Below are 72089 nucleotides of genomic sequence, written 5' to 3'. Positions count from 1 at the left end.
GGATTTGGGTGTAGGGATCTGCCGCCACCCAAAACTCGGGCGACGCCAAAGTAATAATGAAAATAATGAAACTAAATAAATTATCTGAAAAATATAATGGAAGATTAAAGTAAGAAGAGTGGTGGTGAGTGAAGAAGGACGTGGGTAAGGTACGAGGTGTGGTTACGGTTCATAAACTGTGAGAGCGATCCGGGACTGCAGCGAGCTGCGAGACCCGAGTGTAGATCGTGTTGTGTTGCGTGTTAATGTGTAATAAATAGTGTTGCTTCCAAGATAACGTCTGCGACTCAGTTGGACTCACGACAAAAGTATTGCCTCCAACTACAGTGTGTGAGACTCAGTGTTTTACACACTACAGTTTTGCAGCTCAAAGGTAATAATTGTATCCATAATAGAGGGTTTTTGGGGGTTAGAGCGCGTAAATATGTGTCGTTAACCCGCCTCCACTCGACACAATCAATTAGTAAGGTTTGTCACGTAAATGTAACATGACAATTCGTGACTAGTGCAGCACACCAGTGTGTTGGAGAGTGAACCGACAAGATTAAAATTGGAGTACGACATTTCGCCAGTAATTACAACCATCCTCATCAGGCGACAACTAGAATTGTGGAGAACACCTCCTGTTTCGGTCTTTAATGCAGGTGCTAATTGTATGTTTATTGCTGTAGACGTTTCTATAAGTGTGGCAAACCGGTGACTTTTTTTCTATTTTGTTCAATGTTACCGACGTGGCATGAACATAATTCAACAGTCCTAACGGAAGACAAACGCACGTGAGCCGCTCGTCGATCTGCGGTCTCAACACCACCGCGTGCTCACGGCCACCGGACCCCTGCCTCCCTCCGCCTCGGTGGACTAACAACGTTTGCACGCATTCAGCTGCGCAGAATAATTCAATTTAAGGCTATTCACTTGAAGCCCCAGGTCGTTGCTAAGTAGTACGTTTTAGTGACACCACGTGAGCCAGATTTAGATCACAGGTTGTAGTTCGTACAGTTCTGGATTAAAGTAAATCCAGAACCTAACACTGCTGTCACTACGTATTGACATGTGGATAGACTAGCAATGATAACATTGCCAAACACCAGAGTGAGTTCCTGCTCAAATTAGGTTTTGAGGAAGTGCTCATAACCTTACTCCTTTGGTTCTTTCGGTAAAGTCACGTAGGTATAAAATAAATCACGACGTTTCGGGCGCAAAACAAGCTTTCCCACCTGATGACGGACGCCTGTGTTGCTTTCCCACCTGATGACGGATGCTTGTATTGCGCCCAAAACGTCGTGATTTATTTTATTTTATACCTACGTGACTTTACCGAAAGAACCAAAGAGTATGGATTCCTGCAGTCACGAAAGCTTCAAATCAAGATTGCTCATAACCTGTCGACAACCTTAAGCCAGTACTGGAACTCCACATTCCAAAGGACAACCATTGTTGACTTCTCCACAACCTGGTACCTACTTTAACAACCTCAGAGGGATGATTGGCTGAGACAACCTCCAAAATCAGTTTTCGATTGTGAGCTCCTCGTCCAACTGCTGAGCCACCTAGCCAGTAAATGTTTCCATTAAAAGAAAACAATAACAGTGGAATTAACGCAATTTACCTCTAGTGTACTGAATTTAAAGCACATAGCACCCATACCAATAACGTATTCTAAAGAGCACAACTACACTACCGGATGGTGTCCTTTTAGACCTCTTGCCTAGCCACAAAACTTCCCTGCGAATGTATGAATTAATTTAACTGATATTCAAATGCATCCCACATACATGTGCCAGCAAGAATTCATTAGAAAATACAAATTCATACTCTAATATTTGGGTGCTATTATAAAATTAAGTCATTAATAATGTGAACCTTTAGAACTGGTTTAAAACTCTGGTGGAAACCATGATATGAGACCTAGAATCTTTGTTGACCTGTCTCAATAGTTTGACTCGGGCATTATCCTCATAAACCAGCCAGTAGAGGTTGCGATCCTGTTTGGGTTTGCCTCCATTCGGTTGCAGGCCTCCTGGATTGGCATCTGTGTTTGGGTTGCAGAACTTTATTTTCAAAGGTATTGTGGTATTGTGTTGAACTTTATTATGGTATACTGATCGGTTTTAATGACCTAGGCTGACTGAGAAATTTCCTCTCTGCTCATGTAAAGTCCATGGACCAAGAAGAAACGTTTGATTGTTGAGAATCTAATTTTCATTGACCTGTGGGTCATACTTTTACTGCAGGCTAGTGCAAGTAAATGTGTTATTTCACTCCACTGGGTCCGATATTGCCTGGAAGCCTTCTTGTTTGAAATCAGAGATACTTGTCCACATGCCATAAGATGCAGGCAGCAGCTGGGCAGTATCCTTGCATTCACATTGAGACGCATCTCAAGTGCACGAGAGATCGCCATCATGTGTCATCACAAATAAAAATGTGCCCACCTGCCCACCAGCTTCCTTATCCGTCCCTGTTTTAAAATCCCAGAATGCTCCACAACAAAGCTGCTCGTCGGAGTCGCAAGGCAATCAAAGAACAGCTGTGGGACCCATGTGACATCTAATGCATTAAGGTCAAAAGCCCCTGTGCAGAGGAAACGGAGTGTGTTCTGGGTCCTGTGCATTACAGGTCAGAAGCCCACAATCTGCGGTGTGCCAAGCATCACAAAATTACTCAATTCATGCTCTGCTTAACCATTTAAATTAAGGTCACTATTCATTATTTTAAAAATATGGAACTTTTTTTTATTAATCGCGGTAAAAAAATAATTGTAAGGAACATCCAGATAGCATTACATGACTAGGCATACTTTTGTAATATCAGTGTGGGTAAATGTACAATTATCTAGCCAGGTAGCTCGGTAGTAGAGTTAGTGAATTTGCAATCAGAAGGTTTCGAGTTCAGATACTTGCTGAGGGTTGGCTCAGCCCATCATCCCTCAGCGGTCGTTAAAATTACTGCCACTTTATAGCAAAGTCAGCAGTGGCTTTCCTATAGAAAGACTGTCTCTCGCGATATGAATGTGGAATTTCAGCCACTGGCTCAGGGCTGTAAACCCGAGATAAACACCATCCGTCTCACTCGTAATTTAATCACTCTTTTGAATTGTCAAATATCACATGCACTCGTAGAGCGAGATACTGCCAAACGATGGTATACCCTTAAATAAACTACAGATTATTTGTTTGCTTTACATTTACAGTCGAAAGTAGACATCCGTCTCCAAAAGCTTACCACAGAATGCTGGGGGTGAAATAGCGAGGCCCTGTGCACAGTGGCTCAGTTCAGGGCATGATGGCCACTCAGCCACCCTTCCACTCAAAGGTAAGCTCCTAAACCAGTGGGTGAATTTCATTACACGCAGCCAGCCAATTGTAACAAGAAATAATTCATGGTTTTAAAATGTAATGATATCCATGAGTACCCGAAATAACGATGTTTATTTATGCTTTAACTTGTGTTTTCAATAGACTTTACAGTCCAGACTCAACATTCTGATTATATTGTGGCCCTGCTGTTTGCAATTTGTTACAAACAGCAGGGCGACAATTTGCACGACAAAAAAAATATCATCCCTCAGCTGCCTTGGGCCCCATCTATTCCTAACTTGGGTGTCATCTATATCTCACGGAACCAGTTGTCAGATACTGCCCAGGGCCTCGTCTATTTTGGCTACCCCATGCTTCACGGTGGCGAGATGTTAACTTGTTTAACACGTAAGCTTTCGCGACTAATATGATAGTTAATAGAGGTTTTTGAGTTATATCGCGTGAATATAAATGTGTCGTTTAACCCGCCACCACCCGACAGCCAATCAGTAACGTCAGACAGGACGAATGATCAGCATGAGACTAAAATAACACCAAATAAATATTAAATACAGTACTCCCAAATACAACTGTCGGCAGTGGCCAACTCGCGTGCCAACAAGGACACTCTATTTTGATAATGTTCAAGTTCTGTGCAAAACTAGTTACTACTGCCCAATACTAATTAGATAATCTATCGAAATTGAGAGAAATACGAATTATTTAACTGTTCTCAAAGCTACAGGCTTAGTGCTGGTTGGAAGCGAATTATCAAGCAATACACGATTTAAAGCTTTCGTGACTGCAGGGATTCATACCGGTGACTTTCAGACCGCATTCCGTTCTCCTTCTCTCCCCCCTTCTCCGTTCCGAGCATAGTTGGACTCGTCCGTCTGAACAACCGCAAGTTGCTGTCCGTGGTGCTAACGTTAAGAAAAAACCGCCACTTTTTTATTTTCTTGCTGTGGGTTTCACACCTGATGATGATTGATTGTGTTGCAATCGAAACGTCGTGAGAATTTGATAGTTTTATTTTTATTATTTTATTATTTCCCTGCTGCGTGACTTTACCGAAAGAACCAAGAATAAGTAATACACAATTTAACTGCATGCCTATACAGGTCACCAATTATCGACGGTAATTAACTGTGAACAGACAACAACAGGTACTGCGATTTTCGTGGACACAAAAAACGGCAGGATGTACAAGCACAATGTGCGTGCACAATGTGCATGCATTATGTATGTTGATTACCCTATGAATAACCCAACTGGTAACGACTATCCATTTTAATGTATACATTATCCCCCTCCCCCCCTCTGGCCTTCGCACCTGATTGGCTCATAAGTAACGATATCACATTTACCTTTCAGTGTGAAACAGGAGGATTCATTCAAAAATCTGGATGTTGCGTGATGATGCGAGTTGTAATTACTGGCGAAACGTCATAATCGAATTGTAAATGTTGTGGGTTTACTCTCTAACACACCGGTATGCTGTACTAGTCACTAATTGGCATGTTTTGTTCACGTAACAAACCTTACTAATTGACTCTGTCGGGTGGTGGTGGGTTTAACGACGCATTTATATTCACGCAATCTAACCCCCAAAACCCTATACAGTGAGGGAAAATAATATTTGATCCCCTGCTGATTTTGTACGTTTGCCCACTGACAAAGAAATGATCAGTCTATAATTTTAATGCTAGGTTTATTTGAACAGTGAGAGACAGAATAACAACAACAAAATCCAGAAAAACGCATGTCAAAAATGTTATAAATTGATTTGCATTTTAATGAAGGAAAGAAGTATTTGACCCCCTCTCAATCGGAAAGATTTCTGGCTCCCAGGTGTCTTTTATACAGATAATGAGCTGAGATTAGGAGTACACTCTTAAAGGGAGTGCTCCTAATCTCAGCTTGTTACCTGTATAAAAAACACCTGTTCACAGAAGCAATCAATCAATCAGATTCCAAACTCTCCACCATGGCCAAGACCAAAGAGCTCTCCAAGGATGTCTGGGACAAGATTGTAGACCTACACAAGGCTGGAATGGGCTACAAGACCATCGCCAAGCAGCTTGGTGAGAAGGTGACAACAGTTGGTGCGATTATTCGCAAATGGAAGAAACACAAGAGAACTGTCAATCTCCCTCGGCCTGGGGCTCCATGCAAGATCTCACCTCGTGGAGTTGCAATGATCATGAGAACGGTGAGGAAGCAGCCCAGAACTACACTGGATGATCTTGTCAATGATCTCAAGGCAGCTGGGACCACATCACCAAGAAAACAGTTGCTAACACACTATGCCGTGAAGGACTGAAATCCTGCAGCGCCCGCAAGGTCCCCCTACTCAAGACAGCACATATACATGCCCATCTGAATGATTCAAAGGACAACTGGGTGAAAGTGTTGTGGTCAGATGAGACCAAAATGGAGCTCTTTGGCATCAACTTAACTCGCCGTGTTTGGAGGAGGAGGAATGCTGCCTATGACCCCAAGAACACCATCCCCACCGTCAAACATGGAGGTGGAAACATTATGCTTTGGGGGTATTTTTCTGCTAAGGGGACAAGACAACTTCACCGCATCAAAGGGACGATGGACGGGGCCATGTACCATCACATCTTGGATGAGAACCTCCTTCCCTCAGCCAGGGCATTGAAAATGGGTCGTGGATGGGTATTCCAGCATGACAATGACACAAAACACACGGCCAAGGCAAAAAGGAGTGGCTCAAGAAGAAGCACATTAAGGTCCTGGAGTGGCCTAGTCAGTCTCCAGACCTTAATACCATAGAAAATCTGTGGATGGAGCTGAATGTTCGAGTCGCCAAACGTCAGCCTCGAACCCTTAATGACTTGGAGAAGATCTGCAAAGAGGAGTGGGACAAAATCCCTCCTGAGATGTGTGGAAACCTGGTGGCCAACTACAAAAAAAGTCTGACCTCTGTAATTGCCAACAAGGGTTTTGCCACCAAGTACTAAGTCATGTTTTGCAGAGAGGTCAAATACTTATTTCCCTCATTAAAATGCAAATCAATTTATAACATTTTTGACATGCGTTTATCTGGATTTTGTTGTTGTTATTTTGTCTCTCACTGTTCAAATAAACCTACCATTAAAATTATAGGCTGATCATTTCTTTGTCAGTGGGCAAACGTACAAAATCAGCAGGGGATCAAATACTTATTTCCCTCACTGTATTATGGAGATGTTAACTACCTCGCCTGGTATACAGAAGGTTGTGGATTTTATCCCGACTCTGATGCCTGTGTAATGCGAGTGTAAACGGGGTTCGCTGCTGGGCTCTGGCCCAATCATACGGCCCGGGGTATTTGGGGGCGGAGCCCAATATGGGGGCATATGGGAGGGCCCGCCGTTCACCTCGGGTCCAATCGGAAGCGAGGTGAATGGGGGTGGAGCCAGCAGGGCGCTATGGGAAGGCCGAATCTGATGGTCCGGAAGGGGAGGAGACAGGATCACGTGGTAAAGGGGATATAGGTGGGATCCCGGAAGGGCTCCAGGGCAGTTGTTGGAGTGAAGAAGCTGGACCACGTTGGGTGGTCCGCGCCATCAGCCATGTGGCTGGAGCGGTGTGCGGAGTGGGGGAGCAGAATGACTGACGAGGGAGCGCGTGCAGGGCACGCGTGAGGAGACGCTGGTCCGCTGTCGGGACCAGCGGGGTGCGAGCAGGAGCGGAAGGACTGACGAGGGAGCGCATGCGGGGCGCGCGTGAGGAGACGCTGATCCGCTGTCGGGACCAGCGGGGTGCCAGCAAGAAGCTAAATAAAGAGCAACGGAGACCAGCAGTGTGTGACAAAGTCCGTTATTACACCTGTATATTGGAGTTTACAATTTCTCCCCGTGATCGTGTGGGTTTAGAAACATGAGTATACATTTCCACATTATGTTAAGCCACTTCATCGAGCTATCATTTGTGGCCAGGCCGTGTCTGAAAAAGAGCTATGCAGCTAAGTGGGCCTCACCTGGTAAAATACTAAAATAGTTCACAGTTTTATTTCAGCTGTCCTGGGACATATCTATCCTGGTTGTGCTACCCCTTCCCCCATCTGATTTGGGCCTCATCTGGATTCAATGCTTTTTGTATTAATCTTCCACCCTCTGGCCCTGTGTTGCACTGTGACTTTACATTGCCCTCTATCATGCCGTCAGGTACCCCCTCCTCGCTCTTCCCCCCTGGGTCAGCTCCCACTTCCGCCTTGCATTTTTCCCCCTTGTTCACCTCTTTTTGTCTCCCAGGCGGCCTTTCAGGATATGGGTTGTCACTGCGATGAAGTTTGTTTCCCACGGTGTTATTAGATTTGTCATTCGGGATTTTCACATGCCATTTACACCGCTCGAGTCATCCACCGGCCATCATTCCATCTCGTCATGCATCTGGTCCAAGTCCATGTATTTCACTTAATTGTCATTATGATGTCTCTGATTAGTATTGTTTTTTCCCCTTATGCATACACTTGTTCCTTTTTTGTCTTTGTGTCATATGAAGGAAGCATATTTCCATGCTTCTTTTTGCACTTTTTTTAAATTGTATGTTGTTTTTTTATCAGTGTATACAGTACACTGATATAAACCCTTATTTTTTGCATCTACACGCTCCTTTTCGATACCGTGTTCAACTTTACAAAGGCACTCCAGCCTGATTTTCTTATTTCTCGCTTCGATCATGATCCACCTTCATAACTGCCCAAGGTACATATTCTATTGTGTTTAGGTTTTGTCCTTGGCAAACGTGAATTAGTAGCGCTATGGGTGAAGTCAAGCACACACCGTGGCGTCTTTAACGGCAAGGTTACAGAACACAGTCACTTGCACAAGTTACGAGCGGACAACTGTACTCAATCTGTTTGTTAGTTTGTTTACTTTGAATTCATAGCTCTCGAACCTGAAAATGAGGTTCAGATTTTTGGCAGCATGGTGGCTCTGGGGGGATAATGTCCATATCAGGCCACTGAACCAGCAACTGAGATTGGGAGCTCAAGGCCCCAGTGCAAGCAAGCATGTAATGGAAAGATGTGGCTTGGGGCAGGAAGGCTTCTGAAGTGCAGCATGTTTTGACGTTTTCGGTTCAGTTGCTGATAACTGCACAAGCACTCCCCGCACAACCTTTTCGACCCATCCCTGACCCCCCTCCCCACCATCCTAAATAATCATTGCTGTTGATTCTTAAGCAACTTTGCAATATATCCCCTGCTAATTACTGACCGGCTCAGACCATTCGTTGATCCAGCAAGTGTTATTAAGACTGTGATACAGTACAACTGAGAACTTTGTGTGCAGCATATCATGACTGAGATGGCTGATGGCTTGAGGGATTAAAGTTATATCTGTAAATTATAATTATATGTTGTTGGTACTGGGTTCATTCTAGCCACTGCCATGGAGTCGCCAGCACTTTAGATTTGACCCAGACAGTCTAGGAATTCGCATCTGTTTTCGGGCAGCAGGAATTGATTCGTACCCAGATCTGGTGCCGGTATTGCTCTGAACTTTATTACGGTATCCTGCACAGTTGTAATAGACCTACGCTGAGTGAGAAATATTTCAGGCTTTGGTTTGCAGTGAAAAAGGTGGTGTGAGGCTACACTAGAAACCATTACATTCACCATATTAAAAGAAGAATAACCTGTTGAATTTTATGGAAATCCTGAATTATACCGATTCATGTTAATAATGTCGGCAAGGTCGGGGTGACATGGAAGTATTATTTACCAGACGAAGCGTGATGATAATAACTCGAATGTGTGTCTGCGTGTGTGTCACTTGTACACGTAATCTACAGACGAGCAGCGCGTGTAGTGAAACTGGCGAAACTCTGCAATCGTGACACCAGCTGGAAAACACTCTCGTGGCAAAACTCAAGGTCGACGCGTTGCAACCACCATGGCAGCTTGAAACTGGATACCAACCAAGCACGCATCACGCGGTCCCTCTTGCTCCTAACGTTGCTTGGGATCAGCAAGCAGTGTGAGGACTCTGTCTCTCTCTCTCCACCATAGTTTTTTGGATAAAGGCAGTGTCTTGGGAAATCAAAACGATTTTGTATGTAAAGTGCTCGGAGGCCCATGAGAGTAAAAGGCGCCGTAAATATGGAAATAAAGTAAATAAACGTGCATATCGCTTATGGCCACATATAGTATTCCCATTCACTTAACGTGTTCTGAGCATCATGATTGCTAATCTGCAATGAATCTGCAAATAAACACTTGTGCTTGCAGAAATAGAATAAGCATAGATTACTCCACAGTCTGAATTACTTTCCCCACTTTGCTTAAATTGGGGTAATTGCTACTAAACTTTCGGCAATGTCTGTTTCACTATCCTTAAATGTCTTGGCTCACTTCTGTGCAGGTTACCTGGTAATGCCACATCACATAAGCTCTAGCACATGTGAATCACAATACCAGGATCCCGCATTTGAATTGATCTAAAATACCATTCTTCTGCGAATTATGTATTTAAAATCAATATGAAGTGTAGGGCGTTTAATAAATCCACTAGAATTCCATTATGCACTTTTAAATCTAGATTGAAAACTAATTTTTTTAGAACTGCTTTTGTGTTTTGTTTGTTGTCCTTCCCCCGCACCTCCGATTACCCCAGTTGGCTATGTACAGTGAAATTATTTTAACATACATACATATGTAGTGACAGAGAAAGGTCACTACTGTGTCGGCCCGTACGAAGGCTGGGGGCCCCAAGGGGGTGCCTGGGGGGTCACGTGGTGGAGGGATCCGGACCCTCCCAGAGGTGGGGGAAGTGAGGCGTGTCCTGGGAAGGGAGGCGTGGCCTGAAGAGAGCCAGCCACGCCGGGGCGGAGCCAGCCACGCCAAACCAAATATAAGCGTGGTGTGAACGCAGAGCGAGGCGGCTGTTGTACTGTACTCCAAGGTGAAGACATCTTCGGTCGTCAAGTCCCGAGTCGTCGTCCTGGGCCAGGCAGGCCGTTGCCTGCCTGGTCCAGTCTGTGTCGTGTTCCAGAGTGTTAGTGAGTTGAGGAAGGTGGTCACCACCTCATGTAGAGTGTTATATTATTTACCGTTTAATAAATAGTGTTGCCTCCAAGTTGCGTGTGTGCACCTAATTTGAACCTACTACACATACATACATTTGATATGGATCCTAGTTTGATGCAACAATAATATATTAAACAACACGTCTAAATAATAATTTGAATGGCCAGCAGTGGTTGTCCCATGCCACCAGAATAATGTGTAATTTCCAATGATAGTTCCCTCAAATCAAATATGACTATGTTATTTGCCTTTTCATTGGCTGAGGTGTCAGCACAAGTAAATGTTATTTTAAAAAATCTTACTTTCACAAAAATGGGAAGACGTACATTTTGCTGCAGTTTTCTTTCTGATAAATGTGCGAATGTATCTACAACATTATTCAGTTACAGTGTCTAGTATTTTGTTTTAGCTCTGCCCAGCATCTCAGTTATTTCAGGCAGATATTCTCTTGGCAATAAATGGCTGCCTGCTCAGGGCTCTAGGATGATTGAGAATCACGTGATTTAACAGGCATGTCTAAGGCTCAAAATATGAAAAACACGTAGCTTGATGGCTCAGAGACCAATACACCCGCTCATTAATTGGCTGATTACACCTTAATATATAGAGGACCACAGAGCTTTCGTTGGGGGGGGGTTTGGCACTGGCTCATGTCGTGCTGCCTCTACCGCACTTCTGTGTCGTTCTCTCTCTTTCAAAGCGAGGGAGCGAACGCTGTGCGACGCATTACAAGTTGCAATTATAATGATTCCCGAGCCAGCACTGTGGGCATCATAGGTAGACACTCACAGCAGAGTGCTAATGTCTAACGGGTTTTTTCAGCACTGACTTAACAACATACACAGCTGTGCGCTGCGTGTACAAAAGCTCTCAGCCTTAAACAGACCACCTGTTCATATGAACTGAATGTGGCCACATTTGTGGTCATACATGAGGCTGCCATAGGCACATGGTAGGAGCAAACACTGATGACTGCTGATGAGTCCCAGTGAGGATGAAGTTAGTCTACAGTTGTGACTTTGTTTCATTGCTGCCTGACAACACGGCTACACATTTAGTTATTTTGAGATATTTGTCTGGATAAAACTGAGAATGTTGATGCATAAAATAATGCAAACCTTTGTGTGATTGTTTTTTTTTCGCCATTTGCATATTCGAATTACGTCAGCACTGTCACCAATGATGGCATAAAAATACAGCTCTCACCAATCATATTCTGGCATGTGCAATTTCTTTAGGAAATGTGTTACTGTGTGCATCATGTGCCTGCAGACTTTCACTGGTATGGGACTTAATGCATATTAAGGTGCAACTTATGTCAACATCGAGTGGTGATGCAGTGATCCGTGCACAGCGCCATTAACCCAGCGACCTAAGATCGATCAGTGGCGAACGATATCTGAACTGGTCCAGGGAACCACCCCCTTCACCAACCCACACTGACCGGCCTTGTGAAATATTGCCAAAACCCCACGACTGTTACCACAGCAGGCCTTTATCCAGCAGTGGATTGGCCTAGGGCTGTACATTATGCCTATATAACAGGACTAGGTTGACGTTGAATGTATAAATCGGCGTAATAACATTTCAATCATAATACAAAATCTCAGCCTATCCCAAGCTGATGTTTTGATATTGTGATTACTTGCAATTGAAAAAAATTCAATTGACCATTTCTGTCAGCAGTAGTGGAATAAGCCAAGATTACCCCACAGACGGGGAACATGGTTTCAGGGCAACGCAGGTATAAAGGAAATCTGTAATGATTTTTGTTTTGCCACTAGGCATAACAAGAACCTTGGCACATGTCCTGCTGAAAGCCATTTGTGTAGTGCTTTCAAACAACTCGTGTGTTGATATTTTGACTAGCAGACCTCCGACTACACCATTGATAGCGGTTGCTGGGTTTTTTTTTTCAAATTAAAATCTTACACCTGGGGCCAACTTGGTTTATAAAGGACTGGTGGCCATTGATGCACTTGCTTGAGTGGGATAATGAATGCTCTTTTGTGGGAGCTTTGGCTTCATCCCCCGCATGTTTATATTCATGGAGGGCAATTTTCTCCTCTCAAGGAATCACAATCTATGGTAGAAATGTGCGAGGATGGACGGAGATGAAGTAAAACTATAGAAGAGCCACGGAATTACATTCCCCCGGACAATGAGCCACAATTCTGACAGCCAAATGCAGAGTTCAGCACCTGTGGGTTTATCCAATTAGCACGGTTGGCCTACGTACGGTGCGAAAGAAGTCTAACATATACTCACACGTATTGAGAAATTGCTGGCTAAGAGGCAGTAATGATGGATGTGTGTCTCCGTATATGTCCACTACCGACATTAACACATATTACAGATTTTGGTGTTGATTTTTATGTTCCTATAAAGGCATTCATATTTCACAAGCATAGAGAAGAGAGGGTATAACTGGCTGAGAAGACAAGGAGCTTCTCATTAATCAATGGGTCAGGAAGATTCCATACAGCATTATGCGGCTGATGAAAAGATAAACCCGCAAGACTTATTTGGAGTGAGACTTCTAATGTTAAACTGGAGCTGATCATAATCACACATCTGAGATATGAGAACTCCTCTACTCTCTAAACAATTGCACCATCACTCAGTATGAATTGAGAGGGTGTATTATTTAATGACAGGCAGGTGCTTTGTTTTGGTGGGGGAGATAAGGCCCCATCTCTTTGTGGTGCACGCCAGGATTTAACACATTCCTGCGGAGGGAGCTGGTAGGAACGTTGGGTTGCTCGGTCAATGGCCAGAGTCAACAGCGGCGTGTTGTATTCCGCAAATATGCCCGACTGTGAGGGTGGGCACAAGCCGGCGTGAGTAGGTTAAACGTTGAGTTTTATAAGGGCACCACGGGGTGACCAACCCCTCCCCACCCAACCCACCCCTCCCACCCCCACCCAGCCCCACCCAGCCCCTCCCCACCCAGCCCCTCCCTACCCAGCCGCACCCTCCCCACCCAGCCCCTCCCCACCTCCCCTCCCCACACAGCCCCTCCCCACCTAGCCCTACCCCTCCCACCCAGCCCCACCCTCCCCACCCAGCCCCTCCCCACCCTCCCCACCCAGCCCCTCCCCACCCTCCCCACCCAGCCCTCCCCACCCTCCCCTCCCCACCCAGCCCCACCCTCCCCACCCAGCCCCTCCCCTCCCCACCCAGCCCCTCCCTACACGACGGACGGACACAATAATCCCCTGTGGGCTGGTGTAACCAGGAGGTTCCTACCAGTATCAGTATAGTCTCCAACTCCTTCTCAGAACAGTAATTACCAGATCATCGGCATGCATAACATGGTTGACCATAGAAAGCCATCCATGGAACACACCCAGCATAGATCAGCATCTCATTGTGTCTGTATCAGATATAAATTCCTCTCATACAGCTATGGAAAGTTTTATTTTTGTTATTTGGTCACTCAGAGATGCTCACATGCTCGCTGCCGTTTGCTCTCTGCAGAAACATTGTAGCACAGAAATATTAACCATTCTGAAAAGTGCCAGTTTGCATGTTTGGTGTTTTGACTAGTATGGCACACTATCATATACCAGCACATTTAAACCGCTGATTATAAGACAAACTCACTGATAAAGGTATAACAACATTTGTTGTTCTAATCTGTAAGTTAACCCATATTTTTTTTTATATGTTCGGTAAACACCTACTCAATTTAATTTCAATGTTGTTTACATAAATACAACTCTGGCTGATTGATGTTGCATCTCCAGTATGCATAATGGGTATATAAATTATGTCGGCATCTGTTGCAAGGTTTTTATAGCACTAATGGGAATATGACAAAGTTATCACTCTAGCCATGTTTCCAGAATAGCAATATATTAAAGAAATCGTCAATTAAACATCTAAAATGAATAATGATAAGACAAGGCATACCCAAAAGTAACCCTCCTTAAATGTTTTCATAACATTCACGCCTTTCTCAACAACGAATATATTATTACATTTGGGGTTCGCTCAGTAGAGTTTCCATATTGAAGTGTCAGATGATATCAATCATAAAACCAAGATTACAACTCCAGACTATGAACATAACGAGCCACATACGGAGCGGAGAATATCAGAGGCTGCTGCAGAGGTGGCTCAGACGGTAGAGAGCAGAGTTCAAATCCTGGTTGGGAGTTCACTTAGTCCATCATCCCTCTCGGGTCAATTCAATTCGTACCACTTTGTAGGGAATGTATACCACTGGGTCAGGACTGTAAACAGCACCACCTCGATGGTCGTTATTGGTGTTACATGGATATTGTTGTCTTATACTTGAGTTATATGTTTTGCATACAAGCAGGACCCACATCTAGTTACTGATCTATCCTCTGGGACCCATCTTTCAGAGCGGGTCCTTGCCTATACACATCTGGCAGTTCACCAGCATTGGGTCCAGTGAGCCTAACTCTGCTGATGAGACAATATCTGTCGAAACCGGTTTGCTTGTGTTGCACCAATGCTGCTGAAATGATGTGCTCCCAGAGGGTTGTTTGGCTGCTGGGATTCGGAACAAATACTATTATTTATTACGTTGAGGGACAGACACGTGAAGGAGGTAAATATTTATCTGAATTTAATTATTTATTTGAGCAAGGAATGAACTTTACTGTTGAACAGTATGGGTAGAATGTGCTGCTCCATCCACCACAGAGCCCAGATTTTGCATTCTCACATTTTCAGAGGTGCAACAAATTAAAATGACTGAAGAATGGGCAATATTATTGAAATTATAGTGCCGTACAGGAGGATTTTTACAAATGAGTGTGTGAAGCTGATGTCATGAATACTGGCCCTCGCTCAACATTGGTGCAAGAGCGAGTAGGAGCTGCCTTGACAACCACCGCGAGATATGTTTTCAACAGTTTAGTATTGGAAGTAATACCGTCTTATTACTGTAAAGAAATGCAACGAAACGTGATTTGCTTTGGATGACAGTAACTTGAGTAGATAAGGCACATTAGACATAGAACTCCGTTTCTGGAATATTTATTTCATTCGATACCCATCAATTATATTGCAGAGAGGTATCTATGGAGCTGTAGTGGCTGCATTTTGCGAAGAGGGTGCGCCCCTACAGCGTGAAATGTTTGAGACCGTGAGTGTAATGACAATGTGATTAGGCAAGAGGAGACGCGACCGTGCGAGACAAATCAAATATTGGGGCCCCACCTGACCAATTACCGCACCCCCTGAGCTGATAATGTAGTCACTAAGCCACTGTGCAAGAACGATGGAGAGATTGTGAACCCTAGGATATTGTCAACTGTGACATCATACTCCCACTTCATCGTGAATAAGAGGTTCTTTTCTGTAGGTAGCTTCCTTAAAATATAAATATGAGCATAAATGTATCTGCTTGCTAACAGTAAAACAAACTTAGCTTCGATATGACCAATTATCTTATGGTCCCAGGACAAAAATAAATGAGGTTTATAACTTAAGTGATGCAGTTAACTCACTCAGCACTTGCGCTTTATTAAAGATTCAGTGTCTAACAATCTTCCTCATTATACTTGTTCCAGCCAGGTTGTTATTTATCAAATGAAGCACATTAAAGCCCTAAAGGGAATACGTAATAACATTTTTTTAAACATCATTAAAATTATATTAACATAGTTTAACTCACGTTATATATAGGCTGGAGGCTAGTGGAAAGGCAATATAAATCTGAATTATATTACATTATTTTAGACACGTTTGTGAACCCATGCTGAAATTCCTGCAAATATACCACTAAAAATCATTAACATGACCATGTAATACGTAGATACATATTTCACTTTCCAAATCCAAGCTACCTAAAGGTCCTTAGTGCAAGATACTGTACACCACACTACATCCTAAATGCACACCAATACCGGCCATTCGCCACTAAGTGATGGTGACATCACCACAGTGCTTGTGCCAGGCCAGGTGCACGTTGAAGCCACGTGAAGTGTCGACTGCTCGCTGATTGTGTGAAGCTGATGTCACAGGATAGACGGTGCCATGTATTGACCGACTGAGGTGGCTGACAGATGCACCAGCTGTGCCCCCTACTGTGCCAACTTGCGGCATTTTATCTGCCTGACGCTCTGCTCATTGTTTTGAGAGTCGCTCCTCTGCCCTCCGTTGTTGTTGGAAGGCAACTGCCTCCAACTGACCAAGAGCGTCCTTCACGAGCCTCTATAGAAGCCGATCTTGACACCGCTGGTACAAGTCTGAGGCACGTCTACTCAGCTCCACATCCTCCCGTACCGCATCAGTCCATCTCTGCTCCAGCCTGTGTAGTGCCAGTTCTGTCCCCTCTATCCAGGCATACGGGCTACATAACCCAGCCAACGCAGCTTTGCCTGCCGGATGAGCTTATTGATGGGAATGTGCCCAGATCTTTCAAGGATTTGTGAGCTCCGCACACAATCCAGCCTGGTTAAACCCAGGATCGATCGTGCACACAAACATGTGCACATACATACACAGACAAAAATCCCCTGTGTCGCCTGAACAGACTTTTGGGGCAAGTGCTATTAGCGAACACCTATGAAGGCCGGCACGACATACGAGGGGGTGGGTGACCAGCACTACGCCCGGCCGCCTTTGTCTCTCTAGTGGCAATGTTTACTCACCTTACCAGGTACTCTTTTAAGGCTCAGTTGACCTAGGGGAGGCCCATGAGCTGTTCAGATAATCGCCGATAACCTCTCCACGTGTACACCGATTATTGTGTGTCATAAATCAGTCTGATTTGTGGGTTCTGGCAGTGGGTGGAGTTTCCATTATGACTCAATAATGCTGTGGCATATTTCCCCTCACCACATCCCTAAGCTCTGATTGGCAAGTGCATGTGAACTCTGATTGGCTAGTGCACATTCCGCGAGCTGCCACCACCGCTTTCTGCTCTGACCGTGCATCTAGAGACTTAAATTCTTGGTGGATCGCTTCCCAGGACTGGGACACCTACGTGCATTGTGGAAATGCTTTCTGAAGGCTTGCCATTTTGGTCCTACTATTACTTCTGTATCAAGAATTGCTCACTCCGTGGCAAGTGTGTTAACCATGTGATAACCAGCTGCGCAATCTGAGGCCTCTACATTTGCCAACATAAGGGTAACTTTAATATTAAAGGCAATGTAACGTGAATTAATAAAAAAAATCGCATTACTTTATTTGCCATTTGTTTTGGTTTCCACATTTAAATTATACATCCTCATAGTAAATTAAAATTAATCCATTAACATATCCTGCAATTAAAGCAATTGTGCTATCAAATTAATTGCTATATTATGGATGTTTTCATACGTTTGTGTGGTGTGTGATTATGATAATAACACTTAAAATACATGTGAAGCCAACAGAGCCATCGTTTGAAAATGCTGGAAATTAATTCAGTTCATATTCCTTACTTTTAATTGGTCTAATACATTATTAAATGTATATGAAGTATCTGCCACATGACCAATTAGGGGTTATTTAACCTTTAAAACTATTATATTTAGTGCAAATGCTCATCAACAGTGGAATCGGAGTGAACTGGGCATGCTAGTTTTTTGCAGGTCAAGGTCAGAAGGTCAACAGAGAAAATTATCTTAATGCCATGAAACCGCACCTCGCCATCACTTTATTCTGCTAGTATTTAGCTTCTGCATGGTGGACACCCAGCGTCCTGCTCCTACAGTAACCCCCATCTGGATTGACATTTTCCCTTGGTTGTCTAAATCGGGGCGCAACTCCGATGCCTGCCTCGATACCTTTCCCTGATTATATCTACAGCACTCATCCCTCACCACCTACCCATTGTGGCCCCTGACATAGCAGTTACAAATAACCCCCTTGACTTTCTGTTCATGCCTCTCTCACTCCCAAGTCTCTCAGAACTTTTTTTATAATTTCCTCATTAAAACACACTGAATCCTCATAAAAGACTACTGTCTTAAATCCCTCCAAACATCTCATCCTTCATTTTATTTACGACCCATCCCCATCAGTTTTAGCTCTCGCTATTCCGACAAGAATGTAGCCTACGATCTATCCTCTGGGACCCATATCCAACCGAGAGGGTCCTGGACTATAAACATCTGGCAGTTAATCATCAATGATTGAAGTAAGCCTGACTGCTGATGAGACCACTGAATGTCAAAACCAGTCCAGAGATTACTTTTGGTGAACAAATATTGATTAAATGTTGCACTCCTAAAAGCCTGTGTGGCTAATGGGATCTGTAAAAGTATTATAATCTAATTCTTTGGTTCTTTCGGTAAAGTCACATAGATAGAAAAATAATAATAATAAAAAATAAAGTTAATAAAAAAATATATAAACAAAAAACCACGACGTTTAGATCGCAACACAAGCGGTCGCGGTCGCTTGTTTTGCGATCGAAACGTCGTGGTTTTTTATATTATATTTTTTTATTTCTATTCACTTTTTCATTATTATTTTTGTATCTACGTGACGTTACCGAAATAACCAAAGAATATGAATTCCTGCAGCCACAAAAATTTTAAGTCAAAATTTCTAATAATCTTTTATATGGAGGACAGACGTAAACCATTAGCCAATATAGGTGTCTGGCATAACTATTCTCTATTTGTTCTACTTATAACTCTTAACCTCTGTCTTCTCTCCTGGATACATAATTCACATAGCTCTGATATTCTGCAAGGTTTTATCATTGGTGCTTTAATATTCTTTATATATATTCTTGCACTCACTGAAGTCTCAAGACATCATATCGGCTATTGCCATCCAACTCTTGAAATAAAATTGGCCCGTATCCTTGAAGGTCAATGCCATTGATGCCATCACGTCTCCTCATCAGTTCTGTTATCCCGCGATTATTACACAGTCAAGATGTAACTAGTTTACATCAGCCAACAATCGTATCCACAATGACACTGAGACATACATTTCTATTGTCTGAAAGCAACATCCTCACTGTGTGTGTGTTCTTAACCTGTCAAACTTCTCATAAGACTCCACTTTATAGTTTATTAATTGTTCGCATCATCCTTGCCATCGGACACTCTCTCCACACAAAACTCAACTCGTGTGCCTTAGCCCTGCAAGTTCTTTCATCCCTAATCAAAATCCACCTCGTTTCAACAACAACCCCCCCCCCATACATACACACACTCTCTCTCACTATTCACATGCTCCCATTCTTTGTAAACTCCCTCGAGGCACAATCATATTTAGACACAATAAATCCAGTTCCTGTTGTATTATGCATGTGTGTATACCTCAGGGATTCGCGTTACCTTACCCTTCAAGGTTGATGCCACCTCGTGGATAATCATACTGTCATGTATGTATGTTGAACGTTTCCAACCATGGTAATCGGAGGTGCGGAAGGAATGGTCTGCCCTGGAAAAAAATCTGCAGGCAGGCATATTGTGTGGTGGCATTCCACCACAAGCTTTCTCGCGGTGAACACACTCCTTGAACAGCACTGAATGTGCCACTGCGGCCACTCCTCCGCTACTGGTGGGGCCATGCCCCCAGCTGGACTCTATTTGCACCTACTTTGGGTCGATCTACCGTGTGGCCTGAGGTGCAGTGGAATGCTGTCCTCTAGTGGTATGAATGCACCCTCATCGAGTGATGGATTTAAGCCAATTTTACACAAAATTGACGACCGGTCTGCCACAGTGGGGCACGACAGCTGGCAAAAACAACTCGTGAATTTGACTCTAGCAATGTTTCTCGTCGCTTTATCGAAGTTCATCTGTGCAACATGGACAATGACACAAAATTACGATTTCTAAAACACTTAACCTTTTTAGTACAAAACTCTTCTTAAGTGGTTTATTTTGTTGAGCAATATTCATTCCTGATCAAGTTTCATCATCTGGATCCCCTGTATTATGCACATTACTGCCTCGTTACAGAGTCTTGTACTGCTTCCGCTTTTCTACTTTTTCTTGCACCTTTTGATGGCAGTGGCCCAGAGAGGCCCATCTCTAAAAGCTTGCTTTTAGATCCTCGTTTCCAGCCTCAGCGAAGCTCCGAGCTAGCAATCTCGCACCATCTCCACTCAGAGTCTTTCAGCTCCATATGATCCATATAGTCCGTGAGGCCAGACTAAATACAGTCAGTTGTCCTATAATGCGGTGGTAGTTGCGTTCCTGAAGGACACCACGTTAAGGAAAAATTGCGTTATAATAACAACCATTGATTCAATGGGAATTAAGGGGCTAAGGGTTTGTTGGTTTCGAAAACACCAACATGACTTTACATATTTAATGATAATATTTGTTATATTATTGGTGATTTTTACGTGTTCTTTTCTAATTACTGTATTTTAGTTTGATAATGTAATTCATTAATTAAATAAAACATGAAAACGAGTGAAAAATGCATGTGGCAGTGTTGGTCGCTAAGCGATAGAAAACGTTGCCGTGGAGAAGAATGAAGAGAGAAGACGATGGAGAATGTAAAGTGACTCGTTTGACAGCTTTTAATGATAGTAAAAAATAACCGTAAGAAATATATTTTTAAAATGTAAGTAAACTCATAAAAAATTTAACACTTACCACAGAAAGATAATATGGCTGATTAAGACAAGTATGGTAAAGCACAAACCGCGATAACACATGTGATGCGTATGCCGGCTGAACAAAGACTGACGAGCGTGGGTAGCATCTAGAAGCTTCCAGCAGCATCCCACCTTGTGCGATGCAACGCCGAGGCAGCTGTACATCCGTTTATTCCTACTCGTGCAACGTAGTTCCGTTCACTCAATTGCGTTACATCCAATTCGCATCTGCGTTTTCAAAATAATGTGTCCCCTAAGACATTCGTCACGTTATATCCAATTTGCGTCATGAAAACTACACACGTTATAGCAGAACTGACTGTATTTCACTTGCCGGTACCACCTGCGGTGGTATATGTTCGGCAGTTGTAATTTGTTTTTGATCCATAATAGTTTCGTGATAACCACTTGAAATAAGTGGGTTTTCAAATAGTCAACTGTCATTTGCCAAATAAATTATTTGACGCCACTAAAGTTTGTCTACCTTAAGTATATACCAATTTTAGTTGTGCTGCATGGAATAATTGTGACCATTGGACGCTCTGCTGTCTCCACCCTATCCATGGTTTTAAGGAACTCTGCGCTTCTGGAATTTCTGGAAAACTCAATATTCCAATTTCATGTTTAGTGTTCAGTGACAATTTGACAGGTGGAATGGTTGGAGCACCATTCCCATATCAAGGGGACTCAGTCACGGGAATTTTGACGTCGTGATCTTATCTCTAACCATGAACCCAGCTGACCAATCAGGATCTGACCCATCTCATACACGTGCACATGTAGATGTGTCTGTGTGTGTCAGTGGCTCCATTGCGCTACCGCTCGGGGGAGCTCCGGGGAGTGGTGCTACAAACCCAGCGACTAGGGTTCGATTCCTGCTCACGGCCAATACCAGTGACGATAATCTGAACCGGTCCTGGGCCTCCCCTAGATCGACTCGGCAACAAATTAGTACCTTGTGCAGTGTGTAAACATCGCCACAGGGGAAACAAAGGCGGCCGGGCGTGGTGTTGGCCACTCACCCCTTGTGTGCCGTGCCAGCCTTCATTGGTGCTTGATAACAGCACTTTCCCCAACAGGCTGTTAGGGCTATATAGGGGATCTTTGTCAGTGGCTCCTCGTCACACAGATGTGCAGAGACAAAGCATAAAGTGATAAATGGCTTGGCATAATGCATGTACTACAAGCAATTTTAGATAATGATGATAATTAACTAATTATGAAAATGAAATATTATGGTGAATGTTTTTTGGTTGTTGATGATGATGTTGATTTCACATAATACACATATTCAAATATTTCATATATCCTATACGAGTACATACACCCACGTGCACTAACACATATATACACACACAGTTATGTATACAGACTGTACATACACAGAGTGTCACCTGTCAGCCTGAAGGGGTAATCGCCGTTATTGGCAACTTTGCAATGTCTAATTATGAGGGGGGCGTATCTGGGGTAAATGTGAAAGGCAGTCAGTCAAGAAGCTCTGGGAAACTGCTTGAAGGTTCTGGAAGGGGGCGTGGCCGGAGGCGGGGCTTGGATGCGCCGGGGTGTATATAAGAGGTTCGGTGCTGTTGCGGGTCCTGGCTGCATTGCTGCTCGCCATCATCTCTCTTCGTCGTCCGGCCACGTGGCCAATCTTCTGCAGGGCTCTCATCGTCGCCGTCACTGCGCTAGTCAGACAGCTGTGTAGTTGGACGCTGACGATGGGGTTGTGTAGAAGGGTCGGCTATGTGTAGCTACGTATAAACGTTACGTATATGTATCGCTCAGTGTTGTGCTTAAAGTGTGAGAATAAATAAGAAGCCTTCCACACGACATGTCTCGGAAGTTGCTCACTACATTTGGAGTCAGAAGTGGTTGAGAAAAAAATTGTATTAAACGGAAGAATGTTAAAGTACCAAAAGAAGTGGAACCCACCTGTGGCATCTTCCGAAGCCAATGAAAACGAGACACAGGACCTCCTGACAGCACCCGGGAACCACGGTCCCAGTTATTGAAGCCACGGTGGGAGAGTTGGCTGCACCAGAGATGGCGGGACCATGGGCAGCCTCTCCACAGCAACAGCCTGAAGAGGGCTGGTGCATGGTATCGGCGCAACTTGAGCTCCTGCGGCCGACGGTCTCGCAGTTAATGGAACTCATGACAGCGATTATAATGGCGGGGCGGACCACACAGACCTAGCTGGAGAGAAAAGATCAGGCGCCAAAGAATGACGCGCTGGCGGGAACGTCCGCGGGCAGGGCGGCCGCCATTACACGTGGTGCAGAGACCACGCGGCTGGAGGCCGCCATTACGCTCGGCGCAAAGACCGCACGGCTGGAGGCCGCCATTTTAGGACTCGGGCGTGATTCGCCGGAAGCGACGCCTCACTCAAGGTAAGTAAAATAACCTAGTGTTTGCCACTTCCGACACCAAATTAAATGGTTTGATAGAGGCGCACACACTGAACTTGAGAGGCAACACTTTATTATTAACACAACGGGTAACATAGGGTGGTGACCACCGACCTATCCTCACTAACACACATCATCACTCGCTAACACACGCTAACACTGACGTTCTGATGCAACTAGCGTGGCCAAGCCAGGAGGGCTACTGGTTGGCTACGCTGACTTGAGGATTGACTCTTCTTCTTCACGAGGCGTCTTCATGAGATATTTTCATCCCGGACCCCAGCAGCCCCGCACCAGGTGTGGAGTGCGCTTATATGCACCCCGGCCACGCCCACCTTCGAGAACTCTCGAGAAGGCTCTTCCTCTGACCATGTGGCCTCCAGGGTGCCCCGGGGCCCCCGGCCCCCATCTTGATCCGGTCACGTGTCCAGCTGGGTTCATCCAGAGTGCCACGGCCTCAAACAACCCTCGCGGTACTGACCTATGGCTTCCAGACCCCCCCGATCCTGCCGTGGCGTCATTCCTGCATGCAGACATAGTGACGTCATGTGTGTGTGCGTGCGGACCCTCGCGAGGTAGTGACGCTCTCCCACATAGTGATGTCACGCGCGTGTGTGTCGGCCCACACGGTAGTGATGTAACAAGTCACTACACATGCAAACAAATGTACAGCGGCAGTCTGGCGTATGGTGATGTGCATCTGTCATTTATAGGAGCCTGCTGATAATAGGTGATACTCGTTTTAGGATCCATAATAAACTTCATTTATATGTTCATCATAATCATGAGCAGCAAGATTATTATCATAATCGACGTATTTTTTTGTATGTGCACATTGAGGAAATGCCTCGCTTTAAAGATCACGTTCAAATGTATATACTGTGATGCATACCATTACTTTCCTCAATAATAAACTTTGCAAGTGCATTTAATGAGCACAGAATCACAATACAACTGTAACGGGCACGTATAAATTCGGCATTGCTAGTTTGCATTGTTTTCTTTCTCGTGAATTCCATGGGCGCTTAGAGATCCGTAAATCTTTCATTACGTGTGGGATCCCGCCAAAAATGACAACATGCTTTGGACGTTGCGGGCGTGCAATTGAAGTGTTTGCAGTGAGGCATTTGCTCTTGGTTGTGTGATCCATGGGGAAGTGCAGATACAGAGCGGTTCCCGTATGAAACTGGAGGCGGGTGAAATTGTCCACTTATATTTAAAATGTGAACAAAAGTTCACTGTTCACTCTGTTGTCTCTCCAGTGAAAGGGTAATCGCTCCCCCGCACAAAAGAGCAAAGATAATTAGCTGCAGCCCATTCATCATGTTTCTCCAAGTAAAAATTACAACCAAATATGTGCTTTGGCCAATGGCCTTCCAGACTCATGGTATTACACATTCCTGCAGAGGGAACTGGTAGGAACGTTGGGTTGCTCGGTCAATAGCCAGGGTCAACGGCGGCGTGGTGTATTCCGCAAATATGGCCGACTGTGAGGGTGGGCACAAGCCGGCGTGAGTAGGTTAAACGTTTAAGGGCACCACGGGGTGACCAAGCCCCTCCCTACCCAGCCCCACCCCACCCAGCCCCCCCCCCCAGCCCCACCCTCCCCACCCAGGCCCTCCCCACCCTCCCCTCCCCATCCAGCCCCTCCCCACCCTCCCCACCCAGCCCCTCCCCACCCTCCCCTCTCCACCCAGCCCCACCCTCCCATTTTTGGACGCACGACGGACGGACGGACAGAATAATCTCCTGTGGGCTGGTGTAACCAGGAGGTTCCTACCAGTACAAGGCTAACTCTGCTAATGAACAAACTCTGCTCTGTAACAGTATCAAATCGGGGCCGTCCATAAATGACGTCCAACACCTATGGGGGGAGGGTTGTCAGACATTTGTGACGATGTATGACGAGGGGGGGAGGGGGGGTTGAGAAATGTGATGTCACATCAAAATGCGCAACTTTAAATAAATATAAACAATAGAATTGTTATAACAACACAAATTTTGATTAATTTTCATTATTCACTATATGATTATTTAAATTTACTAAGGTCACCTTTTATTTATTCCATGAAGGAGCATTTTTCTTCTCCATTGGAGAATTGAGAAGCATAAATTTTGTAAAAATTTTGAATGATTGTTATTAAACATTTTGATTTTAATGATACTACCAGGGCTTTTCATTCTGTGGAATGAATATGTGATTGTTATAATTGTACTCTCCATTTTGCTTCGTTCTACGACAACGTTTCAAGTATTTTTTATAGTTATAATTACTTTTAATATTTTATAATTATAAGATAATTTCAATCTAATATTCTTAACATCTGCAGTTTTAGTTAGACGTTGAATATTTTCAAGTTAATTTTATGCTACATTTTTAATACGTGTTTTCTCCTACAACATCAGTGCAGTGCCACATTAAATACGCACTACAATGACAATCGTTTAAAGTGATTTGAAGCATGTTTTATTTTAAAAATGGAAATATGGTTTTGGGGGGGGGGGCAGAGCTTTGTGACGTGAAATTTGAGGGGGGGTCTGACTTTTTGTGACGCCGTGTGACGAGGAGGGGAGGGGGGGTCAAAATCGGCCAAAATCGCGTGACGTCATTTATGAACGGCCCCATGGACAAGGAGACTACATTATCATTTTCTATGTGGAGATACTGTTGTATATGTTGTTTAAGTCGCCCTACGTTCATTGTGTTGCGTTGCTTGGAATTGCCTCCTCCTGACCAGAGACACTTCCCACGTTCAAGTAGCTGTTCAAGACGTTTCTATTCTCTTCTGCCTGTCACTGTCTCCTCCCGATCACCACGCACCACACCTTTACTGCGTTCCACACATCTACAACACTCCATACATCGAGCACGCTTCACACCTCTACAATACTTCACACCTCTACCACACTCCACACCTCTACCATTCTTGTCTTCCACTCCTTTCCCTGTCTGCTATGCAACCCCCAACCAATGAGTTTTCCACAATCACACAAACCACCGTCCCTTACTAAACAATGTGCACGCTCCTCCATGTTGTGCATTGTTAAATCCTTTATATTAAGTTCACTTGCTTGCTTGCGCGCTTACGACCGTGCAAATCTTTCAGTCGTTTTTTAACCCACTTCCCGTGATCCAATCGAGCTGACATTTTGCACACAGACTCGTTGTGCGTGACAATTTATTTTCGTGAAAACATTTTTCCTAAATTTTACACTTTTTAGGATTTTTTTTTTTATATTTAATTACCAATTGCTTAATGGTGGCAGGCAATCATCTGACCCATAGGTGGCAGCCATCTCAAGTCAGAGGACGAGAGGACTCTAGCCGCCACGCATATAAAGGATTTATAGTGAAAAACTTTGTTTTTACGGGTTAATTTTTCCTGAGGTGAAATTACATTTCTATACCATACAATACGGATGGCCTTGCATTGTATATTCAGCACTATACAGTCAATTGTGAAATAATGCCTTTCGATTGTTTTTTTACCTCTAAGAGCAAGGCAACTGCATTTGTTCTGAGAAGCAGAAATAAAAAAGTGTCAGCACATAAACAAATATCTAGGAAGCTAAAGGAGACAGATGCTGACTGTGGCTACATTGCTTGACTGTCATGCAGATGAAGGGAAATTGCAAATGATACTCTTGCGAAGTTTAAAGCATATTGCAGACAATAACTTCTCAAGCTCTTGGGCTGATGTTATTACAGGTATATTAAAATTATCAGAAATATCATATGATATTAAACTTGTTCTTACGTAAGATCTGCCTAGAAAAACACGTAATCTCAAACTAGTGCTTTCCTTTTCAACTGCTACAAAAACTGACACCTTTATACAAGGCATCATGTTTGCAATAACCACAACACAAGCAGTCAAAATGCAAACAAAAAGAAACAACTCTGATGATGATGATGATGATAATGATGATAATGATGATGATAATGATATGCACTGTCCTTGAAGTTGATTGGTCCACACCCGAGACAGCTTTTCTTAGAGCCTAGTCTCCATTGGTGTTGGACCAGATGACACCAAAAGGCGTACAACTTAAAGACAGCGCATTATCAGAGTATTGAGAGCTCGGGGTAAGCATTTAAACTATGAGACCTCCTTTACCAGTGGCAAAATATAGTAATAGGTTTTTACCCTTTCAACTGGTACAACAACTGACACCTTTATACAAGGCATCATGTTTGCAATAACCACAACACAAGCAGTCAAAATGTAAACAAAAAGAAACAACTCTGATGATGATAATGATATGCACTTTCCTTGAAGTTGATTGGTCCACACCCGAGACAGCTTTTCTTAGAGCCTAGTCTCCATTGGTGTTGTATAAAAAAAAAACTGACACTTTATAGTATATTCGTTGGGTTTACATCCTATTACCGCCGATTTGTGCCAAATTTTGCTTCGGTCGCGAAAAATCAGAGGTTCAAATGGGACCCGGAGTTGGAGAAGGCGTTTCACGGCCTACACGATCGATTGGCGTCAGCACCGACGCTGGATTACCCTGATTTTTCTTTGCCTTTTGTTTGGGATACGGACGCCAGTGATACGGGCATTGGTGCTGTCCTATCTCAGTGTAAGGGCGGCGTTGAACGCGTTGTAGCATACGGGAGCCACGTTCTCTCTTCGGCGGAGACCCGCTATTGCGCCACCCGTCGAGAATTATTGCCTATCGTTCATTTTATTCGCCAATATCGGCCTTACCTATACGGCAGGAAGTTCATTGTGCGCACGGACCATGCGGCTTTGCAATACTCTTTGAAAGTCGACCAGCCCTCGGGCCAGGTGCCACGATGGTTGGAAACTTTACAGGAGTTCTCGTTTGACATTCAGTACCGTAAGGGTTCTCATCATGGTAACGCAGACGCGCTCTCTCGACTGCCACATGGTTCCGCCTGCGCGTGTGTCTCGGTCTCAAATCGGTGCACGCGGCCCCCTCAGCCACTTCGGCCTGTCATGTCCGCGGTGTATAAGTCCGTGGACTCGACCTGTCCTGAACCGGCTGATTGGGTTTTAAACTTGCCGCGTTCCGTTTGGGTCCACAAACAATTGTTGGATGATTCGCTTGCAGCTTTGCGGGGTCAGGCGAGCAAGTCTAATGGGTGCCCGTCGTCGGATGGGGTGCCTGGGGCGGCTCTCGGGGATGGATTGCTTGTGTGAAGGGATGATTTGCGGGGCCGTTGGCGCCTGGTCATTCCGTTGCCGTTGCGGTAATGATTGGTTCGGGTCCTGCACGCTGAAAAGTTGTTGCATCTTGGTGTGCAAAAGACCTTGTTGACATTGCAATGGGATTATTTTTGGCACGGAATGACGACTGACGTCGTCAGACACATTCGAACATGCTCCGAATGCGCTCGTCGGAAACCGCCTAAACAGCCTTATGTTCCTCCATTGCAATCGATTAAAGTGACGCGGGTTAACGAGTTGGTGGCATTGGATATTCTTGAGCCCTTTACTCCGTCCTCTTGGGGGAACACGTTCTTGTTGGTCGGGGTGGAATATTTTTTGCGGTGGGCAATGGCTTGGCCCTTGCCCGACCAGTCGGCGTCGTCCATCACGGATGCATTTTTATACGGATACGTGATGGACAAGGGGGCGCCAGAACGATTACTCACGGACCAGGGGCGCAACTTTTCATCCAAACTGTTGCGGGACATGTGCGACGCTTTGGGCACTAAGAAGGTCCGGACTTCGCCGTACCATCCACAAACGGATGGGATAGTTGAGCGGTTGAACCGGACCCTTACAGCCATGCTCTGCCATACGGTTAATGTACGGCCGTGAGAATGTGCCGCCTGTTGATATAGAGTTCAACACGCGTGCGAAAGGTCCTGCGAAAACCCTCCCCGAGTATATTCGCGACTCCGTTCGTCGCGTTACGGAAGCGTGGGATGCGGCCCGATTGGCTACGGCAAAGACCCAGGCCCGGAACGAACGGTGTGCCTGGCGCTCCCTTCGTGCATCGCCTTGGCGTGTGGGGGACCTGACCTGGCTCCACTGCCCACAGGTGCCAGTGGGGACCTCCCCTAAATTACACAAGCCCTGGCAAGGTCCGGTGGTATTTATTGATGTTCCTAGTCCCCAGTCCGCACGCGTCCAGGTGGGGTCGCGCCGTTGGTATGTCCACATGTCCCGATTGAAGCTCTACATAGCACCTCGTGTCGATGCGTCATCTCCTAAAGTTGCCTTGCCGGTGTCTGATGCATGTGACGCATCAGACACCGGCGCATCCAATTGGATGCCCGGAAGATCAGGGGCGGAGCCTAAGGGCGGAGCCGGGGGGGGGGCACTAAGTGAAGGGCATAATCTGTAAAGTTCGGAAAGGGCGTGGTGGAAGATGGAGACAGGATGACATGTAAGGGGAATATAAGGGGGATCCGGAAGAGGCTCGAGGTCAGTTGGTGTAGTCACGGAGTGGGACCACGTTGGGTCATGGGAGGTCTCCTGCGCCATCAGCCACGTGGCTGGAGACGACTCCAATCACACCGTCAGCCAACGGTGTGTGGGAGCAGGGAGGAGTGCGACTGACTGGAAGGGCGCGCGGGGCGCGCAAGAGGAACAGCCGGTCCACTGTCGGGACCAGCGGAGTGTGAGCGGCATAACAAAGAATAATAGAGAGATGGAAACCAAGCTGTGTGTCGTCAACATCATTTATTACACAACTTTTCTGCTGTATTGTGAATCATGACGCACTCACCGGCATGTTGGGGAGGGTTGCCCAGCTCGGCGGCCTGTTGAGGACTCGCATGTTGAGCGTGGCCCATGTAAAGGCGATTGGCAGTCAGTGGTGGAGTACGGGAATATCAGCAGAGCGTCTTGATGCCCAGGAGCATCCATGCTCACTGCTGGGGCTCACAGATCACGATGTCTGACAAAGACAAAGATCCCCTGTATAACCTAAACACACTGTTGGGGCAAGTGCTGTTATCAAGCACTTATGAAAGCTGGCACGGCACACTTGGGAGTGGGTGGCCAACACCACGCCCGGCCGCCTTTGTCTTCCCAGTGGCGATGTTTACGCAATGCACCAGGTATTGATTTGAGGTTGAGTCGACCTAGGGGAGGCCCAGGACCAATTCAGATAATCGTCACCGGTGTTGGCCATGAGCGAGAATGGAACTCGGGTCACCGGGTGCTACACTACCACTGTCTGACAAAAGACAAAGACACACAACACACGCAAGCATGTGTTTACCCGTGCAGAATGAAATCATCAGTGTCCAGAATAGCCTCACATGCTGAACACATTCCTGTGGAGGGAGCTGGTAGGAACGTTGGGTTGCTCGGTCAATGGCCAGAGTCAACGGCAGCATGGTGTATTCCGCAAATATGCCCGACTGTGAGGGCGGGCGCAAGCCGGCGTGAGTAGGTTAAAATTTTAGTTTTATAAGGGCACCACGGGGTGACCAGCCCCTCCCCACCCTGCCCCACCCTCCCCACCCAGCCCCTCCCCACCCTCCCCACCCAGCCCCTCCCCACCCTCCCCACCCAGCCCCTTCCCACCCTCCCCTCCCCACCCAGCCCCTCCCTCTACACCCAACCCCTCCCTGCACGACGGACGGACGGACGGACACAATAATCCCCTGTGGGGTGGTGTAACCAGGAGGTTCCTACTAGTAAAAACTCTCTCCACAATTGGTAGAGATGGTGCGGAGTGCTACAACAGGGGCACTCAAATCAATACACACTTGTGTGTCGACATTTAAACATGCGACATTTATCATGAACGTGCACTGTATGCAAAGTGTTAATACGCATTTAAGTACGGTACACGCTGCATACGCAAGGTACGTACAATAATTTACTTACAAACGTGCGCAATTAGCCGACAAATACACGTGTGCATTACAACAACTTTTGGAAGAGAAGAATCCCTCCCAGGCCAGGTTGGTGTCGGGAGGGGTTGGATCAGATAGACAATCTTCACGGAATCTCCACTGTGACGCTGCGGCCCAGCGGTCGCGTTTTCACCGCCCGTTGTAAGTGTGGGCCTCCAGCCAATCAGCGCACTGGCAACAGACACAACGACTGACGGATGGTGGAGCTCTTGGTGTTTTCTATTGTATGGCATCGCTATGTTTTTGACGAAATCCAAAGATCGTCCTTGTAATCTCACACAACGCTGAGATAAGTGCTGTGAATAAAAACACAATTAATATTCACAGGAAAAAATAGGCGGCGGTGATGTTGGAAGCACCCAGACTAGCTACCTCTGCTGTTTCCCCACGACGTTCTTCTGCTGTTGCTTGTGTAGTGTAATAGTGCCGGCTGATGGACAGCAGTGGCAACTGTGGTGTACAAACAATACATATGCCGGTGAGCGTGTGCACGGGTGTGTTGGCAGAGTGAAAAAACATGGGCAAGGGTCACAGAGGACCCCATCTGGAGGCCCCTGGAACCTGCTAGTAGGTTCGAGAAGGGAGTCACGGTCAGGGCAGGGCCAGGCCATGCTGGTAGGATAAAAGGAGACGAGAGCGGGAGCTCGAGGCTGCCAGTTCTGGTATTGGACTCGTCTCTTATTTGCTGTCGTCTCGTCGCTGTTGTCGCTGCCGTCTTCACTAGATATTGCGCTGAAAGATAGTCTCAGTCAGCGCCGTCAGTGGTAGATGGCTAGTGTTGTGTACAGGCGAGGCTAAGCGACTCTGGAGAGTGTGTGGACGAGACCATGAACGTTGTAAATAAAGACACTACAACTGGTGTTCAGAAGTGGTTGAAACACTACGACTGGTGTTAGGAGTTATAAATCGTCATGTCAAAGTTAACCAGGAAAAGGAACCCACCTGTGGTGTTGTCGGAGGAGGAAGACGACGAGGAACCCATCCCTCCAACAGCCCCAGGGCACGGGACCCTAGGTCTTAGTCTCGCGAATGTGGAAGCAGTGGCTGCCGAGCTGGGAGAAAGGGGCGCCGACCCTCCACAAGTGCGAGCCGAGGATAGGTGGAAAAAACTGGCTATCCGACTCGAACTGCTCCTCGTCACCGTCGGCCAGCTGGTCACGCAGCTTTCCACGTCTGTGCCGGCCGGCCAAGAGATGGCACGGGAACCGTGGGGCTCGACGGAACAGCAGCCGGTAGCGACGGTTCCCGCCACGGGGACAACGTGGTCATCGCCCACCATTTCGACCCCTAAAGGCATGGCCGGCGCTCAAAGGAGCCAGGTGCTGATCCCGGCGACTGTCTCCCATCCGGGAATTGGTGGCGGCGGGGGGGCGATTGGACGGCATTTCATCACCGCTTTGAGGTGGCCTATTTGTCCGTCAGTTGGACAGAAGAGGAGGCCCTGCGGGTCCTACCGACGGCCTTCAATGACGATGCGTTGGCGGCATTCTGGGCCATCCTGGAAGGTGATCAGAGTACCCTCCAGGGGGCGTACACCCAGATGGTGGCCGTTTTTGGCCCGCTGTCCAAAGCCCACAGAAGGTTTTTGCAGCAGAGGCGCGGGGAGGCCGAGACGCTTGTCGGTTTTCGCAGTGCACTTCTGGCATTGGGGTGTATCTCCACATGGACTGGGCAGCACTCGATTCCTTGACGGTGGAAAGGCTGCTTTGGTTGGCGTAGGAGTTGGGGGTCATCCTGACGATCACCGAGGAGAACGAGCTCACATCCCTGAGGGTGGCTCTGTGCATTCAGGTGCATGAGAACATTCAGCATTGGCCTAAGGTGGCAGCTTGGACAGGGGACGCCGAAGGGGTGAAGGGGCCCACGTGGCGAGAGCTGGAGCTGGCGGCGGCATTGTGGGGCCGGAGCCCGCATGGAAGGGAGTGGGGGTGAGGAGGAGCCCCCTCCATCGTGGGGATCAGCGGGCGCCTGCTTCAGATGCTGCCAGCCTTGCCATGTCTCAAAAGGATGCCGGACCACCATCAGAACATTGGGGTCACCTCTGACGCTCTCCACCCCACAGAGGACCACTCCCCAAGCCCCACAAGTGAGTCAGGACACATCGGACACCCGGCCCCAAACACCATCTCATGCATCCAGGTCGTTGCGTGCGTCGGGCCCACGTATCACCACTTACCATCCCATTGCGGTGCACGAACAATGGAATTGGGTGGCAGATGGTTGGCCTTAATTCCGGTACACAGTGGAGTAAATTTGCGCACCGGGTGGTTGGGGATTGTCGGCGCTGGTAGGGTTCATCCAGGGAATGGAGGTACGGGTCTGGATTCATACGGGTGCCTCGGATACATTTATTTCTTACGCCATTTACAATTTGTTGCTATTAAGAAGCCGTCGTCTTACCCCGGTTGCGAGAGCATGTATCGCGGCCAACGGCGACAGCATGGGCATTGTTGGGCAGATTGAGGCACGTGTTAAGATCGGGGAAATTGAGATAACCGGTCCTATTTTGGTGTCGAAGACATTGGTGGTACCTTGCCTTAATGGTACTGACTTTTTGGATAGAATGCCCTTGAAAATGTTGGTTAATCAGGGCTGTGTGGAAATGCCATTGGGGCAGCGATACCATTTTTGTGCTTACAAATAGGCTGACTACGGCTAACGCCACAATCCACGCCTTGGCAAAGATCTCAGTCGAGATTCCGATGGGGGCACAAATGTTGGTGCCGCTGCGTTACAATAAGTGGCTACAATTACAGAATTCCGAGGCGGGGATTGTCTTAACCCCTTCCCACACCGCTACTCAGAGCCTCACGCTGGTGGGTGCTAAGACAATCGTCAGGTCGGACCAGGAGCCATTTTTGCAGGTGTTGAATGTCGCGTTGGTTACGGTGGTTTTTCAGGCTGGTTCGGTCTTAGCTCACGCAACAGCTGCGTGTTGTGAGGCTGTCGACACTGCTGCCATGGAGGTAATAGCCGGTGTTGAACAGAGGGCCGAGTCAGACGGGACCTGGGCTGATAAGCTGTGTGCTGAGAATTCCGACTTGTCTCGAGAGCAGTGGGAAAGGTTATGTGCTCTATTGGGGAGTTTGCTGATATTTTCAGCCAGGGTAAATTTGATATTGGCCGCACCTCATTGCTGCACCACCACATTGACACTGGTGGTGTGGCCTCCATTAGGCAAAACTCATACAGACTGAGCCTGAGAGAGAAAAAGCATATTCAGGGCAGTTGAGGAAATGTTGTCCTTGGACATCATTTTCCCCTATACCAGCCCGTAGAGTGCCCCCATTTTGCTAGTTAAGAAACGGGTCAGGAGCCCATCTGTGCGGTATTTGGACCATATTGTCAGTGTGTCTGGAATAGCCACAAATCCAGACAAGATGGCATGCATACGTGAGTGCCCAACCCCCAAGTCGGTGAGGGAGGTGCGCAGCTTTGTCGGGTTCGCCTCTTATTACCAGCAGTTCGTTCCTCATTGCGCGACAATTGCCAAAGCCCTTCAAACGCTGACCGCCAAAAACATAAATTTTGCTGGAGGGTAGAGACCGCGTTTGTCGCGTTTTTAGTTCATCTCGCTAATGCACCTCCCCTCAGCTACCCGGATTTCTCGCTGCCGTTCATATTGGATATGGACGCCAGCGACACGGGCATAGGAGCTGTCTTGTCCCAGGTGAAGGACGACGTGGAGAGATGGGTCGCGTATGGTAGCTACGTGCTGTCCACCGCAGAACAGTGCTACTGCATGAGGCACAGGGAACTTTTGACCATGTTGCATTTTTACAGCAGTATAGGCCATATCTTTACGGCAGGTATGTCGTTGTGTGCACAGACCATGCGGCTCTTTAATACTTCTTGCGGGTTGAACAGCCATCCAGCCAGCTTTCGCACTGGCTGGAAATTCTACAGGAATATTATTTTAAGGAGACCTAAAGAAAGGGTCTGCAGCACTGCAATGCGGATGTGCTGTCCTGCCTGCTTCTGAGTGAGCGATGTGCATGAGCGACGGGTACTGCCAGGTGTGAACCACATGCGGCTGGGTCGCCACGAGTTGTGGCGGCATCAGGGGACGCAGTACCAGCCGAGGTGGTCACACCTAGGGACAATACATTGGGCCTCATTCACGCTGAATGGGGACGGCTGCAGGTGGAGGATGTGTCGCTATTAAAATTATGGCACGCACGGAGGTGAAAGACGGAAATTCCGTCAAAGTGGGAGCATCCCACATAGTCCTTCAGGAGGGACTTTTGATGAGATGGGATGCGGAGCTGCAGCGCTATTGTTAGTCGTTCCTACCGCCTTGCAGGGTAAGGTGACGCAGGTGATGTGAAAAATAAGTGAATGCAGCTTCGTGTCCGGAAAACCTTGTTGACGCTGCAGCATGATTTTTACTGGCCAGGGATGTCAAACGATGTCTATCACCTGGTTAAAGGCTGCGCCAATTGCGTGCGCCACAAGCCCCCGTTGAGGAGGGCACAGCCTTCATTACAGTCCATTATGGTGTCCCGAATTAACGGTCTGGTTTGCACTTGACATCCTGGGGCTGTTTCCGGCTACATAATTGACAAGGGAGCACCCGAACAGCTTCTCACGACCAGCGGCGGAATTTTTCGTCAAAACTGCTGCGGGAGGTATGCGATGTGTTGAGAACCAAAAAGATCAGGACCTCGCCGTACCATCCTCAAACGGATAGTATGGTAGAATGTCTGCACAGGACCTTGACATCAATGCTCTGTCAGGCGGTTAATGAGGCGCAAACGAACTGGGATTTGCACGTCCCGGGGGTCCTAGCGGCATACAGGATGGCCCCACATGCCTCGACGAGGTTTTCCCAGTTCTATCTTATGTTGGGCCGAGAGAATGAACCCCCCATGGACGCTAAGTTGGGCATGGCTTCAGGGAAGATTAAGGCCGCTATGTCAGCGCCTATACAGGTCATGCTCGCACAGTTATCTGAGGCGCGTGAAACCGCCAGGGGAAATTCAGCCAACAAGCAGGCCACAAATAAAAAGAGCGTGGGCGCGGGAGTATGTGCTGCCATAGAAAATCGGGGACAGGGCTTGGATATACTGCCCACAGGTACCACTGGGTACGTCCCCCAAATTACATCGGCCATGGCGAGGCCCCATGGAGGTTGTGGCAACTAAACAGCCACAGTGTGTGCAGATACAAGTGGGACGTCGCCGTTGGTTCGTGCATCCATCGCGTCTTAAGCCATATGTTCACCCCCAATTAGACAGTACATCTCCAAGTGCCCAAATGGCCGGGGTCTAATGTGTCCAGCAAGCCGAGGTGGCCAGTCCCGGATGTTGTACTTCAGAAGGACTGCGTTGTGCCACCCACAGGATCCGAGCCACTGATGCCCGTGGAATCTTCCCAGGCCGCTCCATGTAAAGGACCAGAGGCTGGAGCCCAGTCGAGTTATGCTGTTGAACCCAGGGAGGGGCCGCGCCCTTTAAGCCATTTGTGTAAATCACCAGAGCCCCAAGGAGTGTGAGATCCCACCCAAGACGCTGGACCGGCGTAGAGGACCCGTTACATGAGTGCCACGTTCCGGTGAATGGACTCATCCTTGAGTGCGCTGTCATTAATGCTGGGAAGGGGTCGTTTGGTGCTGTGTGTTTTGTGTTGGTGGTTGTTGTTGTTCGTTTTTTTTTGCCTGTACCGCGCGCCACGTGTGATCGGGTGGATCTGCTGTTGTGCTTGTCAGTTCGCGGGGGGCATCGCGGTTGTGCTGTGTCTCACGGGGAGCATTGCGGTTGTGCTGTGTCTGACGGTTTTTGCCGCGCAGCATGCCGAGTTGCTCGGGTGGAGCAGTTGTTGTGCTGGTCAGTTCGCGGGGAGTGTAGCGACTATGTTTTTTGGTTAGATTTTTTTCGGGGTTTTGATGTATTTCGGTTGTGGGATTGCTCTACCTGTCCACCCAGTTGCATTGCTGTGTATCAGCCGAGATGACTGTTTTTTTAAACAAGGGGGGGGGGTGATGTAGTGTAATAGCGCCGGCTGGTAGGCAGCAGTGGCAACTGTGGTGGACAGACAGTACATACGCCGGTGAGCGTGTGCACGGGTGTGTTGACAGGGTGGAGGAACTGGGGCAAGGGTCACGGAGGACCTTGTCTGGAAGCCCCTGGATCCTGCTAGTGGGTTCGAGAAGGGAGGTGCGGCCAGGGTGGAGTTAGGCCGCGCTGGTAGGATAAAAGGAGCCAAGAGCGGTAGCTTGAGACTGACGGTTCTGGGATTGGACTCGTCTCGTCATTGCTATCATCTTGTCGCTGTCGTCGCTGCCGTCTTCACTAGATATTGCTCTGCACGATAGTTTTTGGCTGTCTCAGTCAGCGCCATCAGTGTTAGGTGGCTAATGTTGTGTACAGGCTAGGCTAAGCAACTGTGGAGAGTGTGTGGACGAGACCGTGAACGTTGTTAATAAAGAAGGTGCCTCCTACAAACCTTGTCTCCGAATCATTGACACTACACATGTAACCTGGCAACTAGACTCCAGTTGTTAGGTTTTCAGTGCAGCACTCACGCTCTACCCACACCATTTGCCAAGCATATACACATGACATCGCACTTAAATGTAAATAATCTAAATTGTATGTGTATTAATATGCATTCCATTTTTCGGTACGATGTTTTAAAATAACAATACATTAAGCGCAAATTGTGTACACACGTTTTAATTGGCCAAACAATTACTGTACTGGCATTGCGAGCAGAGAGAATAATTTCGATGCAATAATTGTCACGGTGCTAAATTAACAGCAATGCAATTAGTCGAGCATTGGAGGAGTTCGAGCAAACATGCGGGTGTCAGGCTGTCTCACGTAAAAAATGCTATAATCTCACCTACAGCTACTTGGCATTTTTAGAATGCAATGTTTCACCCGTGATGCAACACCTGTTTGTGACAAGTGCATAAGAATGGCACAGGTTAATAGTGAAGTTGTTTTTTATTGTTTTGTTTGCCGTATATCCACGGGGGCAGAGTACAGCAACGACGTATTCCTTTGTTTTGGCAAATACAACGGACTCCTCTATTTACGAACATTCGACTTGCGAAATTTCTGAGATACGAACAAACATGTCCCGTGTGGCCAGTTGTCTGTTCGGACCGAGAGTCTAAGTTCAACCGCCTCGCAATAAATGGCGGTGGTGGCATCTACATCTGCAGAAGATGAAGAACCAGTGGCATCTATATCTACAGGAGATTATGCAACTTGTAAAGCTGTTCCCCGTGTTTAGTGTACACGCCGTACATGTCTGGAATCTACAGGAGGAAAGTTGGATTTACGAGCAAATCGATTTTCGAACAGACCTCTGGAACCTAACTCGCTCGTAAGTAGAGGAGTCCCTGTAATCTGGTCATCGCATTTGGCCACCACCCGTTTACTTTGCGCAGTCAGTGATAATCGTTTCCCATGGACACCCTGGACATTGCTGCAAGCTCTCACCACAGCACCACTACCATACTCTCTGCTTTAAAATGGACACTAAAGAATGCGTAACATCATCCACATGAAGGTTGACGAATGTGTCACCTGGTATCATGGCACACATTTGTAAATGTCAACAAGTCTCCCTCTATACGACTGTGGCTACTCGAGTCTCCCTTGAAAGAGGGAGAAAGATTATGAATTGCAATGTACTTTCCCCTAGCTAAATAGAGGACAGCAAATTGATTATTCAAAGCAAGGCCCCGCTGCATGTAAATTGCAGAAAAAACAACAATACGGTGCAGTGAACCTTTTCTGCCGGGCTATGCTGACCTTGTTGTGCGAGCAATGAACACTGCAATGCCAACACAGAGCACTCCATCATGATCACGAGGGCCTAATTATGTTGTGTACAGCGTGTTCATAAGGTGCCCTTGTTTGATTTATTGAAATAGTTGTATATGGTAAAGGGCACCTAAATTAAGATGTATACATTTTGCTTACAAAATGAGGTCCCTGCGCTTGCTGCAATGAGTATTATATCTCGATGTAGAATCGCACCGGTAACATTTCGTGCGGCCGATTTACAAGAAATCCCTTTGGGAAATGCGATTCCATCAGGCAGTTAATTTGACTATGACATTCGTACATAATAGCCTAATCCAGCAGAAAAGCCTGAAGCTTACAAGTAAATGTAAGAGCTGGCTTAGCGCTACTGTGAAGGACAACGTGTCTCTTAATGCTGCGCCCGACAACACTCACGCCTAATGTTTGGTGTTTCAAATGTGGATGCAGAGCAATCGTGGGCTGCAGCTTCCTGCATTTGCATGACAGGGATGCAATGCATTCCTAAAGATGTACTTTCCTAACAATAGTCAAATTACCACTGTTGATAATTATTCAACAAATGTACTTATTGGCATGCAGAGACAACACATATTCACGCATAAATGTAAGAGGAAGCCTCTTGGCAGTACTGGAATTTAATAGATGTTTAAAATAGGGAATTAGAAGTCACATTAGTTACGTTAAAACAGTTGTCATATGCTACATATTCACATATGCCTCTGTTATCTAGGCTGCAATTATCAGCCTAGATAATAGAGGCATATCGATTCAATTGCAAAGGACCCTACCACAGCAAGAGCACATGCGATATAATGACATCGTCGTGACTTTGGGGCACTTTCCTTAACATGATAGATTTTGCTGTGGTGGAACATTTTTTTGGTCGGAAATGTTCTACCACAGTGACTTTATGCTTTTCATGGGGTAGTCCTCTTTTGCCCTACAGAATGCATAGGGTGGAAGTCCACTCCACGTATGTGAACCAGTCTAAATGTGTAGGTGGGACAACAGCACCTTGCAGGTGGGACCAGAGTATCGTGTGTGAGTGTGTACTGTATATGAGATCAGGGTATCGTGTGTCAATGAGTGCGTGTGTATTTAGGGGGAGAAATGGCGCAGTGGTTAGCGCACTGCACTATGAACCCGGTGACCCGAGTTCAATTCCTGCTCACGACCGAACTCCAGTGACAATTATCTGAACCGGTCGTGGGCCTTCCCAAGGTCGACTCAGCGTCAAATGAGTATCATGTGTTGTGTGTTAACATCGCCACAGAGGAGACAAAGGCGGCCGGGCATAGGTTCTGGCCGCTCACCTCCTCGTGTGCTGTATCAACCTTCATAGGTGCTACTTGCGAACAGCACTTGCTCCAACACTCTGTTAATGGCTGCACGGTGGGATCGTTGTCTTTGTGTATTTATAAGGCTCCTGTGGACTTTGGTTAGATCCACCAGTGCCATCAGTGACAGGCTGTTTCCACCAAGGATGGAACTCCATATTCTACCACAGAAGCCCCTCTCTAGGAGACTGAGGCTGGAATATTTTAGTGGTGGAATTCCACAACATCATGGTGTCTCATGACCAGTGACGAATTCACCACCTTATTCACTCCATAACCACCATTGGGACCACAACCCCAGCCATGCCCTCACTTCTCACTCTGTAACATCTATCGTTCAGACGGAGGTACAATGGGATTGCGCTCCCTTCAATGGTTGGGATGACTTTTCATGAATTCAAGAATTCATAATCAGGCTGACATGAGGAAAACTGCCATTCTGCCAAAACAGCGTGGGGTCGTACTACTTTATTTATGAAATACTTAGTAAATAGTACCCCAGAAGTTTTTCTATGTTATCCACAAGTGACAGGACAGATCCGACAGAGATGGAATTCCTATCTGAGACAGAAATCTTTTTGTGGTGGATTTCTACCACGTTATTTACTTTAAATCATTTATCATATGCAACCACAATTATGAAACACATTAATCTGTTCTGAGCTGCCACATATAAAACACTTAAACCCAAAGCAAATTTACCCCCTAATGCTGGGCTATACTGAATTCATTCTGCAGTATTGGGTTACCATGCAAATCCCATAAACATGTTAAACTTAAGAGCCTCGTTTAATTTGTATTGTAAAGTTAGGCTTTGAACTGTGGGTTTTATATTGGCTTGGTATTTTGGCATGGGTATGAGAAATAGCCTCCTAATCCATCCAGCCACCTGTTCTCTGATGTTAATAATATACTATTTACACTTTAAAGTGTGCGTGTCATGCATATGGAAGAACTGATATTCACAGTATGCAGTTGAGTAAAGAAGACAATAAATATACGCTTTGGGACAGGTCCACAGTTGATGAAAAGGAAGACACAAACAGGTAATTCTGGTGATTTTCCTTAGTGTGTTTTTTGCAAAATGCCCCTATAAACAGAACACAATAAGTAGGCCCAATCAATGTTGCCTGGTCATAGAACCGTGTAACCCACAAATATGTAACTGTTAAAATGCAATCATTACGTGCTGCAGATTTTCACCGCTTGAAGTCATTAATATTGCACAAATGCTGTCGCGTGGAATATCTGAGCTCGTCTTCGTCAATTGATATTTTGCAAAGAAGTAAAATTGATTCACTTAATGAGATCGGGTTTACAGCAAAAAGGTTTTTAAAGAAGATATTTGTTATCGCGAGCAGTCTTGGGTTTGACTGCATCTTTGTCGAGTACATGTGACGAAAAATAACCTCTACATTTTAGTTTCCACTAGCACTTTTGTAAATACATTACTCGGTGTAATCATCCTGCCACACAAATGCAAAGGAATTTTTTATAAATAATTAGGTTTTTTGATATTAATGACATCAGATATGATTGGAGGATACAAACCATTTAATTGCTTGTTAATTCCGTTGAACAAAAAACATTGCCACGCTATTACATGTTCATTACTATAGTTCTGAAGCGTCCACTGATTGAAGATTTCTTCTTAGAAACCACTCAGAATTTTAATGTGTACAGTATTTCCATATCCAAGAACACGTTTCAGTTGAAGTTACCATCTGAACCCTGTGCTTTGCTCCAGTGACCCATCCAAAATAAACACTTTGTCTCGTTATGATGCCATCGTTTGGGTTTCGTTCTGCCGGTTAATTTTGTTTAATCATCATTATAACTTCACAAACCTCCAAATGAAAATGCTTATTAAATACCATGAAATTGGTCCTTGGAAATGCTTTTTTCCCCTCTAGTTACAAATAAATTCTGCTTCCAGCTGTGGTTGGTGCAGCTTAGTGTTAACAACGCTTTAATGTTTGAGGCATTGGAAAGCCACTTATGATTTGCATCTTCAGTCGCAGGTGTCCAGCAGTCCACAGCTCCTAAGAGTCGATCGTTGTGTTGCTATGTTGCACACACACACACAATTCCCTCCGCAACGATAAAATGTGTATTGGTGGTCCTGTTTATGTGACACCGTGTAATCTAATTGAAACTTGAAATGTTAAGCAATATATTCGTGGATCCTTCAGTTCCTGCATAAATGTACGTTAAAAAGTGATGAAGCGATGGTTTCACTAAATGTCTGAATGAATGACCGTGGTTTGATAACCCAGACAGCTGCTATACACACCCATTATCAATTTAAACAAGTTATTTGGTGATCCTGCATTGGCAGTGGAGCACAAACAGAAAAAATAACAAGACAAATTCCACACCGAACAAAAAAACAGCATTCAAGTTAATGCATTTAATATATATGAGAATATTTTCCAATTAAAATATTTATGATTTATTTTTGTAAAGTTACATTTTCTTGTATATTCCGGATGAGCAGACCTGGACAAAGAGAGGGGCGGGGCGGGACAGGGCAGGGGTGTGTGGGTAATTGTGATATATACAGTGGAATGTTTGTGCGAGGGATGGAGCATTAATGGGGTAAAAAAAGCAAGCGAGTGTGAACCGCCAGATAAAGGGGGCGGCGCGTGTCTTGTGTGATTTGGCCCATACTGTTCCGTGTCATTCCTCATTACACTCCAGCTTCAGCAGCCCTTGCCAAGCTGCTGACAAAAAAAAATACTCAGCCGCAATTTGGCCACTCACTCACCACTTGGTGCCCACGCAGGGGGTCAGGGTGGTTTTTATTTTCATGCCATTTCCCCAAAACGTAATGAAAACTGCCCCTACGCAGCAAAACCTGGCTGTGTGCCACTTTGAGATCTTGATGGGGTGGGAGGTTCCGTAGCAGAGCCCACGCAACTCGCCGATTCCTTAGGCTCGGGGTTACCACACGGCTCACGGATATCGGTTTCAATGTATGTATGTGGTTTTGATAAAAAAATTTACAAATATAATAGATTGCTCAATTTACTGATTGGACGGCATATCAAGTAGGATTCTGATTGGATGACCTATATGCGCATAGTTTTGAGTGTTGTTTTGTACGTATGTATATACGTATGTTGAACTTCTCTCCCGCTGTACACATGAGTCTCTCATTCATTGTCGAGCTACCTGCAAAAAGCCACAAAAATATTACAATGTAATTCATAACACGCACGATATATCACGGACATGAGTAAATATTTGCACGAAACAATTGCCACTTCCTCCACTTGGCTGGTGGATCATTAAAACATTTCGTGGTAGAATCGCCTTATATGCGAATTGGCAAACATAATCCCCCTTCACTTTCTTCCTATTTAACGACACGAGAGTTAACGGAGCCAGAGTGTACATCGTCGCACGCCATTGTGCCTTAGAGGGGTTCACATGTTCCCCGGCTGGGGTTCTGTTGAGACAGGAGGCAAGAGAAGGAAAGAAGAAAGAGGGAGCTGCATAGCAGGGAAGGAGAGGAGGAGGGAGGGTAGGCCTCCTGTACCCGTTAAGGACCCTGGGACCGAACTGCAGACATCTCCTACAGCAGATGTCACCAAGAGGGGTTGAAACTGACAGGGGTCGAACACCTAAAAAAGGCCATGTAAAAGATGGTGGGAGCCCTAGAAGACTCTATGATGACAATGAGGAATTGAGCAAAGCTGCGGTATAACGTTTGAATCCTCACACACGGCAACATGGCATTGAGAAATATTTTCACATTTTGGACAAAGGGGCTCTGTTAGAGTACATTTTTAGCTGTGTGTGCATGTGCATTCGGATGATTATAGCGATTCAAACATAATACCTCTAAATGTTGAGTCCCAGATCTGGCAGCAGTCTGTAGGTCGACTGGAAAGGACAGAACCTGGAAGGGACTATCTTTCCATGAAAGAATCGTCTGTATTATCCCCGTTATTGTCAAGGGCTCAACATTGAGTACACGTCGGATAAGAAGCCAGTGTATGCTCCCAGTTCTTTGTGGGCCACCGATATGGCCATCGGCAATAATTGAGAGGTGGAAATCTGAATTCATCCTTCAGTTATCACGGCTGGTTACGTGCGGTATGAAAGAAGTTCAACATACATATACATACAGATATTTAAGGGGGCCAACACTCCTAGACCTGGCATCTGATCTCCAACGTTTTCAATTGCCCAGGAATACCAATTCCCACCCCGTCCCCCCACCCCGTCGGGCGGGGCCCTATTTCACCTCTGAAGGTGGAGCAGTTCACTTTCGAATGTCTGGTGTTTGCTTGGCTGTGTTAATGCAGAGTGCTCCTCGCTTGGTGAATAGCACCATAAAATAAAAGTGGCTTCAGCTGAAACATGCATAAGGTGGTGTGAACCTTCACTGGTGGCTCCGAGTCAATGTTGGAAATCCCTCATTCCTATAGTGGGGACAGTTTATCCAATAGCTGAGGAGTAAATGTCTAATTTCTATATAGGCCGTTTGGCATCGTGTGCCCGAATGCTTTACATTAGTTTTGCCTTTGGTGATTCCTCTCAATCTGCTGAAAATTGCCACTGGGCATTCTGATGTCATGGGTATATGCAAAGCTAAACATAAAAACATCTGACTGCCCTAAAAAATATTTGCACTTTACTACACAAGAGTAATTTTATATTTTCATTCATGTGTATACGCTGGAACACATATAAATACCATGGGCAATTGTCAGTTCTATTTCAGAAATGTTATACAACAACAATAATAGGAAGGTCATTTCTGATTGTGGACACGGAGAAGGGCTGAAGGTGTTCGGAGGCTCCGCGCGTGGAAATATGCTCTTTAAAAAGGGAACAAACAAAACATAAGCAGCGAAGCTAGCAGCAGTTCTAAATTAATTACCCTCCATCGGTCAACCAAATTAAAGGTAATGAAGAGATAAACATTTCTGCCAAGGCATTACATCCAGATGCTGTGATTCGTGATGCTCCATTATGTAGGAAGTAAATTCTGCACATGCAAAAGCATGTGCATTTTGTCACAGGCATTTACGACGCAAAGTCACTCTGTCCCTTTTATTTAAAAAAAACATTGTCCAGGTGACACTATCATATGTATGGATGTGTATTCATTTAATGCAGCTGCATACTGTAGATCATAATTATGACCTGTTTAATTGTGCAATAATGCCACGGCACACGCACGACAGTGTTAGTAAGTAAACGCCTATAATGAACAATAAGGGACTGATAATTAGTAAAAAGCTATTCAATCTGTTGAACTAACATGGTTAATTTCACATGGACTAATTGTTAATTAGATTGTCCCAGGAATAAGCCAATAAGGCGTGATTTGTTGGCTGGATATACACTGTTGGAGAGGATTGGGGACATCATCTATGAGTACGGGGCAGAAAGCTTTGGAGTGCAAGAGGCAAAAGGCGGGAGAAAGGTTCCAACCCCACCAGTTTCCAGGAGGCAACAAGAAATCAAGCGCCTCGTTCAAGAAAGGAGACAGCTTAAGAAACAGTGGAAGAAAGCCTCGGAAGTGGAAAAGGAGGGCATAGAGGCACTTCAGGCTGACATCAAAACCCGGTTGGCATCCCTCCGTAGAGCAGATAACCTACGAAAACGCAGAAGGAAGAAAGAACAAACTAGAACTCGATTCTATAAAGATCCCTTCAAGTTCCTTAAAAGTCTCTTCACGAAGGAAAAAAGTGGAGTTCTAAAAACAACAAAGAAAGACCTAGAAGAGCACCTGAGAACAACAAACTTTGACTCAAAGCGACATGAACATCTGGCCATCCCATCAGATATCCCACCCATTGAACCCCCGGAACATCATATTGAGACCAGCCCTCCGACATGGAAAGAGGTGGAAAACACAGTTCGAAGGGCAAGAACAGCATCAGCCCCGGGGCCAAATGAAGTCCCGTACAAAGTGTATAAGAACGCACCAGACGTCCTGAGGTTCCTCTGGAGGCTCATGAGAACAGCTTGGCAAAAGAAGATAATACCCAAAGTGTGGCGTAGGGCAGGCGGGGTCCTGATCCCTAAGGAGAAGGATGCAGTGAACATCAGCCCATTCCGCCCAATCTCCTTACTGAATGTCGAGGGTAAAATCTTCTTTAGGGTCATTGCCCAGAGGATGGCCGAGCACCTGCAAAGGAATGCGTACGTCGATACATCTGTACAGAAGGCAGGAATATCAGGGTTCTCTGGCTACTTGAAACATTCCAGCATGATCTGGCACCAGATCCAAATGGCCAAGGTGGAGAAAAGGGACCTCCATGTAGTCTTCCTCGACCTCGCCAATGCATTTGGCTCTGTGCCCCATGAACTTCTGTGGTCTGCCTTCAGATTCTTCCACATACCGGACACCATCACAACCCTGGTGAAGTCGTACTTTCAGGATCTGCAGTTCTGCTTCACCACCTCAGAGTTCACCACCTCATGGCAATGCCTGAATGTAGGTATAATGGCGGGATGTACCATTTCTCCATTGGCATTCATAATGGCAATGGAGGTTATCATCAGATCCTCAAAATGGGTTGCTGGTGGACAGCGAGTCGACTCTGGTTTTCGCCTCCCTCCACTCAGAGCCTACATGGACGACATTACAACATTGACCACCACTGTCCCATGCACCAGGAGACTGCTCAGAAAACTCGAGGAGAACATCAGCTGGGCCCGTATGAAGATTAAACCATCCAAGTCACGCAGCATCTCGATTGTGAAGGGAGTACTCTGTGACCTGAAATTCTTCATCGGAGATGACCAAATCCCAACAGTGTCTGAGCAGCCGGTAAAAAGCCTTGGAAGGTGGTATGATGCAAGCCTGAAGGACAAAGACCAGGTGCAACAGCTGCGCAAAGACATCAGTAGTAGCCTACAGTCCATCGACAACACCCAGCTACCTGGAAAGTTAAAGGCCTGGTGTCTGCAATTTGGTCTCCTACCCCGGGTGTTGTGGCCCCTAGCAGTGTATGAGGTTCCAATCTCAACAGTGGAGAAGATGGAAAGAGGAGTCACGAGCTACTTAAAGAAGTGGCTCGGAGTTCCACGATGCCTTACCACCATAGACCTCTATGGAGATGGTGTCCTCAAGCTGCCCCTCACCAGTCTAACCGAAGAATTCAAGTGTGCAAAAACCAGGCTCCAGATGACACTGAATGAATCTCGAGACCCAGTGGTGAGCAACAACGCGCCGACCTTGGCAACTGGGCGCAAATGGAGGCCAGGAAAAGCAGTCCAGGAGGCAACAGCAGCCCTCAGACATGCTGACATTGTGGGTCATGTTCAGCAAGGGAGAGGAGGCCTTGGGCTAACTAGCCGTGCTGCTTGGAGTAAGGCCACTGCACCAGAGCGGCGGAAGATGGTAGTGCAGGAAGTACGCCATCAGGAGGAGGCTGCAAGGTGGGCCAAGGCAGTCTCTCTTGCCAAACAGGAACAGTGGACTCGATGGGACAGTGTGGAGAAGAGGAAGATCAGCTGGAAGGATCTGTGGGCCATGGAAGCGAGGCGGTTGAGCTTTTCCATCAGAGCAACATATGACGTCCTTCCAACACCAGTTAATCTTCACCAATGGTATGGTGAAGATCCGGACTGTGCCCTCTGTTCCATGCCAGCCAACCTCAGGCACATTCTCACAGGGTGTAAAACAAGCCTCACCCAAGGACGCTACACTTGGCGTCACAACCAAGTCCTTAAAAACCTTGCGTCCGCCCTGGAGGACAAGCGAGCTGCCACCAACTCCCTACCACCCCCAGCAGCATCTCACCCCTTACGGACGACCTTTGTCCGCGAAGGGGCTAAACCACCGAAGAGCGGCTCTACACCAATAGAGCGAGACCAGCTGCGCTTGGCCCGCGACTGGAAAATGCTAGCTGACATTGGCCGGCAACTTGTGTTTCTTCCGGAGATCGCAACCACCACCCTAAGACCTGACATGGTGCTCTGGTCCCGTTCGCTCAAGAAGGTCTTCATCATTGAGCTCACAGTACCCTGGGAGGACTCAGTAGATGAGGCTTATGAGCGAAAACATCTGCGCTATGCTGATCTAGCTGCCAAAGCACGGCATCATGGCTGGAACACAGAAGTCCGACCAGTGGAGGTGGGCTGCCGAGGTTTTGTGGCAACATCTACAACCAGACTGCTTAGAGACCTGGGAATTAAGGGCCAGAGCCAGCGTTCGGCAATCAGAGCTGTATCGGAGGCGGCAGAAGGCAGCAGTCAGTGGCTCTGGATGAAGAGGAAAGACCCCAGCTGGGCCCCAAAGTGAGAGGGCCAGGAGGTATGCAGTCAACAATGCTTGACTCAGGGAGAAGGACACCCCTGCCATGCATAGTCCCATGGGATGTTGGCTATCAACAACAAGGCAACTCCTATGACTAATTTGGAATGGGACGCAAGCGTAGGATTGATCACCCTGTCGCTGGCCGCCTTTGGGGAGGGTGTATAGTATGAAAAGGCCGAAACACCCTAGGAACCATAGGTTCACTACTGACGATGCGCTCCCCAAATTTCACCAGGCTCACTGTTCATGAACTCTTGCAAGTGCTTGCACAAAGGATAGTAACATCTCATCCTGTGTTCTTTGGAATATGTTTGCTACTGAGTTTGTGTTGGATCAAGAGTTATGTCTAACTTATGACACGCAAACACAACTTAGTCTGGCACAATGTTCCCCAGGCACGGTGGCTGAAACATTTGTTTCACGTTATTAAATACACCGGAATGAATTCTCAAAAAACATCTCCGCTCTCTTCTCATGAATATACTTCTAAAAAATACGTATGCAGCACATAGCAAACAGTAAAAAATGTTTACCTGCTGACCCTGTGCCATATACAAAAATACACACACTGCTTTTGAGTCAGATTTTGTAACAAAACATGATGCATGATACGGGTTTTTTTGCATTTAATGTTAAACCTTTGAATTCCAATTATCTTTTGATGTATTCATTTCCCATTGCCTTCGGATACACCACAGAGACTATGACCATTTGGAGCTTAGCAAAACAGCACCCAGAGAAGTGAGGTCCTCGTCAAACACGCCCACGGTGTAATTGGTGCTGAGTTTGGCTGCTCTGGGACAATACACTCGCAAGGGCGAGCCACCGCATCATCTCACCAATGCATCATATGGGACGCGCTATGCACAGGACAACTTGCTTGCCGGTGCCGCGGTGGTATGCAAGGAGAGCGTAGGTTCGATCCCGACCCTGATGCCTGTATATTTGTAGTTTGTATGTTCTCCCCGTGGTCACGTAGATTTTTATCCGGGTCCTTCGGTTTTTCTTCCACGTGTAATACGAGAGTTCATCGATGAGCGCCGATCAGTGGATAGGCTCCGCCGCTTGTGCCATCACCCAATTAGAGGGATGGGCCGAGGTTAGGGGCGGAGCTCAAAAGGCTCGGGGGAAGTAACCATCTCGAAGGTTCGTGAGGGGGGTGGATGTAGGCGGGGATTGGTGACGTGGGCCAGGAGATACAAGGGGAAGCGGAAGAAAGCTCTGAAGAAGTGTGTGGAGTCAGAGAGCGAGACCACATCACTCGCCTCTGGGACGCCAGCGGCCACGTGGCGGGCCGGAGGCTTCCTCCCAGCGCACTGCCTGTCAGCGTTGCGCGGGAGCGGGAGAGGTTGAGAGAGAGGGGCGAGTAACCACCAGCCGCGCGGAACGGAGTGCAGCTGTGCCAGAGAGAGAGAGAGGAAGCGGCGCTGTTCAGCTGTGGAAGAAATAATAAAGACAAAGACACAAGCCCAGATCGTCGTCGCAGTGGTTTATTTCATTGGCATCAGAAGTGACTCTTGGACTTGGACGAATCGGTCACTGCTACGATGTCCAAGCATCTCAAGAAAAAGAACCCACCTGCGCCGTACTCGGATGAAGAGGATGATCCGCTCAGCCAGGAGTTGGCGGAACCGGTTGCCGCGACCGCGACTGGGTCGACCCAGGGACCATGTAAGAACATGGACGTGCAGCTGTCTTTGTCTCCAGCCGTGGAGGATGGTTGGAAGCGGCTGGCGGAGCAAATCGACTCTCTCCAAGCCATTCATCTGAACCTCGTCATGCTGGTCGCTTCGTCTACAGCATCCGGGACCGGCGTGGGAAATGCCGCCGGTTGAGGAAAGGGCCGCCATCGCGCCCGCGTCGGGCGCCACGTGGCGCGAAACCGCCATTTTGGGTGCGGCCGCGAGCGTGCGACCTGATGCCGCCATTTTCTCCGACCAGCGTGGCATGCGCCTGGGGGAGGCGGCATCGGCAGGAGACGGGAGAGTTTGGTGGAGCAATCGCCTACCCAACATTAAAGAATTCTCCACGGGCGGCGACTGGAACGCCTTTACCTGGCGGTTCGAATCCGCTTTCCATTCCGTGAAGTGGACAGAGGACGAGGCGCTGGAGGCCTTGCCCACGTTGCTGCACGATGTTTCGTTGGCGGTGTTCCGGTCTATTCCCTCAGGGAGGAAGAATACACTGCGGGATGCATTCGCTGAGATGGCGGAAATCTACGAACCACCATCTGACGCGCAGAGAAAATTCATGCATCTGCGCTGGGGAGTCAACGAGTCTTCACTCGCATATCGCGGCGCACTGGTGGCGCTGGCGATGGCCGCTTACCCCGACTCCACGGCTGACCTGCTCGACCACTTGATTCCAACCAAGATGCTGGAGTTGTCTAAAGAAATGGACATCTCACTACCGGTGTGAGGCCACGAGCCGTTGACATCCCGAATGGCTGCCAGGTGCCTCGACGCAAAGGTTAACTTGCGTCGGTGGAAGCAGATGGCCGCCTGAACGGGAGACCCCGCCAAGGATGGGGAACTGGATGGATGGGTACCTTCTCGTGTCATCCATATACCGGACGACGATAGCGATGGGGAGCTGGCCGCACTCTGCTGGGTGCCGCGACGTGGGCCTGTGGGGCGCCTGGGGGTCGCCCCGATGCCGCGTGGACACTTTCAGGGGGCCTCCCGTCGTACATGGTCGGTGTGCTTCAGGTTCGACCGGATGGGCCACTTTGCAAGCGACTGCCGGAGTCGTCCCTGTCTCCTCCCTCGTCGCCCGGGCCTCCACCTTCGGGGTTGTCTACAGGGTCAGACCGCATACTGGGCCAGGCAAGTCGGTACGCATCGGACACCCGGCATGTGTTGACACCTCAGGCATCTTCCGGTGCACAAAAAGTTCCCGTAATTCGCGATGCGCGTGAGGCTGTTGGGGGGCCGCCGCGTATGGTTACGCAATGGCGGAAATTGGCGTGCCATGTTGTCGCGGCCTCGTCGTCATTTTCCACCTCCTGTCTATTCCGGCTTCACGGGTGCAACCGGCTTTTGACGCGTGTATTGCCCGTTTAGATCCTTGAGGATCAGGGCTGTTTGGAACTGCCGGAGGGCCAGAAAATGTTTTTTTTGCCATTGAAGCTGGGTCGGCCATTGCCGTGCCTTGCTGTGCAGGCTATGATGGACGTCACGGTGAAGGTTCCACCTGGCGCGCAAATGCTCATACCCTTGCGTTACTGGAAACCCTTGGAGGATGTGGACGCGTTGGCCGGAATTTTGCTGTTCCCATCTAACTCCGCCGCCAACAGTTTTTCTCTTGTCGCTGCGCAAACGGTAATCCGTGCCTGCCAGGCCCCATTCATACAAGTGCTGAACGGGGGCCCAGACGGCGTGGTGGTGCCGGCTGGTGTGGTCTTGGCTCACGCCACCACCGCATTTACAGACTGAGAGGACAAGGGTCCATGCGTTTTGGCCGTGGAGGCATGCCACGATGCAAATTCTGACGATCGGTGGATCGCTGAGCTGTGCGGGGAAAATTCGTCGTTATCCGGCCGCCAACGTGACGCTCTGCGAGCGCTGCTGTCGGATTACACGGATGTCTTTAGCAAGAGTGACCTTGACTTGGGTCGTACGTCACTCTTATCTCATCACATAGATACCGGGGTAGCGAGCCCCTTACGGATGAATTCGCACCGCATGAGTCCCGCTGAGAGGGACCATATGCGAGGAGCGGTGGACGAAATGCTCGCTGCCGACATAATTTCGCCATCAAATAGCCCTTGGGGTGCCCCGGTTGTGCTTGTTAAACAGAAAGATGGCGGCCTCCGGTTTTGTGTGGATTTTCGTAAATTGAATAAGGTATCCGTGACAGATGCGTACCCGCTGCCACGGATGGACGACTCCCTGGATGTCCTGTCAGGAGCTAAAAAAAATTCCACCCTCGATCTCTCGGCGGGATTTTGGCAGCTGCCCCTCGACGAGGAGTTGCGACCTAAGACGGCGTATCGTATGCCACAGGGCCTATTCGAATTTAATTGCCTTCCCATGGGGCTGAATGCTGCCCCCACCACGTTCCAGCGGCTGATGGAGCTGGTATTGGCTGGACTGCAATGGGACACGTGTCTCATATATTTGGATGATGTCATTGTGTTTAGTCGCACGTTTGAAGAACGCCTCAAACGCTTGAAGGTTGTTTTTGACAGAATGCGGTCTGCTAATCTGAAATTCAACCCTAAGAAGTGTCATCTTCTGCAACAATCTGTGCATTATTTGGGTCACATTGTGAGCTCCGACGGCATCGCCATGGACCCGGACAAAACCACTTGTGTCCGTGATTGGCCGACCCCCACCTCGGTTCGTCGGGTTTGCGTCCTACTACCGCCGCTTCGTTCCACATTTTGCTACTATCGCTAGACCCCTGCACATATTAACGGGTAAGAATCAGAAGTTCGGATGGGGACCCGAGGAGGAGTTGGCTTTTCGAACCCTCCGGGATTGGTTAGTGTCCGCGCCGACGCTTGATTATCCCGACTTTTCACTGCCCTTTATTCTGGACACGGATGCCAGTGATACGGGCATCAGCGCCGTGCTTTCCCAACGCAAAAACGGCGTGGAATGGGTAGGGGCATATGGTAGCAGGGTTCTCTCTCCAGCAGAGACTCGTTACTGTGTTATCCGCAGGGAGCTGCTGGCGATCGTGCATTTCTTTCGCCAATATCGGCCTTATTTGTATGGTAGGAAATTTCTTGTACGCACCGACCACGCTGCTCTGCAATACTCGTTAAAAATTGAACAACCATCGGGCCAGCTTTCACGTTGGCTCGAAACGTTGCAGGAGTTCTCGTTTGAGATACACTACCGTAAGGGTACTCGCCATGCAAATGCGGACGCGCTCTCCAGGTTGCCCAGCGGCTCCCCTTGTGCGTGCGCGTCCGGCACTAACCGGTGCACGATTCTTCCTCGGGCCCCTCGGCCGGTCATGTCCGCGGGGGTGGACTCCGTGGAACGCTCCGCGGAACGCGCGGAGCCATGGCCAGCCGACGGTGTGTTGAACCTGCCGCGGTCGGTGTGGATACGTGAGCAGCTGTTGGATGACTCACTGGTTTCATTACGGATTCGGGCAAATGGGGCCAGGGGGGCCCCGGGCGTGGACGGGGTCCACCAGGTGGCCTTTCGTGGGGGCCTATTGATGTGGCAAGATGACATGCTGGGCCATTGGTGCCTGGTGGTTCCCGTTACGCTTCGACAGGAACGGATTCGGACACTGCACACTGACAAGCTGTTGCACCTCGGCGTGCAGAAAACACTTTTCTCAATGCAAAGGGATTATTTTTGGCCTAGCATGATGGCTGATGTCGCCAGGGACATCCAGACGTGTCCTGAATGTGCTTGGAGAAAATACCCACGCTCAAAATATATTCCACCCTTGCAATCAATTAAGGTTACTCGAATGAATGAGCTTGTAGCTCTTGATATCCTCGGGCCGTTTCCTCCTTCTGCCAGGGGCAACAAATTTCTGTTGGTTGGGGTGGAGTATTTTTCACGTTGGCCAATGGCTTGTGCCTTTCCCGATCAGTCGACGGCATCCATTGTGGATGTGTTCGTGAACGGTTATGTGATGGACAAGGGGGCTCTGGAACGGCTACTCACTGACCAAGGCCGAAATTTCTCATCAAAATTGTTGCGTGACGTGTGTGATGCCTTGGGCATTAAGAAGATACGCACGTCACCCTACCATCCGCAAACGGACGGAATGGTGGAACGGTTCAACCGTGCCTTGTCTGCCATGCTTTGTCACACGGTGCACGAAAAACAGGCCGATTGGGACCTTCACATTTCTACTGTCCGCCTACCGTATGACCCCGCACACCTCCATGGGTTACTCACTGTTCTTCCTCATGTACGGTCTGGAAAACGTACCGCCGATTGATGTGCAACTAGGGACGCCCGCTAAGGAACCTGTGCTAAGCTTGCCAGAACATGTCTGCGATTCAATTCGCTGGGTCACGGAAGCGCGGGAGACGGCGAGACTTGCTACGGTGAGGACCCAGGCCCTTAACGAGCGGTGCGCTCGTCGATCGCGACGTGAGATGCCATGGGTCGTGGGTGACCGGGCCTGGATCCACTGTCCCCAGGTACCCGTGGGTACCTTTCCCAAATTACATAGGCCATGGCAGGGGCCTGTTGAGTTGATAGAGGTACGGAGCCCTCAATGTGTACGTATTCAGTCGGGTTCGCGCCGCTGGTTCGTTTACACTTTGCGGTTGAAACCTTTCTTTGCACCGCGCGTCGCTCCCTCATCCCCATTAACTACCCTGCCGGGGTCTGATGTGCCCGATGAGCCGCCTGGATTGCCGGTTGATCCCCAGAAGGGGTCTGGTTTGCCTTCCACAGACCGACAGAAACTGAACACTCCGGATGCTGCGGATGATCCTGCTCCAGCGGGATCTTCTTCCACCAAGTCGGACGCTCCACGCCCCATTCTCCCATCTTCTGCGACATCGGGACCGGCGGTGCATCGCTCTGTGGCGGGGGATGGCCCTGCGTCGCGTACACGCTCGAAATCTGTTCCCTTTCGTTAATAACTGTTATACCCTCTTGCATTGTGTTCATATGCATCTTATCGATACTGTTGTGAATTACTTGTGTTCTTACTGCCCTTGCCTTGTGCGCTTGTGGGGCGCCTTTTATTGTTCTTGTTGTTGCATTGTCGTCATGCTCTACGGCTCTCGTATTGTTGTTGCTTATTTTAGCCGGGATGGCTAGTCCTGTTACACCGGGGGGGGGGGGGTGATATAATACGAGAGTTCATCGATGAGCGCCGATCAGTGGATAGGCTCCGCCGCTTGGGCCATCACCCAATTAGAGGGATGGGCCGAGGTTAGGGGCGGAGCTCAAAAGGCTCGGGGGAAGTAACCATCTCGAAGGTTCATGAGGGGGCGTGGCTGTAGGCGGGGATTGGTGACGTGGGCCAGGAGATACAAGGGGAAGCGGAAGAAAGCTCTGGAGAAGTGTGTGGAGTCAGAGAGCGAGACCACATCACTCGCCTCTGGGACGCCAGCGGCCACGTGGCGGGCCGGAGGCTTCCTCCCAGCGCACTGCCTGTCAGCGTTGCGCGGGAGCGGGAGAGGTTGAGAGAGAGGGGCGAGTAACCACCAGCCGTGCGGAACGGAGTGCAGCCGTGCCAAAGAGAGAGAGGAAGCAGCGCTGTCCAGCTGTGGAAGAAATAACAAAGACAAAAGCCCAGATCGTTGTCGCAGTGGTTTATTTCACACGTTTAGAAACATGCGTTTAGAGTATTTGGCCGCTATACATTTACATATGATAGGCCACTTCGTTGAGCTATCATTTGTGGGCAGGTTGCTTTCTGAAAAATAGCTATATAGCTCAGTGGTCATTTCCTGGTAAAATGAAAAAATAAAATGTATATATATTTATTTTTTCTTACATGGTCCAAGGAAATGTAATTTGTTGCAGACGTTGCATTTGCTCGATAACTGCCTCCGGTATATTGTTTTCATTTTTCACCTGTGACTTCTATAAATGACAACTTTGCAACTTTATTTATTAAGCTAAAACATGGGTTTTGCAGCCAATATCAAGATTCAAAATACATTTTTGGGTTGGGCCATGTAATGATATTTCCAATTTTCTTCGGGGTTTCTGGATTCTGACAATGAATATTCTCAATGCAATTTCAAGTGGAAAGTTACTCGGCCCACTCGGCAATCTTCATTACATTGCTCGCTTATACAGGTCACAGAAGAAAAAAAAATATGTGTAAGTGGATTTATTAATTGGGTCATTCGTTATTTGTGTGATTTCAGCAAAAGGAGCAGAGTTCACTTGTATACAGTCGTCGGGTGTGGTTGACTTTATTTTAAAAAATTGCTTTAACGTAAGCACTCAAACCCTGTTTCTCTATGCAAAGTAAAACATACAATTTCACAACTGATTTTCATATGGAAACTAACATTATCATAAAATATAATGAAAAGTTACATTGTAAATCATCAATTGTTTCGGAAAAGTTTTCAACAGTGATTAAAAAGTGTGTATGCAGGCTTATCCTTCATGGCCAGATAAATATTTTGTATGAAAGCCAAACACACGAAAATACAATTAGCAAGAGTACTACAAATGAGGCAATGCGAACGGATCAAAGACATGCCAATCACTGCTCTCAAAACTGATGGTGTGCGAGTGAACGTTATACGAGCCTCGCCAGCTGGCCAAGGAAACACCACTTCATGCTGGATTTGACAGTGTATCCAGCCCTATACGTGTGCTGCATTGCTGACAATGAATGAGTCCCTCAAGTAACCCAGACAGCGAAATGCTAAGGCGCCACGTGTGGCCCAATACCCTTGGAACGTGCCATTCATTTCGAGCGTTGTTTTGGAAATGTCATCCCTACATCTCGACTGTATTATCTACAGAATTGACTCTAAACTCAAATACGAGCGTAGCTCATCATAGTCTATGCCAATTTAAATTAACATGCAAGCCTACAGCCATCGATGGTTGTGAACAATGGGCAACATGCAACTGCAAGGGCCAGACCTCAAAGGGCCATTTTGAATATGGATTTTTTTTTTTTTACAAATCAATTAAGATTTTTTTTTTGAGAAAGGTAATGCAAATGACGGTTGTAGTGGATGGTGGTGTTGGTGCTGGTGACAGGGTGATGTGGTTAATGTAGTGAAGGCAGTGATTGTGGAAGTGCTGATCATATTTGTGGTGGTGTGGGGAGCGGTAGTGTCGTGGTTAGTGCGTTGTGCTACAAACCCGGTGACCCGAGCACGGTCAACACCAGTGACCATTATCTGAATGGGTTCTGGACCTCTCATAGGTCGACTCGGCCTCAAATTAGTACCTGGTGCGATGTATAAACATCGCCAATGGGGAAATAAAGGCGGTCGTGCGTGGTGCTGGCCACCCACCCCTCGTGTGCTGTGCCAACCCTCATAGGTGCTCGATAACAGCACTTGCCCCAACAGTCTGTTCAGACTATACGGGGGATCTTCGTCTTTGATTGTGAAGTTGTGGGACAAGATGCCTCACGGGCCACAGGGGATGCCACAAGGGCTTTCGGGCAACAAACGAAATTTACTGAAACAATGAAATTGTTATCATGAGTAAACATGTCAAAAGTCTGTGTCGTTATCGAGATTCTATTAATATTCTGACTCCAGCTGAAACCTGACTCATATATTACCTGTTGTCAGAATGAACACCAGACCTAATTTCCTTCTTGAGACTACAGTATATTTGCAACTATGACAACGAGCACAACAACACAAATTTAGCACAGTTTGTGGTGTTTAACAGTTTTCCAAGTGGAATTTGTTTGCACTAAATTTGCTGAACAGAAGCAAAGTGGGAATTGTAAAAATCTCAAACGTGGAAACATTCAATTAAAAAAGATCCTGCTGCCTACTGCACTAGAGGACGTTAATTTCCATGGAATAAACGTCTCACCTGATTACTGCCTTATTTCCATTTGTACTTTATCATTGTGTTCCCCTTGCAACAGCAGTATATGGCCTTTCTTACAATTAATTACAAGGCGGATGTCATGGATTTGAAGGCTGCCATCTCTCGCAAGGGAATATCGAAACCAAGTTAAAAGCCAGCGGGGAATTAGGTATGACCAAAACGTATTATCTTTAAAATTTAAATTAACCACACACGCAAACATGACGTTCATGACTAATTGAAGCACTTTTGAGTGACAATTAATCTTATTTAATTGGGTTTTCCAGCAAGACTCGCCTTTTTAATATTCTCATTTTCCAGCGCATTCGCTAAAGCCACGACTATGTTGTGTTTCAAACTATGCGATCAATGAAGGATATTTATCTTAATAACTAATTGGATTTTGTAAAAAGCAAGCCCGTTGGCTCGAGTGGATACATTATTTTTGCCTTATTTAATTAATCGTTAGTTTAGCCATGCTTTGGTGATCATAAGAATTGTACCACAGTGTGATGAAAATGCAATGCTTGGAGGGACTGATATAAACAGATCTTAATCCTAACCACATTGGTGCTTTATTCTAAGGTTAAAATAGCAATTAACTTTACTCTCATAAGAGAGCTTGCTGTCTTTCCCAGATTCATTTTAGAAGTGTACAGTACTGACTTGTTTTGCACAAAAAACTCAACGCATTCATCAACGACACTGTGTGGCTTTCAAAGGAACAATATACAATGGACAACGTTTCAAGCAATGGCCCTTCTTCATAGCACATACATGCACGAGCACCCAGTAATAAGATCCAGGGATATAATTGAAAAAAATGTATTGTAATGTTTATTGCAGAATAGTCTCCCAGAGGCTCGTATTCTGTAAGGTTTGTTTACAGCCACGACCGGCTTGGCGCGGTGGAATATTAGGGGGCTGCAGGGGTTTAACTCCTACCCCCAAAATTCTAAAAACGAACATCTAATACATTTGTATCAGAGGGAATGTGTGATGTATTGTGCACCACTACCACACCACTTAATCTGCTGAACAAAAGCTTCAAATTAAGTTTGAACAAGAACCATCGTTCACCACTAAGTGGCAGTAATGTCATGACGGTGCTTGTGCCATGCTAGGTACACTTTGAGACCACGTGAAGTGTCGAAGGCCCGCTGGCGGGAGGTCATAGAACAGACCCAGGGTGCCATGGGCTGACTGACTGAGATGACTGACAGATGCACCACCTGTGCTCCCAATTGTGCCAACTCTTCGTTTTAACCACCCGATGCTCCGGGTGACTTATTTCTGCTGACGGATGATTTATTTCAACTCCCCATTAGCTTCCTTCACAAACCTCGTCCACAGGGGCCGATCTTGAATCCTGCTGGTTCCAGGCATCGGCAAAGTCCAATCAGCTGCACTCCTCCAGGAGAGGAAGCAAAAGGCAGCAGCGTCGTGTTAGCCAGCAGCATCCACCGTCTGCTTAATCCCTGCTCTCCCTCCTCCATCCCTTTTGTCTTGCCTCACGGCAGATGTGGAACGTACGTTCACAGGAAGTTCCTGTTTTTTTATGCTAATTTTGGTGACGTGACCAGGAAGTTACGATTTTAGATTTCCACTGTACCACGCGGGCGTCGGCCATTACACAGATAAGTCAAGATGGCGGCACGCATCGCATCTCAGTGAGACCACAGCCGCAATTTGTCCATTGTGGGAGCTTAAGAAGCATTGTCTGTAAGTTGTTTATATTCCTATAATATTGGCAATGCTGTTGTAATGTTGTAATGACCGTTATAGTGATTTAAATGCCTTTATGGTACCGTTAAGTTGTTGTAGTAAATACGAGGCCTAGTTAGTAACGAAGCCTGCGACTTTCCTTATTGTGGATGTTACTTGTGATTAAGTAGGTCGAGTCAGACTTGTGCCTATGTTGCGATCCTGAGAGTAAAGATGACAAAGTATCTCATCCACAGTTTAGTGTTAAGTGTAATGCTGTACATTTGGGGTGCAGTGGGATGAATACACGATGTGCCTGTATGCAACGCACCAGCTTGTGCCTTTGTCTAGTTGTTCAGTGGTAATGTAGGGGCCTGGTCCGTCCAGGATCTATTGTTATCTAAGACAATGTTCTGATGCTGTGGTGTTCATTGTGTTGGTGTTTCCGGATTATAACAGATGCTGTATCTGTGTTTTCTCACCAGTTTTACCTTGTTACAATCAATAAATGACGATTAAAGTTGGACGTTCATCCTGGCTCCGAGGGTTTATTGAACGCAAGGTTATCTACTCGACTAGCGGTGCAACGCAGCGCACAGCGAGGCCGAGATACCTTTCCTCACTTTCCTTCTTCTCTCTTGCCCGTATTCTTCCTGTTCTCCATCATTATTCAGTTTTGCTTGTTTTGTTTATTTATTTGGCGACGTTCTTAGTTTTTTTGTTTGAGGCGCCACTCTCCTCCCTCGTCTCCTACCCCGCCCCATTGTCCGCTGGGCATCCTTGGTGGTCCGGCTGCCAACGGTTGCTCGTTGGGCTGTCCCATCGCTCACGCCGGGCAGGTAGGTAGGTCCTGATGTCAAGGACGTGGGCCCACATTCGCTATTCCATAACTGTGTAGTCCACCATATGTTCTAGCTTGGACCCGGCATGCATCCATAATGTTTTGTGAAGTCTAGCAGCTTCCTACCATTGTTATTGAGCTAATCTGGCCCATGCCTCCCAATCACTCCAGACCAGATGTCTGCATCTTGACCCACTTCGGCATTAAAGTCACCCAAGAGGATGACCATATCCTGAAGAGCCACTTTAGCTAGCACCTGGTTCAGATGGCTGTAGAAGGCATCTGACTTATCGGCCTTGCCTACATCCCATCACCGATGTTCATCTTTGGTGGGGGTGTAAGCCATCACCACCACCACACCACCATTCATCGCCTCCCATTGATGGAAGGGGTTACAGCTTCCCACACATCACCATCACACTCCCAAGCCCCCCTGCATGTTTTTGTTCAAAACAAGAGCCACTCCCTGTTGTTTGACAGTTTCCTGTCACGAGTAGATGACTACAGCTCCCGGCAGAGGAGTGGCAGCCTCTCCTAGGCATTGAGCGTTCCAACATTCCACGTGGCCACTCGAAGTGGCTTTTTGCCATTTCTAGAGGGACCCTGAGGGTGGGGGTTCAATATCCTGGCTCTGCCACATGGACTTTGGCCAAGAGACGTCATCGACACGTGTCCCCCCGGGGCCTCCGGCACAAGCTTGGTTTGATATTAATTACGTGGTTGGTTTCGTGTTGATTGAATTGAAGGTGGAGGGGTCACCAGCCTCTCGCACTCGTCCAGAGCCCCCGTCTGCCACCGCGGTAGCCACGAGGGCAATGATGAGAAGAGCCAATTGGAATCGGACTCCCCTCAATAGCATTTCTCACAGCCACAACAGCGTTGACGTCCGACACCATCGAGGAGGTGGGGGTTGTTTTTGCCAGACTAAACACAAAGATCCCCCTATAACCTGAACAGACTGTTGGGACAAGTGCTGTTAGCGAGCACCTATGAAGGCCGGCACGGCACACGAGGGGGGTGGTTGGCCAGCACCACGACCGGCCGCCTTTGTTTCCCCAGTGGCAATGCTTACACACCGGGCCACCACCACTACTATCCCCACTACTGCCATTAAAACCCTTACACCACCGCTACACTACTTCAGCACCACTGCACCAGCATTGTGATTGTGCAACACCACCTTGTGATTGAGCAATAACAATACAGTACAGTACTGTCCTGTACAATATTCGTATCATTGCTGCCACATGATGCATCACACGACAAGCCGAACCAACCCACCTGGCAATCCTGGATAAGCCAGTGTTGGAAAACTAAACAGATGGATCTTTCCATATTTAAGTAAAAAATATATTATTTCTAGGGATCATGCATATAAATTCGGGACACATGGAAAAGAAATCCCTTCCAGCTATCTCATTCCCCACCAGGTAGGAGTATCTCATAGTCATGATACTTGCATGAATGAGTCATTTTTATTCCTGCATCGTGCACTAAGTCTTCCTCCGTACACTTCAAATTCCATTATTATCTTGAAACTAATTATAGCCGAGCCTCTCTTTTACAGCTATTGTTTGTTTTGAATGAGACTGATCTGGTGGTTAGCGAACTAATTATTAATGCTCAAAAAATCGTTGCATATTGTCTGACAATGTGGTGTGCAGAGCTTGGGTTGACACGAGAATTTAGAGTTCAGTTCCAGTGAACATCACGCGCCTTAATTGGTGTTCACATTACGGTGGTGTGAGCTTCTTAACGTTAGGGTTACGGGGTGTGCTCGCGGTGTGTGTCTTTGTCTAGTTTTGTTGGGGAGCGGTGGCGCAGTGGTTAGCGTGCTGCACCACAAACCGGGCGCCCTGAGTTCGATATCCGCTCACGACCAATAACAGTGGCGCATATTTGAACCAGTCCTGGGCTTCCCCTAGGTCGACTCAGCCTAAAATAAGTATCTGGTGCAGTGCGTAAACATCGCCATTGGGGAGACAAGGGCGGCTGTGCGTTGTGCTGGCCAACCACCCCCTCCTGTGACGTGCTAGCCTTCATAGGGTGCTCGCTTCCAGAACTTGCCCCAATAGTCTGTTAAGACTACACGGGGGGTCTTTGTCTAGTTTCGATGAGAGAATGCATGATCCCGAAGACATTCACAGCCTTAAAGCGGAGTGACATGCAGCATTCTTAGTGTCCTTGAAATTAGGTCTTGTATAGTCACACAGCCAAGGAAATGCCCTTCCACTATTAATCTCTCGTTTGCTTTGAATTACTGCCATGACCTTTCATCAATGGTAGGTGGTTGCAATTTTAGCTCCACCTCATTCGCCCCACCCCAACCCGGGCTGGCTGCCGCTTCACGTACCGCCGCCGATCCATATAGCTCAACCTTGTAAATTTGAATCAAGTTAACGTTACACTCCCCCGATGTCAATTAAGGCTTAAGGTGCTATTATATATAAGTGCGTGCGTTTAACCCAGTCTACCTTTGGTTCTGAATCTAATTGACACAATTTTTCGTCGGAAAATCGGAATCTGTTCGGCAAATAGGTCAAATCAACGTAAGGCGTCGTCATGACCGGATGCATTTATTTTAGAATTAAAGTTAAATTTTTCCACCGATTCCTCTTCCTTATGGTGAATAATGGTTGCATTAGTCATTACTCAATTGGTGAATCTGGGCTTTTTATCCTTTATTTACTATTACTATCCATGGCCTTCCAGAGTTCAGAATTGAATCGTGTATCTATTTTGTGTCATCACTGTATGACGTTGTGGTGCCGGTCCGTAATCCAGCAACTCTGCAGGCAAGGGTTGGTGGATTATGTGGAGATTTGTGTGCTACTCCCAAACGTGCCGAATTATGAGATGACCAGACACATCAGTACAAAGGTGGATTTGTGATCCGGTCTGTGTGGAAATTTGAGTTGCACCACCATCATGTGTAAGGATTTTCTCTGGGCGCACCGTTTTCCTCCCACAAGGCAAACACTCACGTGTGAATTCCCAACGCACAATGCTCTCTTGAAAATATTCGTGGGAAGCTGGCTTTCCTGGCTGAATTATTTCTTCGTACTTAACAAAAAAAATGCTTAACACTTTTCTGTTGTTATTTAAGTCTGGAATACTTGTCTAATATGTTTATTATCTACTATTTAGAACTGCTAGATGAAGGCCTTCCAAATGTGCTGCTAACCTTCATAGTCCCAAGATTCAACAGTCCATGCAAGTTCTTAATGGATTATTGGAGTAGCGCAGCTAAAAACTCCCAAATTTTGGCTAATGCTTTCGATGCGGATTTTTGGAGTAGTGTGGCGGCAACTCATGGATTACAGGGCCCGGGAACCACCCGCCACGTCACCACGGTTTCACCGAGTTCTACTGAAACTTTAGCTTTTCCTTAAATGGCACTGTGTTCACACTGCACCATAGTGCTACCGCCTGGTAATTGTTTTACATTAAACATCCCAAGGGCCCAATTCATATGTAATTTGTTTTCATGCTTTTGCCTAATTAATTACATCGTTTTTGGTCAATTTATACTTGAGGAATGGGTGGAGTCCCGTTCCACAGAAAAAAACTCCGTAGCCCATCAGTAGCTGGAGTCTCTCAAGCCCGCTCGCATCCTATTGTGCGTCTGCGTGCGTGATATATATTGCGAGTGTAACAAGCCATTTTACATGTTTGTAAAATGGGGATAAGGATTTGTCCAGTAAAAAAAAATCCCACTGAATCACACAAGCCTTTGAACGTAAAAAAAAATATCCAGATTTGTGTGAAATATTGCCCATGTCACACACCACTGTCAGGGACATTCATTCCACGTATGTTAATATGGATGTTCAGCAATACCTTTGAAATCTTGATAGATGTTTCTGCCAAAACACAAAATGTCTAATAGGGGGTAGTCTGTCTTCTCACCTGAAAATGACTCGAACATTACGTGTGAGATGAAGCCTGGATGCACTGCAGAAGGGAAGAAGTGGTCATCCAGTGGCTGGGTGATTGCACTCCTGCCCGTGATACTTTAGTCAAGTAAAACCACCTGGTTCTCAAGGCTCCGTTTGATTTTAATTATATAGGGTCTGGACCATTGTCCAGACCCCCTAACCCTAAACGCATGCTTCTAAAGGTGGAGGGAAAAACCAGAGGACCTGGAGAAAAGTCCACGTGACCACGGGTAGAGCATTCAAACTCCAAATACAGCAGGCGTCAGTGTCGGGATCAAACCCACGACCTCATGTATACCAGGCGAGGTAGGTAACATCTCAACCCAAACACAGCAAACGGTCACAGCACCATTTATCTTGATTTTCAGTATAACTTTTAAATTCAATTTGGCCACAAGTTCTTCTTCTGCAAGGCCACTTTACCAAAATCACTCAAACGTTCTGGATAACATTTATTTGGGCCACTGATTGCCTCTGAACATTGTGGTAGATCACAACAGGTGCACCGTATCCCGTTTGCCTTGCTTAATCACAGGAGCACTAGGTATTGACAAAGGATTTTTAAACAACTAATGAAACAACAACAATCTGCACAAGTAGGAATAGGCTACGGCACTTACCCATGGCAGACTGAAGTGGCAGCGAGTGCTCTGGGCAAACAGGCAGGCTCCTGCAAATTCCTCCTCTTAAAACTTTGCATCTTACCGGGAACGACCACATCGCCACTTCAAGCTAACCCGCTCCCTTGCCAACGCTCTTGTCCAGTAGGTCAGGAACTTCCAAACCTTTTTCATAAAATTGCTGTTTCAACATCATAGCCAGGAAGGCTATTCTGGTAAATTGGAAGAACCACGAACCTCCTACATCGAGTCTGTGGTACAGTACGCTCCTCACACACTCTGGCATAAAGAATCTGAGCCATAAGCTCAAGGGAAAGGAGGAGGAATTAGAGGGCAGATGGTCCACTTTTATACAACGTCTGAAATAAGCCAGCCGGATCGAGGGTCGGGAGACAGGGACCAAAGATAAGGGGTACAACCCCTGCCGATTGGACGGGAGTCAAGAAAGAAATTTGCTCGTAAAGATCGCCTCTTGTGTTTTTATTTTCTTTATTTCAGGCGTTTTTAGGTGACCCCCCTCACCTTGTCACCCCCCTTCCGTTACTTCATTTAAAAAACTTCCCTTACTCCTTTCGGTGGGAACCCGTCTGGTTTGGGACAGCGTTGCTTATTCCCCACCTTTATATGCCCTGCTCTTTGTAACCGGTTTAGTTTTATATTGACGGGGTGAACGTGCATCACAGCGAGATGTAATGGACCCACACATTGCCTTATAAAAAAAATTATGATAAAAATGTAATGAAAATGTTGCTGTTTGTTGCTGGCCGCTTGACGTTTTCGGCCTTTGGGTCTGTGCTCACCAACTACCTTTTTAAAACAATGTACGTGGCTTTCATGAACTCTGTAAGGTGGGGGGGGGGGAGGGGGACACTTCTGTTTCAGCCAAGTGGTCTTTGACTCTGGTAGTTTTTATTTCTCATCACGATTATGTCGCTCTTTGGTGTAATATGGTGGAAAGTCTTTAGCCCCGCTAATTTCGCCTGTATTGGTGTTTTTGTCACCCACCGTATCACCCACACAAAGCTACGCAGCGCACGTCTGCTTTCATCTGCTTGAGTTCCCTTTATGCCTTGACGTGACCTTCTGCTGTGCCATATGTGAGTCAGCTAAAGTGCCTGGAACTGAAAACGAAGCAGTCTCATAAATAAAATGCACTTGAGAGAAAAAAAGAATTTTTGCATGTATATGTATATATCGTGCTTACATTGTACACATAATAGGGAGCTGTCGTTGGGGTTGATTTACATTTTTCGAGAGGCGACTCGAGTTCTCTCAGAGAAGCTGCATTGACGACGAAGAGTAGCAACAGCAAGGGGCTCAAAGGAGAGAGAGAGGTTGTAATCGGTGTTTATTTTCTGCAACGACGCATTGCTGAGGAAAATGATTATGAACAAAGCAAACGCAAAAAGCAGGAAATTGCGAAAAAAAGGCATGGAGACATGGACGCTTGGAATTTACATTGAGAGACTAAAAGAGGAAGAGTTGAGTCAAAGAATATAGGCAGCTAATGTACTTCTTCAGGAACTGCTGATGGGGTTTTTTGCCCCATACATGAAGGCTAAATGCTTTTGAATGCATGGTTTTCCAGGATTACACTATTCATTTCTCTGCTTATGGGATTTTCTCATCATTTAAAAAATTCGGCCATGTAAACTGTAAACAAAAGTGAATGGGCAGGACACGTTGGGGGATGATGGATTATTGCAGAGAGGTGAGGGATGGTGACGGCTTTGGGGTGCGGGGGGGGGTCATCCAGCAGTGGATTCATTGTAGCTGCTGACGAAGATTATATTTGTAAATTACACTTAATTTATTTGTGTATTTTTTATTATGAAAATGTTACTTTAATGCTTAATGTAAATTGACTATGTTAATATTGTCAGTAAGAGCCTACATTACTTGTACACGATTGGCACATGCTACCGTTTTTGTGTGCATCGTCTTATGATATCAAATGCTGGAAAGTGTGGACACCTGCTGTAAAATTGGCAAAACTGCATGTTCATAAAAAGCTAAACGTTGGTTTCCTGTACTGCAAATGTGAAATGTGTCATTGTTGAGAAAATATAACAACGAATTTCAGTAGTGACTCATAACGCGAACAACAACCATTCCTGGCGGTGTCAGCAATGGTTGTCTGAGTATACACAGAGTGAGAACCTGTGTCCTAACATACCGAATTCTGATTTGGATCTCACATGCCCGTTTCCCACTGCAAAACCGAGCCGAGGCGGGTCCGTGGAAAAAACAGCCTAGGACGGTTCAGGTGGTGTCATTGATCTCGACTGAAGAATTCAAAACTTCCTTTTATGATATAAACGTTATTTTAGCACGGTAACCGTGGAGTTTTTAGGAAGCACACGTGTATTTGCCTATCCACGAAAATGAATTACTCACTGTATTGATTCACATTTATAAAGAAGGGTTTTGGCTGGAGCTGCCTTCGTTATTGTTGAAAAAAGGAGCAGCTTTTCAGCCATTTATTTTGTCACACAAGACCAGTTTCTTGGCAAGAAAAAAACCCACGAGAGATAGTTTCATCTAACTGGGCAATTATAAATGATACAAATCAGTAGCGCCATCTAAACTGCCACAATATTCTGTTGTTGTCACATTAACGTTGTTAAAATTATCGGTCTAAACCGCCCATAAAACCACAAGGGCAGCATTGGAAACTCGATTCAACTACAGTCAACAGAGTTCCCAACGTGAAGTACACCAGTGGACACAGCTGATTTCTCCATAGGCGCTCAAGTGTTATTGCTGCACTGCTCATACCTTCCGCATTGGTTTCTTGAGCATTCGGTTGCCAACCTCCATCAAAGCCACAACCAAATACAAAACAATGGGGATTTGATGACGGTGATGTGGGCTTCCATATTCCAACACAGTGCGGCACTAAATTTTATCTAATCGGGTCTCTCATCATAGACCAATCACAGATGCCGCCTGTCAGTGGTCATAAACGCAAGCTCCCATGGAGGCAATAGTTTTACAGGATGTCATGCCGTGTGCTTGTGGTCTGCGTAGTAATAATTGAGAACGTAATTGGACAATATTTCAGAACTGCGTCGAAGTGGTAGGAGTAGATGCAAATTACGTAGGATGCAGGCATTCTTCACGGGTGGGAGGGGGGGAAATATTTAGTAATCACAAGGAATTTCACCATTAAATATATTTTGTTACTAAGACCTAGGTTAACTTATGGGGTTGAAATTCTAATGAAGTGCACATTATTTAGCAAAAAATGTGCACATTTCATGATTTATGTTATGAAAAATGTATGTTCATGTATAAAACATTGGCTCTTCTTGCGTTATCTAGCTGTTGGATTATAGCTGCACCACCGCATTCATAAATTATTTGTATATTATATATTATTGGAACTGATGTAAAGTAGGAGACAGTTAATATCGTACCCTATTTAGAAAATGGACAATATGAACAATTCATTATGAATTTCAGCCATGATTACGCCCTGTTTGCTTTGACAATGGTATATTTTGCGATAACTGGAGTTGGTTCCACATTTTACGGTTTATTCACATGAGGCAAAACTTCCACCTGAGCGCCACTACGTATGGTGGAATGGAAACCGCATTGGAGCTGGGGTGAAGTAATCGTGGGGCTCAAAGTTTTGTTTACTTCCCCACAATACATAAACCGCAATTCCCTACGCAGACTCGCAGCATTTTTCACCCGAGAGCAAAGCTATTACATTCGCGTGGTGTGGCAGAAGCGACCCATTCCCTGCTATCCTCGTGAAATTCTCAAATATGCATTGATTTTCGGGGCAGAAGGAAGAACGCAATAGTGTAGGGATCACGGCACGGCTGTGGTAACCTCTTCATTTAGGATGTGGAGGGAAACGTGGCCTGTGCCACTCAGATTAGCCGGTATATTTCGTGAAAAATATAAATAATTCCCCACCTCATTAAATATTGTGCAGGGCATTGTCATTGGCTAGCACAGACGTTGGTATGAAAATGTCAATGTGCGCTGGAGGGGAATGACTGAGATGGGAAAACAACACAGATCAATAAAATGGTGTTGGTAACCAGGTTTGGATTACAGTTGTGTTAGAGGTTATGATTTATATGAAAACTATGTGACAGTAAGTGTTACGGTGATGCTAACATTGATTATAATAATGGTTAATACAGGTATGGAAATTGGACACAGTTTGCAGCTGCCCATGATTTTCCCTGTGAGAAAAATGTGCAATATTTCAATTATTCTGCAGTTTCCGAGCCCCTGCAGCAACACCTGCCGTTTTAATAATGCATTTCATTGCTCAGATTTCTTCTCTTGGGGTGAATGTCGAAAAGACAAGTTAACTTACCCACTGCTGATATGCCAGGTAGCATAAGATGTATAGGGGAAGTTCAACAGCATAACTGCCACAACATTTTCATAGCTGTTAATGGTCCTGAGGAAACTTCAGGAGGAAGTTTCTTGATAACCAACGGAGTAAAGTGTATTCCAAACGAGTGTGCTCACTCTGGTGTAGATGACTGGAGGATTGTGTTATATCAGAGGATCATTTAGGCTTGATGGAGAATTAAATATTAATACCTTTCTCGCTGGGAAAGTGTTGGTTACATAATTGCCACTTTTTCCATAAACCTGTTGGACAATATTTTTTTACTAATTAAGAAGCGATTTGCACGTGTATTTTTTATTTCCTTATGCAGGGTGATGTCTACACAACCCGAGCAGTGTGCAGGAAACTTGATTGTCATGAGTAGTCGTAACTTCGTATTTCCCACGTTATTGCTACTCAAATTATTTCATTACACGAAGTTTTAGATTCAAGCAAAAATAGTTCTCGAGTTTTCTTTATTCTGAAATGTAATCGACGAGACAGGTGCAGCAATTGAAGTAATTTCCAGAAATGTGGCTTCGTATCGAGTTTGTCGAAGGCTTGGTTCTTTGTTTAACCAAACACGCAGCATCCACCGCTACACGAACGCTCGCTCACAAGACCGTGCGTCCACAGTGGGTTCCGCCTGACTGATTTGGAAAGTATGGCAGATTACCAAAATCAGAGGCAGTGATTTGTCTGTCTCCCTTTCAAAAAAAATATCATATCTGCAACAACAATGAAATCGTTGTCGCGGCATAATTATGTTCTAGCACTGTAATAACATTTGAATATGTTAGCATGCATTGTTAATTGTCACATCGTGCCTTTATTTCTAAAGGGCAGTGGTTCTGATGTAAACCTTTGTGCCACAAAAGTGTAATGTTCTCTAACCTTTTTCCAAGAGCAATAGTCAGGTAACAGTATTTTTTACCAATATTTTCTGCACTTTTGGTCTGAGTGGAGGTCAAAAGTGTGAATTATGCAAGCACAGTTTCTTTCTGCTTTAGCGTTATCAACTATATTTCACTGAACAGGTTTTCTCATCGTTTGGAGTCAGAACAACAGCTCTTCTGGCTTTTAAGATCTGAGTCCAACTGTATAAAATAATAACCTTAAAATGTTTTGGAAACTTATATCATTATTATATCCCAATATTTTCATTTAAACCTTGGATTCATAATCAACGATTTTTGGGTTTAGATCGCGTTATTTATAAATGTGTCGTAACCCTCCACCACCCGACACGGCCAATCAGTAAAAAAAGTGTCACGTTGACAAAAGACAAATAGTTCACTGCTTTAGCCCACCGGTGTGTTGAAGCGTGAAACCACAACATTTACAATTTGAGTACGACGTTTCGCTGGTAATTGCATCCAGCATCATCGGGCAATTCGCCAGAACACTTTTTTTACTGATTGGCCGTGTCGGGTGGTGGAGGGTTACGACACATTTATAAATAACGCGATCTAAACCCAAAAATCGTTGATTATGAACAATATTGGTCGCGAAAGCCTACGTGTTAAACTAAACCTTGGATTGTGATATATTGTTTTTCCTCTACATAATGTGATTGATATGATGTGTGTGATAAAACAAAAAAACTGACACGTGTAAACGGTAGCTGTTGTTGTCCCCTCGTGTGTTCCGAGGCTTTAAGAAGCCACTGGCAGGAGCAGCAACACGGGGAGGGACACTGCATCCTCGTGTTGCCTGGTGATTCCTATTGCAACATTGTTAAAGGGAGGCCACAGACACGTGGTCCGTTTCACGTAAGAGTTCTTGGGGAATGTGTCTCATTTCACGAAACTGTAATTCTGCAAATTTCCACATTGCGTCCCCCTGTTTATTCAATCGAAGCCTTTGCTGCTTTGATGCATGGGCAGAGTTTGCAAGGGGAGGGGTGGGGTGGCACGGGAGGGGGGAGGGACAACCCCCCGTCCAAACTTGATACCTTTACTCTTTGGTTCTTTCGGTAAAATCACGGAGAAAGAAAATAAATTAAATATTAGAATACGACGTTTCTATTGCAATACAAGCAACCGTCATCAGGTAGAACTAAATTTGAGAGACAAAACACAGACACGGAGACACACAGACCGACACACAAGCAGAGAGAAACAACACAGAGACACAGAGAGACACACAACATAGACACACAGAGACCCAATGCCTCTGTGTCGAGGCCTTAAATAGAGAGAGAGGGGGGGCAGAGAGAGAGGTGGGTCTGCTGGAGCAGAAAAATGTGCATGTCAATGAAAGACCCAACAAGACTGGTACATTTTAGAGATGGTTGTGTAGAAATCCACCCCGAAGCGACCGAGGGAGAGAAAGAGCGAATTGACCTATGAGAGCCTGGTAAATTTTAGAGAGAGAAATAGTCAGTTTGAGAATACAAAATGTAGCCAATTTTTGGGAAATGTAATGAAATGCAACACAGAGAGTCGGCTAACACACAGTTAACACATAGCCTGGTTGTTTAAGATCTCCAAAGATTGCTAAAATTGAAGTTAAGTGTGAAATTTGACAAACAGAGACACAGAGAGAGAGAGAGAAAACAAACTTACATCCTCCCCGTAGAGGTGGTTCAAACTTGATTTGAAGCTTTCGTGACTGCAGGAATTA

The 72089-nt window shown here is 46.4% G+C and overlaps 1 protein-coding gene across 1 annotated transcript; it reads left to right on the top strand.

Annotated features, from left to right (window-relative positions):
- The first annotated feature begins 28814 nt into the window (after positions 1-28814).
- Positions 28815-48547, top strand: LOC144723905 (uncharacterized). Its single transcript, XM_078602683.1, has 6 exons — positions 28815-28979; positions 29810-29886; positions 32558-32753; positions 32855-33030; positions 34730-34882; positions 45852-48547. Exons 1-6 carry the CDS (start codon positions 28815-28817, stop codon positions 48517-48519), a joined length of 3435 nt encoding a protein of 1144 aa, XP_078458809.1. The 3' UTR covers positions 48520-48547.
- Positions 48548-72089: the final 23542 nt, after the last annotated feature.

The sequence above is a fragment of the Lampetra planeri genome, chromosome 19, assembly GCF_965212315.1.
Source record: "Lampetra planeri chromosome 19, kcLamPlan1.2.h2, whole genome shotgun sequence".
NCBI classification, from domain to species: domain Eukaryota; kingdom Metazoa; phylum Chordata; class Hyperoartia; order Petromyzontiformes; family Petromyzontidae; genus Lampetra; species Lampetra planeri.
Note: the sequence above shows the minus strand (reverse complement) of the source record. Positions and strands in the feature narration are given on the sequence as shown.

Excerpts from the sequence above, each read along its gene's own strand:
- LOC144723905 (XM_078602683.1), top strand. The coding sequence starts at position 28,815 with ATGGCTTGGCCCTTGCCCGACCAGTCGGCGTCGTCCATCACGGATGCA. Across the intron at positions 33,031-34,729 it reads CTGGAGCTGGCGGCGGCATT|CTACCCGGATTTCTCGCTGC; the intron begins GTGGGGCCGGAG and ends ACCTCCCCTCAG. Across the intron at positions 34,883-45,851 it reads GAACAGTGCTACTGCATGAG|AGCAGATAACCTACGAAAAC; the intron begins GCACAGGGAACT and ends ATCCCTCCGTAG.